General features: G+C 47.6%; 1 protein-coding gene across 5 annotated transcripts; it reads left to right on the top strand.

The window, feature by feature from the left end:
* Positions 1 to 15864: 15864 nt before the first annotated feature.
* LOC144158114 (uncharacterized) lies at positions 15865 to 62902 on the top strand. 5 transcript variants are annotated; one of them, XM_077688770.1, is made up of 5 exons: positions 15865 to 16162; positions 20212 to 20303; positions 20376 to 20438; positions 40734 to 40845; positions 58843 to 62902. In XM_077688770.1, exons 2-5 carry the CDS (start codon positions 20243 to 20245, stop codon positions 59699 to 59701), a joined length of 1095 nt encoding a protein of 364 aa, XP_077544896.1. In that variant the 5' UTR covers positions 15865 to 16162; positions 20212 to 20242; the 3' UTR covers positions 59702 to 62902. The 5 variants fall into 5 exon arrangements, with proteins under 5 accessions (XP_077544896.1, XP_077544897.1, XP_077544894.1 ...); XM_077688771.1 differs by having other exon boundaries at positions 15865 to 16107; positions 58843 to 62901; XM_077688768.1 differs by having other exon boundaries at positions 15866 to 16107; positions 20212 to 20312; positions 58843 to 62900.
* The last annotated feature ends 8940 nt before the right edge of the window (positions 62903 to 71842 follow it).

Raw genomic sequence — 71842 nt, 5'->3', positions numbered from 1 at the left:
TATTAACGTAACACGAGGGTACGTAGAATAATGCTCGCAGCACAAAATAAAAACAACTCATGGAAAAGGAGAAGAAAGAAGCGCTGTTTGCTGTCGTTTAATCTGCCCGTTATTTCTATTGTGAGCATTATGGTTTACCAACTAGCTCGCCCCTGATGTCCTAGCTATGCTAGATGTGGTGAGGTGCCAAAGACCCTTCCAAAACGCTGCGTACAGAAAATCAGTCTTAAAGTGGACTTCATGCCAAAAAATTTGGTTTTACATTACAACTGCTCCACTTTAAAGCACTCACCTTCATGGAAACTGCTGTTGTATGAAGCGAGTCTGATGCATTTCAACAACACACAGCATTGCCACATTCTTTCTGAGTAGCGGCACATTGTATGCTCTGCGGTTATGAGCGCGTCGAAACATTATAAATGTGGTATTCATGCCTAGAGAGAGAGAAAAAACTACTATCTAGGCATCCCTAGTCCAGGCTGGCTGGCTGTCTCTTAATCTTCATTGGGAGACGGCCAGTCCGCAAATCTCCCAGAGTCCCTCACTAACCCAAAGGCAGTGGGCTGCCAGAAGTTCTTGCATCGACTCCTCGTCCGTTATCTGATCCGCATTCAGGCAGTCTTTCCAGGGGGTGATGTGGTAGCTTAGGCAGGTATGGTGGATGGCACTCCCAGTAAAGGGGTCATACTCATGGGGTGCGAAGGGCAGTTGGGTGTAGGGCAAGTGGGGCAGAAGGATCCCATTTATATAGTGGACACAGGGCGGGCAAGAAGGAAAGGGATTATGCATTTCAGACTATAGATGCGGCTTCCCAGGGCAGGGTGGGGTGCAGGCTGGAGAACACTGCCTACTGGCACTAGCACATGCGCAATATGCAGCCTTAGATATACAAAGCTTCTCAACAAAATTGTACACAACTCAAGGTCTGCTATGATGCCAAAGAGGGCACTGGAAAGCATTTCATCACACGAGTACTGGGTGTGTCACATTTTTCTTTGTAGTTGTTCCAGCTACGCTGTTTTTTTTCTCTTGTGCAGAACCAACACACTGCCACTGTTGTACACTTTGTCACATAATGTGATATGTGTTGACCCCTCGCCAAAAATTCCCCATTTGTGCATCATGTGTAGGTCAAAACTTTTCTGTTCAATGTACTCTATATGGTAATGGAGGAGCTAGAGCCAAAAGCAAACACTTCAATGATAATTCCAACCTGTGCCACCAGTGTATACATTCACTCTTGAGAAGGGAGATTATATCATAGTCATCACAGTGTGCCTTTGAGAGTTCTTTCCAGAGAGGATGTATCCATTAATCTTTTGTATTATGCGTGCATGAAACAGCACACATATTAAAAGAGTAGTTATTCACAATGTTCGTTTCTTCCTACGAGACTGAACTGGACATATCTCTTTAGACCATAGGCAGTGCAAGTGTCTCAATATATGTACTCTCTCATGCTGTGGTGTTTATCAATTTCTTTTTCTTGGGTTGGTGTTTTTCCCTTTTTTGCACCGTTTACTTTGTATTTACTTTGTATTTTGATTCAGTTTACATTAATGATTTTCTTTTCAAATGTACTTTTTACGCACTGGACTCTGCTAGCAGCATTTCCTTGTTTCTCATTTTTAACGCTTCTTGTTTGTCTTCTCCCTGCTGTACCCCTAATGTCCAGCATTCACCACTCATTGTAGTCTGGCATTGCAAGCCCATGTGGCGTAGCAAGCCTTGTCACTAGCAGGGCTGACCTCACCAGTTCACATTACAGAGCCCCCTCTATCTCTCTCTTGGTGACCATGGCGTACATCAGATGATGCATATCTTAAAGTGTCTTTCGCATTTTGAATACGTGCAAAGATTGAAATTGTTTTAAGAAACAGTAAAGTTCCAACTTCTGAAAGATTACATACACACAATAAGCTATTTGTATAGTTGCTCAAATTGGAAATTTAATGTCAGTAGTCCTTTAAGGGCAAAGGGTAAGCCAAATTTAAAAAAAAAAGTGACTTTTTTGTCTTTGCTATTAGGGAAGTACACCTTCTTATGCACATTTTCCAAGGTTGTATTTCTGGCTAAAAAACAGTTTTTCCGTGAGCAAGTAGAAAGAGACCATGTCCGATTTTAGAATGTGCTCCGTGTTTATTGTCATTTTTTCCATCAAGAACCTCCCAGCTCCAGATCAAAACACTTAGTTTGGAATGAGCTGTATTAAGAAGGTGCTTGGAAGCCATTGCATAGCTGATGTTTCATCCAAGGCAATCCAAAGATGCTGTGCATCATGCTTTTACCACATTTGTGCTTCAAAGCCACGCACCAAAAAATGTCTTTCTTGGGCTTCACCCTCTCCGGATTGCAACATTGGGTGCTGGTCTTTCATTCAGTGATGGTAGCATTGCAAGAGCCAGCATTCGAAATAATTCGGAATGAACCCTGTGCGCAACAGCACCAACAAGTGGCTAAAAGAGGTTGACTCTGTTCGTAAAGATACTTTGTGAACAGAGCTGCACAACAGCCGACTAAATAGGCAAGGCAGGACAGACAACTGGCTGAAAAGCGAAAACATGATTTCGACGGTGATTATGAAGCTGGTGCTTACTAAATAAATGACTTGAGTGGTGTTTGTGCCAAAAAAGTGGTTTTTCGCCTCATTTCTTATTTTTTAACTCAATTATCTCAAAACTGTTTTTCACGTAGGTACCATTATTTCCTTTATCTTCCAGGAGAACCGGCCGATTCTTTTTTCCTGTCATCTACATGTTGTGACATCTACTGTGCCAGAATTGAAAATATGCACCCACCGGTTTTCTTGTTACAAAATTTTTTATATGTAAAGTAAGAGAAAATTTAGATACTGGCAGAAAGAAATTCGTAAACATTGTAATTTTAGTGCGATTTTAGTAATTCTGGTACAGTTAAAACAGCCCCAAATTTGAAAGAAAATCATGTACGCATTATGTAGATGCCTTTAGTAGATGCCGATAAAAGTGTACCTCGAATTGGCCAAAAATGCATGGGTAGTATAGGGCTTACCCTGTGACCTTAAATCGCCTTTATTTTTCACAGGGGCAAGTAAGATGAGAATAGAGGCGGTATTCTCGTAACTGTCCCTTTTGAAAACGTCCCTTTTGCGTCCCTTTCATCGTGACGTAACTTCCGGTTAAGAGGTGGACATTGGCAGCATGGAAGAAGGTTGGCAGTAGGTTTGCCGCGCTTGCGTTACGTCACTTCCGGTTGTTGGCTTTTAGTCAATCAGGGCTCGCCAAAAGGGACACTTTTGAAAGGGATGCAAAAGGGACAAAACTCGAGAATACCTCCCCAGGGCTGTTTTCGACATAGGTGGCTTAGTAGCACCCACTCTTCACTCAGCACAAAGGAAAAATTAAACACAAAGTTTCGTTTCAGGCTGTTATAAAAGGACCATTACCTTGTTCATAATTTTGTAATGAGAAGGGAAATAGGTGACATCGGTGCCAGAGAAAGGTGCCCAGAGGTTGTTTTCATTCATGTCAAGTACAATTAGAATGCAGTAGTTTTTAGTGTTATTATGCAAAAGGAGGGGTAGTAATGTGGAGTGATATGCGATTGTTAAGCGCATGATTGTTGCATTTTATTGAGTGCAGGAATCATCACAGTTGAAACACCTTACATTATACAATTTCAATGTCGAGGCAGTGCTGTTGCTAAACTCGCCATACTTGCGATGTCAGCTTGTGAAATGAGAGCAGCCTTAGTAAAACCAGAGTCCGTCAAAGCATTGACGGACTCTGGTAAAACTTTACTGAAGGAAACGCCGAAGATAAACTAATCTCTGAAATCCGCTTTCACGCACTACTAATGTTTTTCTGCAAGAAGTTGAGCACAATAAGATTTTTTTAACAGCCTCATGTCCTTTTCAAATTTTTTTTGTGGATCATGCTCCTCACCTTCTCTTCCACAGATGTTAACTCCGGGTGGCTGCTGTTAGCCTGAACAGTAGTTTATGGCCTAGTTGTTAGATGAAGCTGTGCATACATTTAGACAGTGTTTTTTGGATGGAATCGGTGCAAACGAAACGAAGAGAGGAGAAGAAACATAAGGACGGCCGCTGGCCTAACAACTGATGTTACACATGCTGGATTTATCACGTAGCCATAGCTTTAGCCATGAAAACATTCTGGCTTTTGCATGCATTACAAACTGCCCCCTGCACTATAACTAACCTGAAGTTGATATTGGAAAGTGTTCGGTATCTTTCAGCAAGCTACTTGATTGAAAATGGTACACTGGAACCTGCCAGTGCAGAAGGAGCTAACATGGAGCCAAATGTGAAGAATATGAAGATTTTTCAAGTGACAAATATTCAGTCTCATCTACCTATATGCATTAAGTTGACTTAATTCCTGAGCCATATACTGGGTATTTACAGAGATATTTTACCTGTTGTCCACGGGTAGTCGCAAGGTTCTCCACACCACAGGAAAACATGCGAACAAGAAATGTCAGATTGCCTCTTGGGGAGTACGCAGAGAGTCCAGGACTGATAATTGAAAACCCCTGCCAATGTCGCATAACGACTTCTGTTGAACACTATTTGGCTTCTAAGTTTTTTCTACTCCTCCTACCCATTTTTTTCTTCCTTCACAAGTTGCCTTTTAGTGTAAAAACAGGGAGACCTAAAAGGGATTGAGAAGAAAGTGAGCAAAAGGGTAGAAATGGCGGTAAAGGAAAGGGCAGTGAACAGTAATGATAGCGGGAACGGTGGAGTATATGCAGTGCTATCAGCAGTCCCTCACACAGGCCAACAATCAATAGACTACCTTCACTGCACACACCGCCAAGAATGGCCTTGGTTCCACAGTGAAGGATCAGCACCCTCCCCAGCCATAGGTTGGCCGGTCTAGACTGCCTTTGTGTGGGAGAATCTTCCTCCTGCTGGAAACAGTACAAGGCAGGGAGCAGATGTAGCAGGACATTTAGAGGGCAGAGATTTTTGAGCTACAGAAGGCAACAGGACCTGATGACAGTTACTTGGCAAGGATTCACATAAGGCGAAGGGAAAGTGTGGTCGGCAAAGTGGTTACAAACATTCAGGCTGCGCTCTTGTAACTACTGTATAGAGATCTTGAACTGCGACCGTATATGCTGGCAGACTCGAAAGCATCATCCAGTTACCTCAAGCGCTTCACTGTGTTGATTGAACTAGCATAGACATTATCCTGTGTTGTACAGTGCTTACAGCATTGACAGCACAGCGTACGTCTTAGAGAATGAGTACAGGTAACTTCACGTCGGGATGGGTGAGGCTTGCAAAGGTGATTCACCCTCCTCTCAGTGGAATGGTTGCTTCTGTGTGCAACACAAAGTGGGCCAGAGAAATAGTAGCAATGGCTCTAAAACACCACAAGGGAAGGCGTGAGGAGGCTCGCCGTGAAAATGAATATAGCACCAAGGCCACTCGCAACTGGAGGACCATCGCTCTTTTTTGCTCTCATTTACAAAGTCCATTATAATGCTGAGCTGGGTGTGTTCCTGCACAAGGAAATAGACGGACACCAAACCACTGCGACAGTGCGGATGGCTTATCTGTTAAAACCGTCATCTTGTGCCGTTACTGGGTGTAATTAGTCCAGGTAGGGCAGTCGCAGCTGCAGAAGGTGCACTTCTATGCAGACATGGTACAAGTTTATTTTATTCAAAAGATTTCACGTTTTATAGTGCCCCCAGTGCTGGTACGGAAGTAAGCGATGCTTTGTTCGCTGCAAAATAATCAATTTAAGTTAAAATTTTGATTCTCACATCAAACTGTGAGTTTTAATGACATCTGCAACGACAACATCAGAGTGGGTCTTCAAGCTAAACTTGGTGCGAAGCGGAGACTTGCTTACCGTTAGTCAACCTAGATAGTGCCAGCATACCGTAGCGGGCCGTTTTCTGCCTTTGCTTTGTTTTTGACCATATTTGTATCTGGCTTGTTTTTGTTAAGGGAGAAAATAATCGTTCCGTGACACATGGTGCTCGCTCGACAAATATGGCCTGTAATACGCCGTTGCTTACACCAATCGGCCAATGTTGTCTGAGACAACCCCAAAGAGCCGCAGTGCAGTGCAGCTAAAACAAGCACAGTGCGTGCAGTACCAATAGCAGTACGCATGAATACTTGTACGTTTACATGTGCTTTCATAACTTCCACCGTTTATCCCACCATTCTTATTTCTATAAAAATAATGTGCCCCAAATTTGAGCGCAAATAGCTTGTTCCCCAAACTTATAAGCTCTGCCTAATTTGTGCTTGCTTTTGCCGGCCTCAGCCAATCCCAGTGCTGGCGTGTATGACATCATGGGTTCTGCTGCGTGAAATGAGCTTGTGGGTCACACGGCCATTCCCTTTTTTATAATTATATAGCTTATTTGAGTGACGTTTACGTTAATAATGGTGTCAGTATGTATCTAACGAGGCAACCTTTCGAATGAACCAAACCTGCATTTCTGCATGGCCCCTTTAAGCTTCCCGCTGATCCATGTCGCTGCCCGTGCAAGCATCGCACTTAGCCGCCGAATGCGCCGACATGAAGGGCGATACCACAGAGAACACACCCTGCACTGGACCACGTACACACCTCATTCGCGCATTTACCATATACTACGCCGTCACCGCAATCACAAGCCGAATGTGGCAGTACGTCGAGCTCTACGCCCCGATGCACACAATCATATTCACCTCACTGTATTCGCCGCCATATCACAGCACGGCATTTGTTCGTGTGGTGATCTCTGGCACATTGTTGCATGTTATTGCTGATGGCAACGCGACTTGTAGGAGAGGAAGTGCAGAACGAACGATGGCAAATTTCGTCCTGGATTCTTCAGGAGATGGATCGGTGTCGTCGTGGTCGCCGTTTCTCGTCGTCCGACGAAGGCTTGGCACGCCGGCTTCACCCGTGAGCTGGCTCAGGACAGCACGCAACGTGAAGCTGAGCGTTAGCAGACCAACGCTGCACTTGGGTTAAGTAACCGGCCACAACAACGTAACACGCGGGTAGCATCCAAGTTGAGAGAGGAAGAAACTGGGGCGTCCATAATAACTCAAAGAAAAAGAAACTTGGCACACGGCGCTGAAAATTCGGGCTCGAGGCGTGCGGACAATTTTAAAAGTTATCCGCGCGAGGCGTGCGGACAGTTTCGAAAGTTATCCGCGCGAGGCGTGCGGACAGTTTTAAAAATTATCCGCGCGAGGCGTGCGGACAGTTTTAAAAATAATCCGCGCGAGGCGTGCGGATAGGGACAGCCGACGAAGGCTTGGCACGCCGGCTTCACCCGTGAGCTGGCTCAGGACAGCACGCAACGTGAAGCTGAGCGTTAGCAGACCAACGCTGCACTTGGGTTAAGTAACCGGCCACAACAACGTAACACGCGGGTAGCATCCAAGTTGACAGGGGAAGAAACTGGGGCGTCCATAATAACTCAAAGAAAAAGAAACTTGGCACACGGCGCTGCATTCGGGCTCGAGGCGTGCGGACAATTTTAAAAGTTATCCGCGCGAGGCGTGCGGACAGTTTCGAAAGTTATCCGCGCGAGGCGTGCGGACAGTTTTAAAAATTATCCGCGCGAGGCGTGCGGACAGTTTTAAAAATAATCCGCGCGAGGCGTGCGGACAGTTTTAAAAATAATCCGCGCGAGGCGTGCGGATAGGGACAGCTGGAGCGCGCGGGCTGTCCCTATCCGCACGCCTCGCGCGGATTATTTTTAAAACTGTCCGCACGCCTCGCGCGGATTATTTTTAAAACTGTCCGCACGCGTCGCGCGGATAACTTTCAAAACTGTCCGCACGCCTCGCGCGGATAACTTTTAAAATTGTCCGCACGCCTCGAGCCCGAATGCACTGCCGTGTGCCAAGTTTCTTTTTCTTTGAGTTATTATGGACACCCCAGTTTCTTCCGCTCTCAACTTGGATGCTATCCGCGTGTTACGTTGTTGTGGCCGGTTACTTAACCCAAGTGCAGCGTTGGTCTGCTAACGCTCAGCTTCACGTTGCGTGCTGTCCTGAGCCAGCTCACGGGTGAAGCCGGCGTGCCAAGCCCTCGTCGGACGACGAGAAACGGCGACCACGACGACACCGATCCATCTCCTGAAGAATCCAGGACGAAATTTGCCATCGTTCGTTCTGCACTTCCTCTCCTACAAGTCGCGTTGCCATCAGCAATAACATGCAACAATGTGCCAGAGATCACCACACGAACAAATGCCGTGCTGTGATATGGCGAATACAGTGAGGTGAATATGATTGTGTGCATCGGGGCGTAGAGCTCGACGTACTGCCACATTCGGCTTGTGATTGCGGCGACGGCGTAGTACATGGTAAATGCGCGAATGAGGTGTGTACGTGGTCCAGTGCAGGGTGTGTTCTCTGTGGTATCGCCCTTCATGTCGGCGCATTCGGCGGCTAAGTGCGATGCTTGCACGGGCAGCGACATGGATCAGCGGGAAGCTTAAAGGGCCATGCAGAAGCGCAGGTTTGGTTCATTCGAAAGGTTGCCTCGTTAGATACATACTGACACCATTATTAACGTAAACGTCACTCAAATAAGCTATATAATTATAAAAAAGGGAACGGCCGTGTGAACCACAAGCTCATTTCACGCAGCAGAACCCATGATGTCATACACGCCAGCACTGGGATTGTCTGAGGCCGGCAAAAGCAAGCACAAATTATGCAGAGCTTATAAGTTTGGGGAACAAGCTATTTGCGCTTAAATTTGGGGCACATTCTTTTTATAGCAATAAGAATGGTGGGATAAACGGTTACAGAAGTTATGAAAGCACATGTAAACGTATAAGTACCGATGCGTACTGCTATTGGTACTGCACGCACTGTGCTTGTTTTAGATGCACTGCACTGCGGCTCCTTGGGGTTGTCTCAGACAACATTGGCCGATTGGTGTAAGCAACGGCGTATTACAGGCCATATTTGTCAAGCGAGCACCATGTGTCACGGAACGATTATTTTCTCCCTTAACAAAAACAAGCCAGATACAAATATGATAAAAAACAAAGCAAAGGCAGAAAACGGCCCGCTACGGTATGCTGGCACTATCTAGGTTGACTAACGGTAAGCAAGTCGTCGCTTCGCACCAAGTTTAGCTTGAAGACCCACTCTTATGTTGTGGACATTGCAGACGTCGTTAAAACTCACAGTTTGATGTGAGAATCAAAATTTTAACTTAAATTGATTATTTTGCAACGAACAAAGCATCGCTTGCTTCCGTACAAGCACTGGGGGCACTATAACACATGAAATCTTTCGAATAAAATAAATTTGTATCATGTCTGCATAGAAGTGCACCTTCTGCAGCTGCGACTGCCCTACCTGGACTAATTGCACCCAGTAACGGCACAAGATGACGGTTTTAACAGATAAGCCATCCGCACTGTCGCAGTGCTTTGGTGTCCGTCTATTTCCTTGTGCAGGAACACACCGAGCTCAGCATTATCATGGACTTTGTAAATGAGAGCAAAAAAGAGCGTGTAAATGAGAGCAAAAAAGAGCGATGTTCCTCCAGTTGCGAGTGGCCTTGGTGCTATATTCATTTTCACGGAGAGCCTCCTCACGCCTTCCCTTGTGGTGTTTTACAGCCATTGCTACTATTTCTCACGCCCACTTTGTGTTGCACACCGAAGCAGCCATTCCACTAAGAGGAGGGTGAATCACCTTTGCAAGCCTCACCCATCGAGACGTGAAGTCACCTGTACTTATTCTCTAAGACGTACGCTGTGCTGTCAATGCTGTAAGCACTGTACAACACAGGATAATGTCTATGCTAGTTCAATCAACACAGTGAAGCACTTGAGGTAACTGGATGATGCTTTCGAGTCTGCCGGCATATCCGTGGTCGCAGTTCAAGATCTCTATACAGTAGTTGCAAGAGCGCAGCCTGAATGTTTGTAACCACTTTGCCGACCACACTTTCCCTTCGCCTTATGTGAATCCTTGCCAAGTAACTGTCATCAGGTCCTGTTGCCTTCTGTAGCTCAAAAATCTCTGCCCTCTAAATGTCCTGCTACACCTGCTGCCTGCCTTGTACTGTTTCAAGCAGGAGGAAGATTCTCCTACAAAAAGGCAGTCTAGACCGGCCGACCTATGGCTAGGGAGGGTGCTGATTCTTCACTGTGGAACCAAGGCCATTCTTGGCGGTGTGTGCAGTGAAGGTAGTCTATTGATTGTTGGCCTGTGTGAGGAACTGCTGATAGCACTGCATATACTCTACCGTTCCCGCTATCATTACTGTTCACTGCCCTTTCCTTTACCGCCATTTCTACCCTTTTGCTCACTTTCTTCTCAATCCCTTTTAGGTCTCCCTGTTTTTACACTAAAAGGCAACCTGTGAAGGAAGAAAAAATGGGTAGGAGGAGTAGAAAAAACTTAGAAGCCAAATAGTGCTCAACAGAAGTCGTTATGCGACAACGGCAGGGGTTTTCAATTATCAGTCCTGGACTCTCTCCGTACTCCCCAAGAGGCAATCTGACATTTCTTGCTCGCATGTATTCCTGTGGTGTGGAGAATCTTGCGACTACCCGTGGACAACAGGTAAAATGTCACTGTAAAGACCCAGTATATGGCTCAGGAATTAAGTCAACTTAATCCATATGTAAAGACCCAGTATATGGCTCAGGAATTAAGTCAACTTAATCCATATAGATGAGACTGAATATTTGTCACTTGAAAAATCTTGCATATTCTTCACATTTGGCTCCATGTTAGCTCCTTCTGCACTGGCAGGCTTACTGAAACTATGTATGGGCTCGCTGCCTCTGGCAGGTTCCAGTGTACCATTTTCGATCAAGTAGCTTGCTGAAAGATACCGAACACTTTCCAATATCAACTTCAGGTTAGTTATAGTGCAGGGGGCAGTTTGTAATGCACGCAAAAGCCAGAATGTTTTCATGGCTAAAGCTATGGCTACGTGATAAATCCAGCATTTGTAACATCAGTTGTTAGGCCAGCGGCCGTCCTTTTGTTTCTTCTCCTCTCTTCGTTTCGTTTGCACCGATTCCATCCAAAAAACACTGTCTAAATGTATGCACAGCTTCATCTAACAACTAGGCCATAAACTACAGTTCAGGCTAACAGCAGCCACCTGGAGTTTTAACATCTGTGGAAGAGAAGGTGAGGAGCATGATCCACAAAAAAAAATTTGAAAACGACATCAGGCTGTTAAAAAACCTTATTGTGCTCAACTTCTTGCAGAAAAACGTTAGTAGTGCGTGAAAGCGGATTTCAGAGATCAGTTTATCTTCAGCGTTTCCTTCAGTAAAGTTTTACTAAGGCTGCTCTCATTTCACAAGCTGACATCGCAAGTATGGCGAGTTTAGCAACAGCACTGCCTCGACATTGAAATTGTATAATGTAAGGTGTTTCAACTGTGATGATTCCTGCAGTCAATAAAATGCAACAATCATGCGCTTAACAATCGCATATCACTCCACATTACTACCCCTCCTTTTGCATAATAACACTAAAAACTACTGCATTCTAATTGTACTTGACATGAATGAAAACAACCTCTGGGCACCTTTCTCTGGCACCGATGTCACCTATTTCCCTTCTCATTACAAAATTATGAACAAGGTAATGGTCCTTTTATAACAGCCTGAAACGAAACTTTGTGTTTAATTTTTCCTTTGTGCTGAGTGAAGAGTGGGTGCTACTAAGCCACCTATGTCGAAAACAGCCCTGGGGAGGTATTCTCGAGTTTTGTCCCTTTTGCATCCCTTTCAAAAGTGTCCCTTTTGGCGAGCCCTGATTGACTAAAAGCCAACAACCGGAAGTGACGTAACGCAAGCGCGGCAAACCTACTGCCAACCTTCTTCCATGCTGCCAATGTCCACCTCTTAACCGGAAGTTACGTCACGATGAAAGGGACGCAAAAGGGACGTTTTCAAAAGGGACAGTTACGAGAATACCGCCTCTATTCTCATCTTACTTGCCCCTGTGAAAAATAAAGGTGATTTAAGGTCACAGGGTAAGCCCTATACTACCCATGCATTTTTGGCCATTTCGAGGTACACTTTTATCGGCATCTACTAAAGGCATCTACATAATGCGTACATGATTTTCTTTCAAATTTGGGGCTGTTTTAACTGTACCAGAATTACTAAAATCACACTAAAATTACAATGTTTACGAATTTCTTTCCGCCAGTATCTAAATTTTGGCTTACTTTACATATGAAAAATTTTGTAACAAGAAAACCAGTGGGTGCATATTTTCAATTCTGGCACAGTAGATGTCACAACATGTAGATGACAGGAAAAAAGTATCGGCCGGTTCTCCTGGAAGATATAGGAAATAATGGTACCTACGTGAAAAACAGTTTTGAGATAATTGAGTTAAAAAATAAGAAATGAGGCGAAAAACCACTTTTTTGCCACACACACCACTCAAGTCATTTATTTAGTAAGCACCAGCTTCATAATCACCGTCGAAATCATGTTTTCGCTTTTCAGCCAGTCGTCTGTCCTGCCTTGCCTATTTAGTCGGCTGTTGTGCAGCTCTGTTCACAAAGTATCTTTACGAACAGAGTCAACCTCTTTTAGCCACTTGTTGGTGCTGTTGCGCACAGGGTTCATTCCGAATTATTTCGAATGCTGGCTCTTGCAATGCTACCATCACTGAATGAAAGACCAGCACCCAATGTTGCAATCCTGAGAGGGTGAAGCCCAACAAAGACATTTTTTGGTGCGTGGCTTTGAAGCACAAATGTGGTAAAAACATGATGCACAGTATCTCTGGATTGCCTTGGATGAAACATCAGCTATGCAATGGCTTCCAAGCAACTTCTTAATACAGCTCATTCTAAACTAAGTGTTTTGATCTGGAGCTGGGTGGTTCTTAATGGAAAAAATGACAATAAACACGGAGCACATTCTAAAATCGGACATGCATGGTCACTTTCTACTTGCTCACAGAAAAACTGTTTTTTAGGCAGAAATACAACCTTGGAAAATGTGCATAAGAAGGTGTACTTCCCTAATAGCAAAGACAAAAAAAGTCACTTTTTTAAGAAATTTGGCTTACCCTTTGCCCTTAAAGGACTACTGACATTAAATTTCCAATTTGAGCAACTGTACAAATAGCTTATTGTGTGTATGTAATCTTTCAGAAGTTGGAACTTTACTGTTTCATAAAACAATTTCAATCTTTGCGCATATTCAAAATGCGAAAGACACTTTAAGATATGCGACATCTGATGTACGCCATGGTCACCAAGAGAGAGATAAAGGGGGCTCTGCAATGTGAACTGGTGAGGTCAGCCCTGCTAGTGACAAGGCTTGCTACGCCACATGGGCTTGCAATGCCAGACTACAATGAGTGGTGAATGCTGGACATTAGGGGTACAGCAGGGAGAAGACAAACAAGAAACGTTAAAAACGAGAAACAAGGAAATACTGCTAGCAGAGTCCAGTGCGTAAAAAGTACATTTTAAAGGAAATCATTAATGTAAACTGAATCAAAATACAAAGTAAATACAAAGTAAACGGTGCAAAAAAGGGAAGAACACCAACCCAAGAAAAAGAAATTGATAAACACCACAGCATGAGAGAGTACATATCTTGAGGCACTTGCACTGCCTATGGTCTAAAGAGATATGTCCAGTTCAGTCTCGTAGGAAGAAACGAACATTGTGAATAACTTCTCTTTTAATATGTGTGCTGTTTCATGCACACATAATACAAAAGATTAATGGATACATCCTCTCTAGAAAGAACTCTCAAAGGCACACTGTGATGACTATGATATAATCTCCCTTCTCAAGAGTGAATGTATACATTGGTGGCACAGGTTGGACAAATGGAGAATTTTTGGCTAGGGGTCAACACATATCACATTATGTGACAAAGTGTACAACAGTGGCAGTGTGTTGGTTCTGCACAAGAGAAAAAAACAGCGTAGCTGGAACAACTATAAAGAAAAATGTGACACACCCAGTACTCGTGTGATGAAATGCTTTCCAGTGCCCTCTTTGGCATCATAGCAGACCTTGAGTTGTGTACAATTTTGCTGAGAAGCTTTGAATATCTAAGGCCGCATATTGCGCATGTGCTAGTGCCAGTAGGCAGTGTTCTCCAGCCTGCACCCCACCCTGCCCTGGGAAGCCGCATCTATAAGTCTGAAATGCATAACCCCTTTCCTTCTTTCCCGCCCTGTGTCCACTATAAAAATAGGATCCTCCTGCCCCACTTGCCCTACACCCAACTGCCCTTCACACCCCATGAGTATGACCCCTTTAGTGGGAGTGCCATCCACCATACCTGCCTAAGCTACCACATCACCTCCTGGAAAGACTGGCTGAATGCGGATCAGATAATGGACGAGAAGTCGATGCAAGAACTTCTGGCAGCCCACTGCCTTTGGGTTAGTGAGGGACTCTGGGAGATTTGCGGACTGGCCGCCTCCTAATGAAGATTAAGAGACAGCCAGCCAGCCTGGACTAGGGATGCCTAGATAGTAGTTTTTTCTCTCTCTCTAGGCATGAATACCACATTTATAATGTTTCGACGCGCTCATAACCGCAGAGCATACAATGTGCCGCTACTCAGAAAGAATGTGGCAATGCTGCATGTTGTTGAAATGCATCAGACTCGCTTCATATAACAGCAGTTTCCATGAAAGCGAGTGCTTTAAAGTGGAGCAGTTGTAATTAAAACCAAATTTTTTGGCATGAAGTCCACTTTAAGACTGATTTTTTGTACGCAGCGTTTTGGAAGGGTCTTTGGCACCTCACCACATCTAGCATAGCTAGGACATCACGGGCGAGCTATTTGGTAAACCATAATGCTCACAATAGAAATAACGGGCAGATTAAATTACAGCAAACAGCGCTTCTTTCTTCTCCTTTTCCATGAGTTGTTTTTATTTTGTGCTGTGAGCATTATTCTACGTACCCTCGTGTTACGTTAATAATGGTGTCAGTATGTATCTAACGAGGCAACCTTTCGAATGAACCAAACCTGCGTTTCTGCATGGCCCCTTTAAGCTTCCCGCTGATCCATGTCGCTGCCCGTGCAAGCATCGCACTTAGCCGCCGAATGCGCCGACATGAAGGGCGATACCACAGAGAACACACCCTGCACTGGACCACGTACACACCTCATTCGCGCATTTACCATGTACTACGCCGTCACCGCAATCACAAGCCTAATGTGGCAGTACGTCGAGCTCTACGCCCCGATGCACACAATCATATTCACCTCACTGTATTCGCCGCCATATCACAGCACGGCATTTGTTCGTGTGGTGATCTCTGGCACATTGTTGCATGTTATTGCTGATGGCAACGCGACTTGTAGGAGAGGAAGTGCAGAACGAACGATGGCAAATTTCGTCCTGGATTCTTCAGGAGATGGATCGGTGTCGTCGTGGTCGCCGTTTCTCGTCGTCCGACGAAGGCTTGGCACGCCGGCTTCACCCGTGAGCTGGCTCAGGACAGCACGCAACGTGAAGCTGAGCGTTAGCAGACCAACGCTGCACTTGGGTTAAGTAACCGGCCACAACAACGTAACACGCGGGTAGCATCCAAGTTGAGAGAGGAAGAAACTGGGGCGTCCATAATAACTCAAAGAAAAAGAAACTTGGCACACGGCGCTGCATTCGGGCTCGAGGCGTGCGGACAATTTTAAAAGTTATCCGCGCGAGGCGTGCGGACAGTTTCGAAAGTTATCCGCGCGAGGCGTGCGGACAGTTTTAAAAATTATCCGCGCGGGGCGTGCGGACAGTTTTAAAAATATTCCGCGCGAGGCGTGCGGATAGGGACAGCCATGCGACCTAGCGGGAGAGGATCGGTGGGTGGCGCCACCACGCGGAATTCCGATGTAGTGAGAGAGGGCAAAAAGGGCACGCGTTGGGGTGACGCCGCAGTCATTGTATATAGTCCCAAGCATCCATCCTCTGTTCTGTAGAAAGCTCGAAGCGGGCCAAGGAACCGGAATAGTGCTACATCGTTCTGCACTCCCAAGTGTTCACAGTGCATCGGTGTTGTGCAGCATTTTTATTGTTGACGAACAGCCGCGCGGGAAATCGGCGTTGCGGCTCTGGAAAGTGTGCTGCAGCGTTGTGTCTGCGCGTCGAAAGGCGTGAGCATCTTGGAGCTACTGTTGGTGCATATCTGTGGGACCTACAGCTGACGAGGTCTGCCTGCCTCTGCCGGTCGTGTTTAGGTTGTGTCACAATAGAACGGAAAGTTGAGCTAGTTGGATCTGATTCATGGTTGAAGCGCGGACAGACGAAACACAAGAAGAGGACTCAAGAAAGGCGCTCGTGTTGCCCTCTTGTGCTTCGTCTGTCCGCGCTTCAATCATGAATAGGTTGTGCCGGGCAGCTTGCGTGCGCTACTTCAAGCAGTTCACCCACATATGCATTTTTTTTTATGTACGGTTCAGTCAACCAGTGGCCGCGGTTGTTTTTAGGTGGTCGGGAAAAAAAAGCAGGGAAGCTTGCACTCACGCGCGAGACTGGAATGGCGAAGCTGTTGTAGGCGAGGAGCATTGCCCGCGCTGAACAAATCAGTGCGCTGCTGCCGGTCGCCGTCTTTCAAACGTCGACGGTTCCTCTCCAGTGCTGCCTTATCTCGCTCTCGTTGAGCGTACTTGGGATCTTCAGCTCGTCGTCGTCTCCTCGCAGCATTGCGTGCGTCCACACGTGCAGGGTCGGACCTTAGTAGACGTCGTTCTCGCTCTTTAGCGCGCCGAACCTCTCGAAGCGCGGCCTCTTCCTCGGCCGTGCGAACTAACCGCAGCCGGCCCATGTAAAGAACTGCGCAGACGTCTCTTTTGCCTAGCAGGTGTTGCGAAAGCTGGGCGACAGCTGCGTGATAGCGTTTCTCTCAGGTAGTTTTCTGCGAGCCCGAACTTGCAGCCAGTAACAGCAGCTTCGCTCTTAAAAAGAAAAAAAAGAAACACTAAACAAAACGCGAGCGTTCATGAGGACATCAAAAGCGTCAGGGAGGCTACAGCTGTTTACTACACAAGAACGCTTGAGGATCTGCACCCACAAGCGTTATGTGGTCCCTCCGTGGTTGGGCAAGATATAGTTCGCTCGAATGAAGCCATTTCATACATTTGATTACTTACCAGTATTTAAGGACGGAAGCTAGCTATTTTATTGTAAGGAGTTCATGTATGAAATTATTGGCTAAAGCAAAACAAACAAACAAAAAAGAAACATAATAACTTGAAGGAGCAGAAAAAAATAACCCTACCAGGAAAGGTTTAATCTTGCGGAGGAGTGTAATGACAATAATAACAATGTTTAACGTATGAACTATATCATTTCTGGGTCTGGCAAATGCTAGCATGGCTTGCTGCTCATCATTTATCTGTTGCCTTTTTCATGGGATGAGGCTTTCGTTGAGCTTCTGACAATGCGATTATTTGTGCTCCTAATGGGCCCACCCATTTCCAAGAAATGTTATCTTCTGTTGTCAGATTAATTGCCGTGAGTGGAAGGTGCAGTTTGTAGCGCTGGGCTTGCGTTGATGCTATCCTTCATTGTCTGGATCTGGCTGAAAGATCGCAGTGTAATTACAATGTAGTCCCTGTTGCTCTTGGCGTGGCAGGTTGTGGAAGAACACAAAGTTTTGCTGCGTTGAAGGACATGCTTGCTTTTCTGAGGCTGTTGCATCGGTGCATGGCATGTTCATCAATTCATTGTATGGTTTAATGCGCTGACACAACGTAGGCGATGAGGCGCGCCGAAGTAGAGGGCTCCGGATTAATTTTGGTCCCCTGGGGATGTTTAACGTGCGCCGAAATCTGCTACCCACTGGCGTTTTTGCTTTTCGCCTCCATCTGAAAACTGGCTGCCGTGGCCGGGAATCGAACCCACGACCTCGTGCTCAGCAGCGAAACGCCATAGCCACTGTGCCACCGCGGCGGGTGCATGGCGCTTTCAACTGCAGCACGAGCTATTCGTTACTGTTGGCTAAGTTCCACTCACAGTGAGCCAGTTTTTTTTTAGGTGCTCAGTGCTCAGGCACGTTTTTTTACTGAGCTAGCTCATTCCGCACTGCCTGAGATGCTGCTTCGACAAAAGCAGTGCACTTACCGGGCTGGCATGGCTGAGTGGCTAGGCATTGGTGTTGCAGCCGATTTTTTGATGGAGATGAGAAGGGAAAACGGCCCTTACAATTTCGGTGCACATAAAAGATCCCCAGGCGGTCAAAATTAATCCGGAGCCCTCCACTGCGGCGCACCTCATCACATGTGTAGCGTCATAATTAAGCAATCAATCAAGGCATTGGTGTGGAAATCGATTGTGTCAGATGTGAGGGTAGGACTGGCGTTGTGAGGCCGGACTTGGAGTTTAATGGTTTACTACATAAAAGGTGCACCCAAGGACAGAGGTTTCCAGGACGCGCCTTGGAATTTCTCTGCTGCCTGGTGGCTCAGCTCCTGCTGCACATTTCTGAGCCGCGAGACAGCGGAGGAAAGAACGTTGAAAGTCAAAGTCGTGTCCTAAAGGTCTTTTACCTTGGGCGTGCTATGTGGTTCACACTTAGAAGACGGGATCGCGTGGCTGCAGCTGCTACCAGAGCATTCTAAAGGCGCATGCACAGACACGCACTGGAGAATATCACCCATTGCGCGCGTCGCGTCATAGGGGTGGCCGCATGTCATCTACTGCTTGTGTGCTGCCAGCGCTAAAAGGCTGTTGACATCGCCAGGGCTGTGAGCGACGAGAAACAGCAGCACTGAAATGATTTAGTGTTTTTTGTGCCACCGATGATTGACGCAGCGAAGCAAGAACAGATCGCTATTCATTCCTGCGATGTGCATCATTACATTGTGCATCATTACCAAGCTATCACCACGATCTGGAAAACACGTCGCAGCAGCATAGTCGTGGCCATAATTTCAAGCAACCTGGTTTAAAGTTGCGGCTACCGACTGCAGTTCAGTTTCTTGAGTGTGACGTTAATAGCAAAAACATTGCTGACGTACTCGTCGCTCGCTCAGTAGCACTAAGTTTTGGTGTGATAACGTAATTTCGAGCAGTGCTAAAAAAAATGGCAGGAAAAAAAAATGAGCTTTATGCCTCTTCCCACTGTAGATGCTAGCATGTGCAGTGCAAAATTAAAGCAGACGAAAGAAAACAAGCGCAATGTATGTTTTGGGTCGCAGCCAGTAGAAAGGTTGACTGCTTTTTTAGCACCAGGACCCCGCTAGTAGCAGGATGGCAAGTCGGGCGAGTTGTTGCTGATTCATCTCGAAAACAGGCGCGGAAAGACGTAGACGTAGTGCGTCGTCCTGTGTATTTCTCTTCTTAGTCTACGTCTTTCCGCGCCTGTTTTCGCTAGTAGCAGATGACACATGGCCGCCCTGAAGATGGGATGCGTGATGCGTGATTCTCCTGGCAGCTTCCAGAATGCACATGCATGTTGCTTTCGTGCGGTGGCATTGGGATGCTGTGGCAGTGGCTCCAGCCACGCGCTCCCGTGTTCCCTCTAAGTGTGAACCCCATAGTACTGTGGTGATACATTGAAATACGACTTTCAGTGCATGCCACGCATCCTGGCGACAAGCCGCGTATGCTCAGTAAGAACAGGCTACCAGATCTCGTGACGTGCAAAGTCTTTCCATGATCGGCGGGCGCTCGGCACGAAATAAAAAATGGAGGAATGTAGCTGCGTGTGTTGTTTTCACTCAGCCCAGCGGCGAAGGTAGATAACAATAGCATGAGCGCAGCGGGAAAGCCAACCAAAGTGCTCTCGCGCAGAACAATGATCATTCCATACCAAGGGGGGGCACAAACTCTCGGAACTGTGCACGCGCGGGTCGTCGCCAGGATGCGCAACATGTGCTGAAAGCTTCGTTGTTTGTACTTCAGTGTATCACCACCAGCCAACGTCATGGCAAACTCGCAAACCGGGGGTGCTTGTAAGTTGCAACTGCTCACACTTTAGTGCACAAGGCGATGAACAATGCATGACTGTGCAAGGACTTGGTGGGCAAGTTGGTGCATCTTTAAGCTAAATTAAACAACCTTCTTTTTTGTGGTCGTCTCAATTCGCACAGTTCTTAATTTACTTTAAAAAAGCATGAGTTGTTCATGAATGTTGCTTAGGAAAAGAACTGGTCTATTGAACCATGAACCATGTATTTGACTCCAACAGACAATTTTTCCGTTTTGTTTTTGATCAGTGATCAATTTTCGCTGCTGGCTGTCTTTTTCCCTTCCAGAAGACGCTACAACACTGACAGCGAGTGTGCCATGTGTGCAGACATCATGGATGCAGCCTGCAGCCAGCAGACACAGGCAACCGTTGCCACTGGTACCATAGGTGTTGTCCCAATTCTGTTTCACAGCTTGAATGTGTACATTAATGTGTGAATTTTCTGTGCAGGCATCCAGTGTGCTCTGGGGTTACTCGTCAGTGCAAGCTCCCAGACATGTCAGGGATTTTCAGGTTAGAATTTTTCTCCTACAAGCATGCAAGTACACAGCCCGCAGTAGCACTCCGTCTTAAGATAGTTACAAGCCCGGTGCTTTTGATGTGAAGCAGAATGCTTATTTAGTAAGAGTGTTTATTACCACTCTTATTATTACACTCTTATTATTACAAAAATACCAAACCCCCTTCGTATGCGAAAAGAATGCACAGAATTTAGAACACACAATCTACTCCCACATCGCAATGCATTTGGACCTAAATTCCTTCTTTTTTCATCACCAGCACAGGTTTCAGTGAGGACTCTCGTGCGGGCCGCAGCTGCATGAATTTACTACCGATCTCCATTTTAACCTGGACTCCTCCTTTCAAACTGATGTAATATACCTTGACTTTTCAAAAGTATTCGATCGTGCCCCTTATCGGCGTCTGATCAGTAAATTTTCCTCTTTGAGCATTGACCCAAACTCTTTTGTTACTGCAGAAAATTGACCAACTTTTAGGGGTCTAATACCCCGGCTACACTAGGGTCCGAATTTCATTTGAACCAAATGTCATTTGACTCAATGGGGTGCTTCGAATGCCATTCAGAATCCACCCTGCTACACTACCATTTCGATGGCATTTGAAAGCTTTCACAATTGCTCGTCGTGCTGTAGTGGTGCTGTTTTTGCCGTTAAGGCAGAAGGTTGGGCTAGTTGATTATCTGACTGCATTTTACTAGCGAAAAACAGACGCGGACGAAGAAGAAGTACACAGGACACTCGCTAAGACACTCGATGTTTCCTAGCGAGTCTCCTCTGTACTTCTTCGTCCGCGTCGGTTTTTCGCATAGTAAAATGCAGGCTGTTGTCGCCCCATTCTGTTTTCGTACAATAATACAACAAATTTAGGAGCAGTCTAAGGCAGTAAAATAATATCAAATTAGAAGAGACACCAGTTTTGACACTAATGTGGTGGCTGTTTGCGTAATTTTATTTATTTATTTTTTGCAACTGACCCACTGGTTTTGAGAGTATGAAAAATAAATATGTTGATTTCATATTTTAAGTAAATGAACAGTGTAGGACTGCTGCCGCCTTTGGGCATAGCGGAGGACGGGAGATTGAGGGATAAGATGCGTGGGCTGAGAGGCCGCGCGCATTGTTGCCCCCCGCTTCTCTTAATGGTCGCCGCCGTAATTGGTTTTTCTTGGGGGGAGCGTGGCGCCCCTTTTTGGACGCCTCGGAATGACGGGCCCTTGAGTGCTTCGGAGGTCACCGTGTCACTCTCAGTGTCTAGGCCAGGACAACGTCCTTTGTAAGCGCCACCCCTGCTTCCCTTTGTGGCCGCCGGCCTACTTCTGAAGAGCCCTGCTCCCGTCTTCAGACGCGTCGAAAGGGCGCGCCCAATTATGGCAATAAAACGCCATTTTGGGGTTGCGTGCCTCGGAGCCACCGTGTTACGCTTAGAGTGCGTAAGCCGGGGCGGCGGCTTTTGAAAATGTCGCGGCGCCTAATGGCCACCCTGACCGTGGCAAAGCTGCCCCATGAACGTGTACGCGTCTTCTTGCGTCCGCTCCGTCTGGGGAGAGGAGGGAAGTACGAGAAGTTTGGGAAGGTGGCGTTTGGCCCCACGATTGGTGGGATTCGAGATGTCGCTCTGACCAATCAGGTGTGCTGTCCGGCTCACAATGGACACGAGGGATTATACTATCGGGCAGAATGGCCAGCGGGAGACTTGGCTGTAATCTTTGAGGTCATCAAGGACCAGCGAGCCTCCGTGCTTAGTGCATGTCAGAACCTTGCCGTCTAGGGCGTAATCCAGAGTCGACCAGTTAAGGTCTGATACCTAGGGTGCAACTCGAAGGGTCGATTGCTAAGACAGCCATGCTTAAGCAACTCTGTAACCAACTGTCTGTAACCAACTTCTATAAATAAAATCCTGCCGTCGCCGTTCCCTTGTCTCATCTCTGGCCACCACCACCGCCAAGCACCCGCAGTGGAAGCCTCCTTTGCTGCCGTCAACGAACCACAAACCCTGAGAAAGGGATTTCTACTGGTGCTGCCACGACAGAACTCGGCACTTCGGACCGTCAACGCGGAACCCGCCCTGCAACGGCCCAGATGGGAAGACAGCAGACTTGGCATGCATCCAGTCTGAAGAGCGAGGGTCGAAACCCGCCAGCCAACAAGCCATCATCGAAGGCGACCACCCCAGCACCAAGCACCGGGCTCTGGGCGACGGGTGAGTGGGATTTCTTGCGTGCATTTAAGGTTGGCATGGCGTGCAGGTAGGAAGATGCGTGGTTGTGACACGAAGTAAGGGGGCTGGCATGGACAAGGACAGTAATACAGACGACCCGCCAGGGCCTCTGGAAACAATCATAAATGGTCCGGAACAGCAGGCGCCCCTAGGCATGGCAGGGAGTGAGCAGCAGACACTACTGCCAACAGTAGCAAGCAAAATCAGAAGCCGTGACGCTGAAGTGTATGAAACTTGGGATGAAATAATTAGAGCTCGAGTCTGAAAAAATCACTCTTCGGAGAGTCGAGCTCCAGAGTTCCACCAGGAGGCCACCGAGCACGGGTTCGGAAGGCAGCGATCGCCGGCAGGCGAGCTTGGACCCCATTGCGCAGTGTTCCAAGGTGTTGAAAGGCTACCAGTTGCTGTGCGATGAGGACGCGCCGCTGTGGTTCGATGAGGTGGAAACATTGTTCGCAACATTCGAGGTGCCAGAAAACAGCTGCGTCATGCGCGTTTTGACCGAACGTGTCCGATGCCTACTGCACAACCTCAGCTAGCAGGAGTGTGGGGACTATGATGCAGTTAAGCAAGCTATCTTGAGCGAGCTGCGACTGACACCGGCAGAGTACCTGGATCGGTTCGAGAGTGCCGCTAGAAGAAAAGACGAGACTTGGGCGCAGTTTACTTCTCGGGTGAGAATGTCTTTTGCGTACTACCTACAGGCGAGGGGGGCAGACTCCAAGGAGACGCTAACTGAACTAATGGTAGCGGACCGGAATAAGGCTAGTCTCAGCGCTGAGGGCCTCGAGTACGTGCGGCTTAGAGAAGGGGAGAGTTGGCTGAAACCAACCGAGGTGGCGAAGCTGCTTCAAACATTCGAACAGGCAAAAGGAAAGGGGCGCGCTTCGAAACCGGCAACCCCTCACGCAGACCCTTGTCCACTGAAATGGGCGAACGCAGACAGAGGAGTCCCGCGGTGTTACCTGTGCTGCGGGCAAAGTCTCGTCGCGAAAAATTGCCCCACACCTGCCTCTGAAAAAGGAGGGCCACTCCGCCCCCCAAACATGCAGGCACAGAGAGTTGAGACAACAGCTGTAGCTGCGAGCGGGGGGACGACACGCGCAGAGACCATGCTAACAGCTGAAGTGGCAATGTCGGGGCCGAACCGTAAGGAAGGCAGGTCGGAGCTGCAGGTCGTCCAGCTCGTCTGTGGAGAGCAGTGCTTGGAGGCGGTGCTGGACATGGGCCGCGAAATCACCGCAATTCGTGGAGGTTTGTGGGCCCCTTTGTCGAGCGAGCCCTCCGGCACAGTCAGGCTGACGTCAGCTTTCGGGAAGGCTAGCCGCATTGCCCCTGGGCATGAGTGTTCCAGGGGCGGTGAGGGAGCCTGAAAAGGTTGAGATGTTATGCGCTCTTACGGACGAACTAGCCGAAGGAGGAAATTGCTTACTTAGTAGGGAGGACTGGGAGCTTCTCAGGGAACATAACTACAAGCGCGCACCACTCGCGATGGCAGATCCCAGGGCGATAAGTAGAGCCGACGCGGTCGACAAAGAGCAGGACGGAAGCAGCGAGCTTGCATGCGACGCTAACGCCCAGCAAAGGAGCATCCATCACGTGGAGAAAATCCCCGATGCGTTAGATGCGGCCCATCCAGCCAGCCAGAGAAACGCTGTCCAGACTTCCCAGACCAATGGCGAGAGCTTAACGATGGCATGGGAAGATGCCAAGGTTGGCAAGTCGGGCATGTTTGTGGTAGACGGAATCCTCTTTCACTGGGACTCTATAGCTGGAACCCGGGTGAGGCAACTGGTACTCCCCAGAGAGAGGCGAGGAGAGGTACTCCAGCTAGCCCACGAGTCGATCTGGGGGGGACACCTGGGGGTAAAAAAGACCAAAACAAGGATAAACTACAGCTTCTACTGGCCCGGCATGGAGAGGGACGTGTCGGAGCATTGTAAATCCAGCCACGGGGGTCAGGTGCGGTCAGTTAGGTGTCAGAGCGACAGGGTGCCGATTATGCCACTGACAAGGCCCGAACGCCCCTTTCAGGTGGTAAATGTGGACGTGATAGGCCCGATTGACACGCCATCCGCGAGGGGACACCGCTACGCACTATGCCTGGTGGATCTGTGTACCCGTTGGCCAGAAGTGGTATGCCTACGCTCCTTAACCGCGAAAGCAACATGCGATGCCTTGCTCGACATTTTCAGTCGTAGGGTCATTCCGGAGACCATCTGTTCCGACCAGGAAACCAACTTTAAGTCCCAGCTCGCACAGATGATGTTGCAGAAATTGGGGTGCACCCCCAGGTTTTCTACCCCAGACCACCCAGAGACCAGACCACCCAGACCACCGGGCTGGTAGAGAGATGGAACCGGGTCCTAAGAATATGCTGTTTGACGGGATTCAAAAGGACCCCAAGAACTAAGACAAGCTGATACTGTTCGTGTTGTAGGCCTACCGCGAGGTACCTCGCGAAACCACTGGGGTAGCGCCTTTTGGATTGCTCTACGGGAGAAACCCGACGGGCCCACTCGCTATTCTCCAGCAAACGTGGACAGGTGTCACGCGTCACGTCGGTAAAAGAATGGACTCCAGACCCAAAGGGATCAAGTTAAGATAAGACTTTAAGGAAGAAGAATGTAAGAGAAATATACAATAAAAGTGCTAGAAATACAGTACATGCAAAAAAGAACCCAAATGGCTTTCAGTTCGTGAACTAGAATAGTGTCCTCTCGCATATCTATTGGTCCCTATAGTTTCCTAAACGCCATTTCCCTACCGCACATTCTGTCGTTGCGTTGCACTGGATCGTTGGGGTAGCAGGGCATCAGTCGTCGCTAAGGTGGCTCCCTGAGCGCAGCGCCGTGAAGATGGTGACGGGGCCAGTGGGGCGAAGCCACTGGTGCGTGCGTGCCCGTGCAAGCCGGTGCTGAAGCCAGCGGAGCGGAGCCGCCGTTGCCCAGGAGCACCCGCGTCAAATGCTTGAGGAGGCCAACGGGGCAGTGCCGCTGGTGCCTTGCGGGTTCCCAGACCTCGGGTCCCGCCTCCTTCGGTCGCCTCGAACCACGATCTCTTCGTCCACCCGCTCGTCGTCTTCCTTCTCGTTTTTTCCCTCCTTTTTTCCACCAGCTTCCAGAAATTTCTCGCTTCTTATCCCTTCTTCGTCGTCGTCCCCGCCGTCTTCGCACCTTGACTCCTGACATTTGCCCCCGTCTTCAAGAGTTTTTCCTGAAAAACTGCTTCCACGTTTGAGGTCTATGACCCGCCCTCATATCACAAATCCCCGTCAGTCAGTTTCTCACAGCACAGTTCAGTTCAGTCCTAAGGGCCACCGCTATGACACAAAGGTATAATCACTGAAAAGTTCACGAAAGTGTTACTTTCCGTGCGCGTTAGTGTAAATTCACAAAAACATTTTCTCTCACGCATTATGCCAGCAATGCCTAACATACAGACTACTGATTGGTTAATCACGGCACTCCACTCATAAAATCTGCTGTTGTATTATATTGTCGTCTATCTAGTGGACTGTTCACTTGCTAATTTAACATATATTTCTCATTTTGGACATTCAGCAAAATACACTACTACATCACTAATCTACCAATTCACAGTATTCTGCTCAGCTAGGGATTCCTTCTATTCTTACATCCTTGGCAAACTCCATCTCTACGATCTAGACCGCCCTGTCTCGAAAAGCCATTGTATCTGCGTCCATAAGCTCGTCCGGCATAATGTCTTTCGACAAGGTACTGTTTTGGGTTGAAACACCCTGTTCCTCGAAACTCTTTCTGTCCTCGCAGTTCTTCAACCCTGCATCTCCACTTCCCCAGCAAGCTTGGTAACGTCCTTGAGTTACGCCACGAACTTTGAACCGACCGTTTGCTGCGCTCTGTAGAACCATTACTCGCGATCCCCTTCCTTGTTCTACTTGGTTATAAGATTTTCGTGGTCCACTAAAGGTTTCATCCTTGCTCCGGTAACGATGACCTCCTTGTGCGACTTCATCTTGACAAAAGTTTCTGCCTCGTTGAGAGGGGTTGCCGTATGCCCTGCAGCTCTTACTGTTTTCTGCTCTACAACCTCGTCGTCTGGTACTTTGGAAATGTCGCCGGGGATCGTTCCAATAAACTTGTTGACACCAATTTCTCCAAGATGGATCCTCCTTTTGTTGTCGGGTGATTGTCTCGGGTGGCCTGTCCAACGCTGGTGCACTTGAATCAGCGAGTTCATGTAGCGATTCTTTTTTCTCAATTGCGGCCATTGCGCGCGCTGTCATAGACATTACCGGGGTTGAAATGATTGCTTTTGTTGTTTCTTTATCCTTTTTCCGTTCTAAAATCTGGGCGTCTTCGTTCTCCATTCATATCCGCTAACTTGGTCGTCCATTTTGTGTCAGGGTCATTCACTTCCCTAATGCCTCTCACGTTACCTAGAATCACGTCAAACGGTGGTTCATCTACACATTTCGCTATTAACTCTCCCGTGTAGTAAGGGGTCGAAATTTGAATGATTGCTTCCGGCCAGCACCTTACCGTTCCATCTACAAGAACCACTTGTGCCTCCTTCCCAGTAAACTCGTTTTCTGTGACGAGGCTCCTCCTCACCAATACCGTGTTCGTTCCGGTGTCCCGGAGAACTGAGATTCGCTCTCCCCGCAGCTCGCCATCTACAACAGGCATTTGCCATCCTTGTGTCGCCCGATCCTCTCCTTCTCCAAGTGTTGTCTCTTTTTCTTTGGTGCTTGTGATTGTCTTTGGCGGAGCTGGGCCGAACCTGTTCACATTTATTGCACAAGCTGACTTCTCCTGGTTTTGAAAACGGCATTGTTCTGTTGTATGCCCTCTTCTCTTACACAGCTGGCAAGTTGAAGGTACTTGCCTCGAGTTAGCAACAGTTCGGCAATCAACGGCACGATGCCCTACGCGATCGCAAAGAAAACAACGCGATGGAGCCCTCGGAGCGAACCTTTGTGTCATACATTCCGGTGATTCTATGCTCGCCGCCATGCCCTCTTCCTTCACTTTGCCCAAGTTCTTAAGCCTCTGGGCTTCGCAGTACTGATCTGCGGCAGTAGTCATCTCTTCAAGGGTCTTTAGGCTGCGCTCCTTCAAAAATATTGCCAACTTGGAATTGCAACACGCAAGAAACTGTTCTGTCACCATTCGCTCACGAAGTTTTTCATACGTCTTTTCTGTGTTGGACATCTCTAACCACCGGTCAAAATAACTCAGGAGACGCGAAGCAAACTGCTTTCCTGTCTCCGCATCCTCTGGCTTTGCGCTGCGAAATTTCTCGCGGAAACCATCGGCTGTCAGTCTAAATCTTTGCAGCAGTGCGGTCTTTACAGTGTCGTAGTCCATAGACCCTGATGCCGGCATTCTTCCGAAGACACTAAGTGCTTCGCCGACCAGACAGAGACTCAATGCTGTCGCCCACTGACTCTTCTCCCAACCTTGCCCTAGTGCTACTCGTTCGAAGCGATGGAGATAAGCATCGAGGTCATCTCTTTTGTCATCGAAAGGAGCCATGAGTTTTCTTGGGCAAATTTCCGGACTCTTGGACATCTGTGGTACTGGAGATACTGGGGATTGTTCACCACTTTGGTTTGATGCACTGGCATTTGCTAAACGTAGCTTTAACTCGACCAACTCTTTCTCTTGGGCTAGCTTTTCTTTTTCTACATCCGCCATGCGCTTCGCTCTCTCTTCCTCTTCTCGATTCGCGTCCCTCACTGCTGCTCTTTCCTCTTGGCGTCTCTGATTTTCCCTCTCGTACAGGTCCAACATCTCTTCCTTAGTCAACCCCAAGCTACTCGCCAATGTCATTAACTTTTCGAGATCCATCTCTTCCACCGCGGTAAACAGGTGACAATGGGGAAAGGGATCCTGGCAGGCTCGCCAATGTTTTTGTCACGCGTCACGTCGGTAAAAGAATGGACTCCAGACCCAAAGGGATCAAGTTAAGATAAGACTTTAAGGAAGAAGAATGTAAGAGAAATATACAATAAAAGTGCTAGAAATACAGTACATGCAAAAAAGAACCCAAATGGCTTTCAGTTCGTGAACTAGAATAGTGTCCTCTCGCATATCTATTGGTCCCTATAGTTTCCTAAACGCCATTTCCCTACCGCACATTCTGTCGTTGCGTTGCACTGGATCGTTGGGGTAGCGGGGCATCAGTCGTCGCTAAGGTGGCTCCCTGAGCGCAGCGCCGTGAAGATGGTGACGGGGCCAGTGGGGTGAAGCCACTGGTGCGTGCGTGCCCGTGCAAGCCGGTGCTGAAGCCAGCGGAGCGGAGCCGCCGTTGCCCAGGAGCACCCGCGTCAAATGCTTGAGGAGGCCAACGGGGCAGTGCCGCTGGTGCCTTGCGGGTTCCCAGACCTCGGGTCCCGCCTCCTTCGGTCGCCTCGAACCACGATCTCTTCGTCCACCCGCTCGTCGTCTTCCTTCTCGTTTTTTCCCTCCTTTTTTCCACCAGCTTCCAGAAATTTCTCGCTTCTTATCCCTTCTTCGTCGTCGTCCCCGCCGTCTTCGCACCTTGACTCCTGACAACAGGAGAGGTGGTGATACCGGTAACACTGAGAGAAAAGGCGGCGAAGTAGCTTGCGCAGCTAAAAGAACAGCTGGAGGTGGCAGCGGGTGTCGCCGGGCTCACGAGTGCCACGCGGCAGGACAGTTATGCCGACGGGTATAATCGCACTGCACAAAACAAAAACTTCAGCCTAGGCAATCAGGTGCTTCTCTTCGACACCGACCATGTGACAAAGATGTTACCTAGGTGGATGGGCCCATTCACAGTCTTGGGTCGTGAGAGGCAACATTCCTACCGTATTCAGACAGAGGAGGGCAAAACCGCCGTTGCGCACGCGAACAGGCTAAGGCCGTACTACGCCCAGGTGAGCCACGTAGGAGTCGTGTTTGATGAGGATAGAGAGTTTGGAGAAGTGGAGTACACACCGCGGGCTGTCCCTGCGTGTGGAAGCAAGATATTGACTAGGGAAAAGTTATCCCACCTGGACGCAAAGAAGCCCGACGAAGTTACCTTGGTGTTCGAGAAACACAGCGGTGTTTTTGCCGGGAAGCCGGGAATGGCTAAGACAGGTCAACATTGAATCGAACTGGAGGAAGGAAAGAAACTGCAAAGGTCGTTTCGTATAGGGTCCCCGAGCTGTTAAGGGAGGAGGTTAAGGAACTTCTTGGACTAGGGCTGATATACGCAGTGGAAAGTCAATGCGCACATCCGGTCGTGTGTTTCGTGAAAAAGGACGGCATGTTACACGTGTGCGTCGACTACCAGACGTTAAACGCCATTACCTGCGTAGACGCCTTTCCTATGACGAACCCCCAGGAATTGATCTACAAGGTCGGGCGAGCACGGTATATTACGGTGGTCAACCTCAAGCACGGGTTCTGGCAGGTTCCCATAGACCCGGAAAGCCAACATTTCACAGCCGTTGTGATGCACGAGGGGCAGTATGCTTGGCACGTGATGCCATTCGGGCTTAAAAACGCCGCGGCGACGTTCCAGAGAATGGTAAACAGGCTCCTCTCCAAGCATCAGGCATACGCCACAGCGTACTTAGACGACATCGCAGTCTTTTCTGAGACATGGGAAGAGCACCTCGCCCACCTTGATACCATTTTGCAGTTGTTGGACGAGGCCGGGCTTAGAGCGAGTCCGGAAAAGTGTGAAGTCACCCAAACCCGCACTTGCTGCCTCGGGGTCTGGATCCCACTTGCTGGTTGGGTCTGGATCCCACGGGCTGGACCTCGATAAGGTAGCTGCAATTGGAGGTTTAACCCCACCGCACACTAAAAAGCAGCTAAGGAGTTTATTCGGACTATGCGGTTACTACCGGGAGTACGTTCGTTGCCGGTCCGCTAACCGTTCTAACAAAACGAGGGGTGCCTAACTCGATACCATGGCCAGAGGAGGCCCAGCGCACATTTGACGAGCACTCTGCCGGGTGGTCGCACTCAGCACTCCGAACCCCAGTCAGCCGTACTGGCTTTTTACTGACGTGTCCGCGACAGTGGCAGGTGCTTGCCTTGCACAGATGTCGGAGCACGGGGTAGAGAAGCCAGTAGCTGTCGCCAGTCATCGGTTTGACCAGACCCAGGCACGGTGGTCTATGATTAGAAACAGCACAAGAGACAGGACGAGGAAACTGACAAAGACGGGCGCTGACAGTTTTCTCGTCCTGTCTCTTGCGCTGTTTCTAGTCATGAATCCTTACCGACTCGCCCAGCTTCGCACGGTGGTCTACTATCGAGCGGGAGGCGTTCGCCATCATATGGGCGCTCAAAGAAGTTTGATCACTGGCTGTTTGGCGCGGAGGTGAATGTTGTTTCGGACCATAACCCATTGTGTTACCTGGCAACTAGTACTTCGCACGGGGCAAAGCTGGCAAGGTGGGTGCTGGCTTTACAGTGCTACAATGTTTCTGTGAGACACCGTAAGGAAACCAGCAACAGCAACGCCGATGCCCTGTCTAGGCTCCCCAATGCTGCTTGGGAGCATTAGCACAGCCATGCCGGCCTTGATGAGCGGGAATATTCCCGCTCACCCGCACACAGTGGGGTGTCCGGGGACCCGTCAAGGCTCGGACACTAGTGCCATGACTGGAGTGCTACAAGCGCAGTGCAGTAGTCAACCCAGGATGCTTTCACGCGGGTGGCAATGTGTGTGGGTGTACGTGCTTGCCCTCTTTTTATAGGTGCACCGACAACGTACTTTTAAGTGCCAAAGTTAGCCTGCAGGCATGTTTTCTGATGAATTGCGTCCATCGCCTGCTTACGCCTAATAGACATGGCGAGAATATGTGTGTTGGTTTTGCGGGCAGGCGCTTGCCTAGGTGTTTTGCTTTCTCTCTACGAAAGTGTTACTGTGCAATGTTATTGTCACTCGGGGACATGCTGCCGGTTTTTTTTTCTGTTGCGTTTGGTCTTTTGTGTATGCAGTTCGAGTTATAATGTCCTAAGCGCGCTAGTTGTGTTTGCGGCATGTGCGGCTGCGCAATACCTTATGCTTCGACCGTGTTCGTTTCCTATAGACTTCCTGTTCTTGCCCTGGGTGTAGGCGCAGCAAAGATATCGGAGAACGGAGGCTCGCGGTTCGTAGCAGGTATAGTTAGCGTCACCATCCCTTGTGGTTTTTTTTCGCATTACTGGCGTCTGTTCTCCCCCTGTTATGCTCTTTGGGAGGGATGTGTAGGACTGCTGCCGCCTTTGGGCATAGCAGAGGATGGAAGATTCAGAGGTAAGATGCGCGGGCTGAGAGGCCGCGCGCATTGCCGCCCCCCACTTTCTTAATGGCCGCCGCAGTAATTGGTTTTTCTTGGGGGGAGCGAGGCTCCCCTTTTTGGACGCCTCGGACACCACCCCTGCTTCCCTTTGTGACCGCCGGCCTAGTTCGTTTTCTCTTGAAAACGAACTAGGTTCATTGATCTCTTCTAGTTCATTGATCTCTTGAAAGTGTTCCGAGAAAGTGGCTTTCGGGTTGAAGTTTACTGTTGAGCTTCCACAACAGCAAGAGCTGCAGTTCCTTGACCTCCGTTTAAGATTTGAAGTAGGCCATGTCTGTTGGGTATACGTGCCTTGCTCTGAGAAACCCCTCCTAAGTTAGGACTCAGGTCATTCAAAATTAGTGAAGAATGGAGTGTGTTTTTCTGTGTTGCGCTCAGCCTTAACCCACTCCTGCCACCATACAGTGAAGGAGAGCTTCGAAGGTCAGTTAAAGAGGCTAGAGGCGGCAGCTTACCCTAGGGCAGCGCTCTGGAGTTGCGGTAACAAGTTGATCAGACATGTCAAGTCTCGCGGGGACCCTGATAAGGAAAGGAAAAAACCGGATGGAAGTAAATTGGCCGTGATTCCCTATGTGCACCGTACGTCGCACGGTTTGAAGAACGTTGCCAGTCGGTATGGTGTCACGGTGGTTTTTCCGCCCCACGTAAATTGGAGGGAATGTGCGCTGCCGTACAAAGAAAGGCTTCGTTGGAAGAAAGGGCCCCAAAATCAGGGTGTGGCACAATCCATGAGCACAGGTATGTGGACTGCCAATCCGGTGTCGTGTACCCGAGTCCCTCTCATGTATGGCGCATCATACATAGGGCAGACTGGTAGGTGTGCTAATGTTAGATTGCGAGAGCATGCACTCTCCTTTGACAAGCGTCCGCGACCGCCTCAGCCCTCACACTGCCACACGTGCGGATGCGACCCGGTGTTTCACGAAACTGATATTGTTACCAAGCACCCGAAGCAGCTACACCGCGAGATAGTTGAAGCCTATCACATTAGCAAGAGGGGTGAAAAGTGTGCGAGCCACCCTTCACTTGTGCTTACTGATAAAGAGGTCCAGTTCATGGATAACGACAAATGAGTCATGTTCCCGTTTGCACTTTTATCTGGTTCTATTTGTTTTCTTTGTATGCTACTTTGACACGTGCGGCGTTGTTTGCCTTCAGTATAACGTTTGTTGCGGGTTTTCAATAAATTTAGTTGAGAGTCAGCGCCTGTCCAGTGGTTGATCTGTCTGTCCCATCCTTCGCGCTGTGATTAAGTATGAACCCGTACCAACTCGCCCAACTTGCTACTGTCCTATATAGTTCTGAAGAGCCCGGCTCCCGTCTTCAGATGCGTTGAAAGGGCGCGCCCAATTATGGCAATAAAACGCCGTTTTGGGGTTGCGTGCCTCGGGGCCACCGTGTTACGCTTAGAGTGTGTAAGCCCGGGCGGCGGCTTTTGAAAGTGCCGCGGCGCCTAATGGTCACCCTGACCGGGGCAAAGCTGCCCCGTGCACGTGTACGCGTCTTCCTGCGTCCGCTCCGTCTGGGGAGAGGAGGGAAGTACGTGAAGTTTGGGAAGGTGGCGTTTGGCCCCACGATTGGTGGGATTCGAGATGTCGCTCTGACCAATAGGTGTGCTGTCCGGCTTACAATGGACACGAGGGATTATACTGCCGGGCATAATGGCCAGCGGGAGACTTGGCTGTAATCGTTGAGGTCATCAAGGACCAGCGAGCCTCCGTGCTTAGTGCATGTCAGAACCTTGCCGTCTAGGGTGTAATCCAGAGTCGACCAGCTAAGGTCTGATACCTAGGGCGCAACTTGAAGGGTCGATCGCTAAGACAGCCATGCTTAACCAACTCTGTAACCAACTCCTGTAAATAAAATCCTGCTTTCGCCGTTCCCTTGTCTCATCTCTGGCCACCACCACCGCCAAGCACCCGCAGCGAAAGGCTCCTTCACTGCCGTCAACGAGCCACAAACACCGAGAAAGGGGTTTCTACTAACAGTGAGCAAAGTTCTACAAACAAAAATATTTTGTTTGTTTTACGTATGGAAGTATTATATTTTTTATTGCCGATCGAAGACTCTGCATGCGAGAGTGCTAGAAATGGCATTTGAAATCCCAAATGTCTCTCTGGGTGCGCATTTGGCTCAAAGACCATTTGAGCCGAATGGCATTTCATAACCTAGTATAGCAGCACAACTTGGCATTTGAGTCAAATGACATTCGGACACTAGTGTAGCGGGGGTATAAGCTAACATTTTTTCTGCGCTAAACATATTGATTAGGCACATATTGCAGTGTCCTTTCTAACGACACGTTTTAATAATTGTTTCATAAATAAAGATTGCGAAAAAAATGGACAAAGTCAAAATTTTTGTCCTGCTGTCGAAAATAACAGACAAAAGGAAGTTGTATGTAGCAAACCACCAGCACAAGAAAAAATTAGGATGTACATTTTGTAGGTAAACACCCGTCCTAGAAAAAAATTCATTTGCTCGCTACGATTTGCCAGATATCAAAGAAAATGCTAGCACGCGTAGTGCCCATGCATTGCGGTGAAGCCCAACCTCTATTTCAAATTTCGCTATTTCGAATGCTTTTCTGGAAAAAATCTGGTGTTTTCACATTAAAGGCACCATTTAGTCCCCGCATGATGTGAAAACACCTTGTCAATGATTACGGCCAGAAGATGATGCAAGGCAAGCAAGCGATGTGAAAAAATCCGCTTGGAGTTGGAAACGAAACTTGGTGACGGATGGTTGTTGGATGTTCTGATCATCACTTATCCGTCAGAACTTTCATTTGCAGTTTAATATTATCTACTGACTCACTATGGTAGCCCTGCTTGTAGAATAAGTTGCGATGCGCTAAAATCATGCCCAGCCAGCTTCTACCGAGTAGCTGTCGTGCTGTGAAGACAGTTTAGCACTATGATCCTCCTGATTGCAGCGCCACTAACATTTTCGAAAAGAAACAATGTCAACCCTGTTGGAGTCTTTGTGAAAATAGGCAGTTCTACTAAGCAGCGAAAGTAGACCCCCTGAAATACCCTCGTATGGAAATGAAACTGGTTGGTGAACAGCTAGCGGTGTTCATGGCCGATTGGAAAAGCTCTGCTCGTCTGAACTGATATCCGACGACTTGATGTTATCTTTCGACTTTCAGCTGAAGCTGTTATCGCAAAAGTAAGGCGTGGGTGAAGTGGAATCATGAGCGGCATGCATTTTTCAAGGAATAGTAGCGGGCGACGGAGGCGCCATTAGAATCGGCAGAAAGTTGTGTAATGTAGTAGTGCCAAATATGAATTTCACAATGCAAAAATGAAAGCGAAACTGCTGGAAACTGGCTGAAAATGCCAAATCCACTTGTTAGACACGTGAGGGACCTTCAGAAATAAGCTTTGACAGAATAAAGCTACCCTTTCTCTGAACCAAAGATCACTAGTGAATAGCTGGTGTCATTTTTAGGTAATTATCATCTCTCAACACTGTCAGATTACAAAGCTGACAATATAATTTGGTTACTTGCTAGGAGCCCTTTGATAAAAAAAAAATGTTGAGAATAATGCTGCATAACTACAAGTGGCATGCTTATTTTGTAAAGTGCAGTGGCCACGCCCCCTTTCACGAAAACCTGCGCACCTAAGCTGACAAAAAATGCCGCAAAAAAATCTGTCACCGAAGCGGGAAAATTTAAACTCATTCTGAAAGCGCAATGCCTAGGCTAACTACTGGACCGCATTAGGTGTACGAGAAACGACTACAACATGTCGAAATCTGCAATATAAAGCACCGATCGTGATCGATTTGAATAGGCATGGTAACGAAAGAGTTAATTATAGCTTGGATTAAAAATTCCCTCAACGATAGGGTTCAATTTACTGTTGTGGTGAATAACCAATCAACTCATGGGAAGGTAATATCCGATGTTCCGCAACCATTCGCCTCTTCGCAGACGACTGCATACTTTACCGCCGCATTTCAAGTAGCACTTACAAAAATATTCTTCAAAATAACTTATCTAACATACAAAAATGGTGTTCACGATGGCTAATGCAACTAAATATAGCCAAATGCAAAGTCATGCAAGTTTTGTGCAAGTGCAGTAACTTTTCTTTCCAGTATTCGGTAAACTTCAATTTCCTAAACCAGGCTGATACCTTGGAGTAGTGATATCAAGCAATCTAACATGGTCCGATCACGTACAGCAACTAACCGCCGCCTCGGCTAAATCACTTGGCTATATCAAAAGATCCCTAACCTTCTGTCCCCCACCCCCAAATCCGAAAACTGGCGTATGAAACCTTTACGCGTAGTAAACTTGAATATGCATCGGCTATTTGGAGCCCCCACCAAAATTACTTGATCGATTCATTTGAATCAATTCAGAATCGTGCCGCTAGATTTATTTCCTCAGAGTACAACCTGTGCTCAAGTATTACCAGTAATAAACTATCTCTTAACTTCCCCGCCCTCGAAATCCGCCGGAAAGTTTCCCGACTCTGCCTCTTACGCAAAATATGTTGTAATTTCCCTTCACAACGCAGTACAGTCCTCCTCCCTCCTGCCCGTTCATCGCGTCGCCCTCTTTAACTTGGAGCGCAGGTCAGCTTGCGCTTTTAACGAATCCTCTTTACCTGCAGCCATAGAAGATTGGAATAACCTACCCAAAACTATAGTCAACGAATGCGACCCCTTAGTGTTTAAACAGTCAATCACAAGTCATTTCAGCTGTTGTTAACATTTTTTAAAATTTTTACTGTTCCTTCTTGTATGTATGTACATATATTTGCTTGTGTTGCTGCCATTTCATCATGAACCTGTTTCACTCCTATGCCTGTATCATCGACCATCACCTACTGTGGAATTTTTGTGCTTGCCTTCCCCTTATGTAATACCCCGCAAGGGGCCCTTAAGGGTGCTATAAATGATGATGAATGATGAATTGATGTAAGGGAAGATTTTACAGCAAAAAAAAGAAAAGAAAGCACGGGTGTTGTAAAAAATATTGGCACTGCTGGGGCTCAAATTCAGGGTGTTCGCTGCGAACCCTACGATTCTGCCCGCTAGGCTACTGAGGCCAAACAGTGGGCGCATTTAGCAGTTGCTCAGAAGAACGCAAGGAGTGGTCCAAACGAAGCAGCAGAGGGCACTGAGTGTGCGCAGAAGAAAGGGCTGCTCTTGGCCCCACGGAAGGAGAAAATGTCGCGTGCAGCAGTCAGTGGTATCTTTGAAGTGCAAAAGCTCTGGCAGCCTACCTGGACCAAGTTTGCCGTGGAAGAGTTGAAGCCTTATTTGTGAAGCCTTCTACATCTTCCGGTTTGTAATTCACTCGGGCCAAAGCTGACGCGCAGTAGACGGAGGCCACGATGTGGGAACGCAGTGGCCCAGTGGTGGGCCTAATGTCACACGTTGAGGTGCAACCTCGCTGTGTGAATGAGTATGACGTGGTTTGGCACGTTGTTGTGTACACTCTAAAACTATCCTGTGCTTCAGCTTCATTGCAGTGCACTGTGTTGACCAAACAGTGCAATCTCAGTGAATGACGATGTCGAGCATACAATTTGGCTCTGTGCAGTGCAAGCATGACGTTGCACATTGCACCGTGCCACAGTGCAGGGGTCACATTTTTGTGCGAAATAATGTGTTCCTAGCGTTCATTCACTGAATTTCGTTTGCTGCTGGTGTGGGTTTGTCGCCTGAGTTTATTGTGGTGGAGCTGAACCACGGGATTGCCGTAGAGTGCAAGTGTCAACCTGATGGTTACCTAATGTAGGGCCTTTGGCATAACATCACGCTTTGAGATCTTAGCGACTCAAGCTGCGGGTACCAGTTCACGTTGCAAGACTTCAAAGTGAACTGTTACCTTTGCCACATATCTGCCAGTTGCTGTGGTTATTGTAGCAATATGCTGCATGCTCACCGACGATAGCATCTGAAAGTGAAGTGTGTGAAGGCTGTGAAGGTACTTAAGCACGCACAAAATGGGACGCTGACCAGAAGTGTTGAGGAAAGAACGAAGAGATTGTCCACACACAGTCTCATGTATCGCAGCGCTCACCTGTGTTGCACGGCCGCGCTGCCGACGGAAGTCTGCTTGAGCGCGCGTCACTACTGTTTATCTCGGTCCTGAGAGCGAGTTGAAAATACATGCAAAAAACTTTTCCCACTTACCTGGCTAAACCGTAAAGGTGCGCAAATGACGCAGTGTAAACTATGCGAGCAAGTACAGTACACATGGATGTGTGAACCTTTGAGTTTATGTCAGATAATGACTGGACAGATTATTCAATTTGAAGATTGAACACCTAGTATTCAAGCTCGGCAATAATTTGTAACCTGGAAAAGTGTAAGAAGTTTGGTACTCATCTCAAACCTTGCCACAATGTGGCCTCACGAGAGAGTCTGTTCTGCTAAACATATGTTGAGCTGCAATGAAGAGCTGTTGGGCGCGATGGTTCATGACTACGCAAGAAGGCTTGAGCTGTCACTTCGTTTTTGGTACGTAAGCTGTGGCAGATCTGAACGACCACAGTGATGGTGCTGTGAATTGTCCTACGCTATAGCTGGGGCTAAACATTCCGACTTCCACTACTCCCCAGTGCTCTTACTGCAGTGCATTTCTTAAGAATGCTCTAGATTTCAGCTGGTCAGTTTTTTTCTGCAGCTTTATGATTTATCCATATTGTATGGTGTGCGTGAAACTTTTCCGCAAGGCTTTACCGATGCCCCTGTCATCACCAAGTCGTGCTGGAAGCTGAGCACTTAAGGGGGGCTCGCCCGATCACATTCCTAGGGGACTTCCTCATTCATGACCCACGGGCTTAGAAAAGTATGAAAAGGTTTACAAATCCTGTGAAACATTCCTACCGGCGTAGTTTGCTTCTTTTAGAAATACAGTTAAACCTCGATATAACGAAGTCGCACTTGGGGGCGCTAATTTCGTTAAATCGAGAATTTCGTAAAATCGAGGTATCCTTTACAGTTCATTTAACCAGTTATTGAGGTTTCGAAACCTTGTCCATCGCCCAGAAACAACTGCTATGCAGTTACCTCTCCACTTAAAGCGAAGATCGTACTAAAACTGGCCGTGAAAATTGTGTGAATTAAGAGTTTCAACACTTAGGCAATGGAATTCGGATAGCCGACAGTAGTTCATGTGTCGTAAAACCGGTACTTTTTCCGCAATGCCTCATTAAATATGCTAGCAGACTAGGTTTCCACTTGATTTTTTTTTCTCATTTCAGTCCCTACTAAATGCCGTTGTTAGTCAGTTGAACCCGCATCCGTGCCCCGTGAAATTCACCTCGGCGAGGTGCTGGTTCGAAGTTAGGCCTCTTTTCGTCTGTTCAGTGGTAGGCTTAGGCACGGCGTTGAGGGGCGCGGTGGGCCAACAGCGGAAGGGTGCTATGAAACTTCCGAAGACTTTTCATGTACAAAGGCTCTGCAGTATGGGTGCGTGATGCAACCACGACACTCGAGATAAAGCCATGATTGTGAGTTGAGTGGAGTACACATGGACCACTTCACTGTGTGGAGCAACGCTTACAAGCTCCCGCTAAAGCGGAAAGCTTACATTAAATATCTTCCGGCAAAATTTGATTAAACTTTTATACCCACTGAGCCCTAAAGAAACCGATTTTTCCGCATCGCAGCTGCCTAATGAACACGGGTGAAACAACGATGTCAACGTTCAAAGAGAGCAGTTTATTGCCACCAGCACTCGATGTTCAAGCTGTAGTGAAGAAGTCCCTAAGCAGTGCTTGGCGTTTCTTGACCAGGGTGGGCTTTACGTGACACCCATATGCTGACAGCGCTAACAAGGCGTGCTTTTAAACATTCACTTGCGGCTGCGTGGAGGCACGCAGCGTGGAGGCGCAGAACGCTGATGGCATCCATCACTTCGGTGGCCGTCGGTTTCACTGACACTTTCTCAGGCTCTTGTTCGGAACACTTTTTTTTCGCTTGGAGTGCTCATGCTGCTTACAAGACTCACCTAATGATGCACGAACAAAATATTAATGTGGTTATCAGCGAGCACAACCTAGAGCAGCAGCATCTATAGCAAGGACGTGTAGAAAAAAAGCTTGAAGTAGGCTTCGGCAGCTTAAGCAGGCCTAAGCCTAAGCATAGAGGGCGCTGGCGTAGGCAACGATGGAGACGTTGAAATGGTGGCCGCACTATTAAACCGTCCATGACTGCTAGCGGTTTGAGCAGCTTCTTTCATCGGTTTTAATTGTTTTGAACTCCAGATTTCACCGCTTTTCTTTCATTTTAGCCTTTTAATTAAAGTTAATGCGAGTACTGAATGTTTTCAGTGTAGGCCCGGAGAGGCAAAATAAAACATGCCTCACCGGAATTTCGTTCTTCCTTTCTTGCCGTGATTTCGTTAAATCGGAAGCACCGCACAAAATTACTTTGCAAAATCGAGATAGAAATACATGGCATTAGCAAAATTTTGATAGAAAACTTTCGTTAAATGGAGGTTCGTTATATCGAGGTTCAACTGTACCACTTGAATAGAAAAATGAACAAGAATCACGATTTGGTATGTGTAGTTTTCACTAGAAGGTGGGAGTTTTGTGCATTTACTTCAGTACAGGAGTCGCATACAGCTCAAACTGTGCCATTGTGAACATGTGTATGTATTTGTAAAACCGTTTGTGTTCCTACATGGGTCATGAAGTAGCAGGTCCCCCGTGAACGTTCAGGCATGTTCATATGTAGAGCCTGCCCGAGTAGCAGTCGTTGCCACTTCCAGCTGCTCTGACCATTGAATTCCTTCTCAGGTCTGGATGTGGACCAAGCCTCATGGCTGGTGAGACTCCCTGGACCACGAGGGGCTGCCAACATCACTGGTCCTCTCACCTGCATCTGCCGCACACGTTCTGGCTGTGCTGGGTAGGTTGCAGTGCTGCTGCTTCTTGTCGAAGGGTATTCAACTCTTGGGGGTTTCGTGTGCTGTGGCTATGAGACATGCTGCCGAATTAATTTTGACTCCCTGCAGGGGATCTTTAAATCTCGACACACGGGCGTTGTCTCTTTTCGCCTCCATGTGAAAAGCAGCCGCCTTGGTCGAGATCCAACCTGTGTCCTTGGCTGCAGCAGCGCAACGCCTTAGCCACAGATGTATACAGTTTGGAGGGGCCAGATGATAAACTGCATTAAGTGGGCTTTGTTTCAGCGCAAGAACGATGCCACAGTACACCTTTGTAAATAGGAACCCAAACGGGCATAGATATAATACCAGTAGAAATTTATGAGTGCCAAAGTTGAACAGGCCTTAACTACATATATTTAAATTTGAATTGCCATGCTCAAGAACTTAACGAGGTCATAAAAATTTCAGATGTGAAATGCTGCTGATACAAGAACATTAGTTACCTCAGTAGATCAAAAATTCAACGTCCTTGGCACACAAACAGCACCCAAAATGGCTGCTGGCTCAAAGAATACAAAAACTGGATAACCGAGATTAAGCATGGTAAGTTGGGTCTGGTTGGTATTCAAACCAGGGACCTTCGAATTGCGAGACCGACATTCTTCCACCAAAACTCCCACAGCTTGGCGAATCTATGTGATCAATGGTGGATATAGTGAATACTTTGGGGCCCCTAGCTTAACGGGGCACATGGGTCTTTGGTACTGAACAGTACCAGGTACTTATAAAAGCCATACAGGCCAAATTTCATTAAAAAATAACAATTTTCCCTTAATTCCCCACTTTTTCGCCACTAGTGGTATCGCAGTGATACGAAATTCTCGAGAGGTACATCCCTGCATGTAGTGCAGCTAGGAAGATCATATCTTTTTCACTGTGAAGCTGAATGTCTAAACCATGCGATATGGGAAGCAGATTTTGCATTTTATGTTTCAGTAGTTGTTTAATTAGCATCAGGTTTAATCGGTTAGCAGGAGTTGTTCAAACCTAGAAGTTAGAATTGATGTAAACATGTATGGGATTGCAAAACAAAAAAAACTGCTTGCCACATTTCATTCTCCTCAACTTTGGTATCTATTCATGCCTTGCTGGTAATGTTTTGTTGAATAGTTTTTTTCCTATTCTCAAGAACAATCAGGGAAAATTTTTAATTTACTCTGAAGCTAGTTACCTCACATCAAAACTAATTAGATACAGTTGAACCCCTTTATAAGAGACACGTACCGGGGAGCAGTTTCTGTCTCTTATACGAGATGTCTCTTATAAGCAGGGTACCATGTTCTCACTTACTGATCAGACCCTAGTTCAATGTGGGCACGTACAACTAAAATAGGCTCAAAAGAACGCTACAGCATGTTGCAAAAGATTCATTCTAATTTATGTTTGGCCCCAAGAATTTATTAAATAGTTCTGAATCTTTGTTTGCTTCATGACTATTTCCACTATTTTTTACAACATCTTCTACAAGCTTTCTTTCCTTTCACTGTTTGCAGAAGATGAACAGTCGTAGATGTCAAGTTCACGAGCCTTACGAATAGCCAAAGCACACAGCTTCATCCGCCGTGTGCCCTGGCTCTTCGTAACGCTTGCAGGGCTCAACATCTGCAATGCTTCTTGATTGGGAGCTACACATGTGGGAGAGCCTACTGTGCACTCCCGTATTCTTGGCTTGCGCAGAAGCCCGCATGCGCGGTCGCGCTCCAAGGCATGGCAGTAAGCTTTAACCATTCTGTATATTGCATTTCCGTTGGCAGGGCTTCACGTCGTCGTTTCATAGCTGACTGAACCACTGTGTTATAATAAATAGCGACTGCAGGCGCCTGCCGTCCACCTGTGTTTCCACGACGGAAGCAACTGCAGTTGGTGACTGCTGGCACCGCATCCAAAGTTAAAATGTCTGTTACAAGCCACATTTGTTGACCAAACATCAAGGATGACTTGTCCCTTATAACCAATTGTCTCCTTCATCCGATGTCTGTTATAAAAGAGGTCAGTTTAATGGGAAAGATAGGGCAGCCAACCATGTGGGTGAATAGTGTCTCTTATACCCATTTGTCTCTTACATCCATGTCTCTTATAACGAGGTTCAACTGTATTTGAAATCGGCTAGAAAAACTGAACAAGCCTTTGAAGTTTCATCAAAATTAATTGGAAAGCAAAAAAAAAGTTTAAGAAACAAACATGTGTGACTGCTGTATTCATAAAGGAAAGTTAACTTGTGCAATAAGGCGACCTTTCGAACGGGTAGGGAAAGAACCAGAATGAAGGCCATGCGTGTTTCAGAAACCTTCCCTAAGTCCCCCTTATCAAAGGCCCTCTTTTTGGAGCAAGTTAGGCACCTGCAAATGAGGCTAGCTCGTGACATGTGGGTGGGACCGATAGGGAAGGACGCCCCAGTGGTGGTGGTTTTGAAACGCTTGGATCAGCCAGCTACGTTGGTACCCAGTCCCCCCCAAACATGATTGCCTTAGACCGTTGGGGCAATGATCACTACCCCATATGGTTTGGACTAAAACGGGCTCAGCTCTGGCAGGGCAAACAGCGAATTACCGCCACCAACTGGGAAGTCCATCCATGCTGCTTCATCTGCCCAACTCAAGCACACGATGTAACTAGCCGCGGTAATGAAATGCAGCACGCTTATCAAGCAAAGTTTCAGTGTTCTACAGTAGAGGAAGACTGCCCTTACCCTGACCGGCACTTGCCAAACCTATGGGATACCTACCCCGTACCAGAGTCCTTCAATGCTTTACTGGTCATGAAACTGCTCCGTAACTCAATGGGAGAGCTTCATATGCTGCGTTTGGCCGCCGCGCGGTGGCGCCACCCTCTTACAGAGGTCACTCCTCGGGCGGCGTTGCGCTGGCTCGAACGGCGGAGCCGCGGCGAGTTGTGTTTGTTTTGTGCGGGAAAAAAATGTAACGTGCATAACCCGCTCTCGTGATGCGACTTAAGTACAACGACGATGCCGAACACGTGTTGCGTCCCGGGATGTCGTTCCTTGTACAACGATACCACAGAAAATGTTTCCTTGTTCTGTTGACCGAGCGACGGGCAGCTGCGTGAGAATTGGAGGGGCGCCATTCCAATGTAAGCAACGGGATATTTCACAGTGCATTTCCACAGTGTGGAAATGCACTTTGTGTGAGAATGGAAAAAGCAATGTACTATTTTGAGAGCATCGTGGACCTAGAATTGTACAAGGCTAACTTAAAGCCGGATTTTTGTCATATAAGTCAGGTTGTAGCGGTGCTTCATTACCTGTTTGCAAACTTGTATTACCTTGCGCTCAGGCTCGCGTGTAAAAAAGCTTTGGGACGTCCTTGGGCTTTTACTTTTCATATTTCCGTGAATTATCCTTTAGGGTTTGTTTTGTTTGTTCTGTAACCGCGCGTGGGCGATTCCGGTTTCTTATCTCGCGTTTGCTCTGTTTGTCGTACCTCCCGTCGGGCAATATTGTTTGATATGGAAAGGGTGCCACCTTGTCGCTAACTTGATTTTTTGTTTCTTCGACAATGTTCTCGGTCGTATTTCCATGGATCTGAAATTAATAACGTTCCGAGAGTAATGCATGCATAGCAAACGCCGCGCAACTCACACTATCGACGTTCATCTGTGTACGTCACACTGCTTCTTGGACGTTTGTGTTTCATTCTAGTCTTTTGTAGTGCCGGAGATCGCTAGCTCGCTGCGTTCAGAAAAGCTTTGCTTCATTCTTGGCTACGTGGAAATATTCTGTTTCCTCCGTGTGCTGCACATCGTAGCGCGAAAAAATAAATTTTTGTACGCTGGACCACGCTCTTTTGTCTCCCTTCGTAACATTGAATTTTTTTGTTGCGTGTGATAAAATCAGTTTTATTGTTCTTTTTTCGCTTCCTGTTTTTGCAAGTATTGCAAAGCGTGGATGCAGAAAGACACATGGTGCAACATATACAGGGTGTTTCAGCGAACACGTTCAAAAATTCTTAAAAATAGGCTCTTCGAGAAAAAAAGAAACCCTCTTCAGAAGGAGATTGCTGGCTCCGGCGGACGCCAGATAGTATCAAGGATGTGCACATTAGTTAGGTGGGTAATTAAACTCTACTAATGAACTTCTTAATTACCGAAGTTTCGTGGTTATTGTAAATGGTGATTTTGTAGCCCCGGAGAAGACGATTTCATATCAGTTTTTAAAACAACGAAAAAGTCGGTGTTTAAAGCCCTGTAGCGCGAGGAAACCTGCCGTTGTTTTTCGCTCAAAAACGAAACTCGGCGCTCGAAGAGCGCTGGAAGTCTTGAGCGAACGCAACGTCGGCTGGTGACGTGTTTCGATGAATGTGGCGGCCAATTCCAAAAGTAAGTTCAATTTTCCCTAGCTAGGAAGCCTCAGCATGCAGCCACAGCCGTGAAAGCCCTCCTCGCCCAGCAAACAAATCTTTCCTTTGTCTGATGCGCTTTCTAACACGCAGCAATTATAAACGAACAGCAGATAAACCTCACGAAAAAAAAATGAACGGATGGTGACGTTTCACATCTTGCACGTCTGGTAGCCACGTCAGATGTGGTCGAGACAATAATAAAAAAAAGAAAAGCAAAACTGTCACCTACGCCCACTAGGGCTATCGAAACGGGCGACCATGTTGTGGGCAATGGCTAGCCTCTTTCTTGCGCCTACCAACGAAAGAAAAGATAACGCTAGCCGTGGTGTAAGGTGAGCGTTGATCATCGAAAAAATACAGGAGGCGATGGCGTTGATATCAGCTGATTCCCTAGCGTGGGGAATCACCAGAGCCTTCTTGAATTGGGCGGCACAGTCACTGCAACACGTCATCAGCGGATGTTGCGTTTGCACTAGACTTCTGGCGCATCATGTGCGGTGCGTTTCGGTTTCATGGGGAAAAAATAGTTGATTTTCGCGGGCTGCAGGGCTCTACAGAGTGTATTTTCCTTTGCTTTAAAAACTGATCGGTTATCGTCGTCAACGGAGCTACAAACTCGCCATTGGCAATAACCACCAAACTTCGCTAACTAAAAAGTTCATTAGACAGTTTTAGTTAATTAACTACTTAATTCGCATGTTTCTCATAACTGCTGACGTCCGCCGAACCTGATAGCTTGTTCCTTAAGAGAATTCCTATTTTTCTTGAAAAGCCTACCTTCAGGAATTTTTGAAAGTGTTCCCTGAATCACCCTGTATCTCTTCGTGTTTTGATCCTTTGCGTTTCTGCAGCGTTTTTAGATGTTCTCAAGTATGTACCCACTCATCGAAACGACAATACTATTGGGCTATCTCTTTTATCGTTCTGTGCATACCAGAGCAATCGACGGATTCATTAAGCGTAGTCTGAACGACGCGCACTTGGCTTCTTTCAGTTTTTTTATTGTATTATCGATAGGCCCGCAGCTATCCGTGACTACACAGCTATCGTAAATGTGGTAATTACAACTTTGCTTTAAGAAAAGAAGCAAAATAGATTTAAAAATCTGTAAACACGGCGGCGCAGCGCTTGTGCCAGAGCACACAGAAGCCGTTGCCGTTCGCGGCCGAAGTCTACAGTAATTTACTTCGACAAATAAAACCCCATTGAAGGCAGGTTATATACACAATGACTGGACTATTCATCGCTAACTACTACGAAAAAAACACACTTAATCAGCGCGCAAACACCAAAAGCAGTAAGCGTTTGCACGCCAAGAGCTGGCCAATACGCCGCACGCGTGGCGGCTGGATGACCTTCGTGCGGCGGTGGCGCCTGTAGTGGCGCGCGCGGTCCCTATATGAAACGAGCGCCGAAGTTTCGTGACCAGTAAAGCATTGAACGACTCTGCCCGTACTCATGAACCGCTACAAATGTAATGGGACCGACGATTTTGAGACCTGAAGCAAGCCCGGCTCAAACATGAAGAAATTAAGAAATACGAAAAACAGTAATGTCTTTTTTTGTGTTGGAATACTGATGGAATACTGTGATAACTTCAGCAAAGGTACCTCTACTAAGAAGCTGTGGGACTTGTTTCGCTCCATTAATGGCAAGAAAAATACTGTGAACCGTAATGCCAAAATTGCTCTAGGCAATGGGTGTTCTACTGAAACAGTTGAGCAGGAGGAAGCTTACAACTTTTTCCCCAACACCAGCCTTAAGCCTCCACCTCCCCAACCCCCGTGTAACTATTATGGACGAAGACAATAAAAAATCTCTGTTTACTATGCGGAAATAAGAACGGCCCTCGGCCGAGTTAACAAGTGCAGCACTCCTGGTAAAGACGGTATAACATGAACGAACAAAACAAACAACTCCACCTCCAGCTCCTCAGTGGTGTTTGGAAATCTGGCTCCATCCTTGCCTCCATGAAACATGAAACCAATCCCCAAACAAGGGAAACCAACTAACCATGTCCATAGCCTTGGAATAGTCGCTCTAACATCTACCGCAGGTGAACTTGTTGAAAGGATGGCTGCCAGTTGCCTCACTTGCCTCTTTGAAAAAAAGTGCGCGCCTCTGTACCAGCAATTATGAGGCTCGCAGAAACCGCAACAGAGCGTCGCTCTTAAAACCTCCCATAGCTGTGGCCACCTCACCAAACACTTGCATAGACCTCGTCTTTGAGAACCACACACTGTCGCGGCAAGTCGAACAGATGTCCGAGTGTAGCGCTCGTCAGCAGTAATTTGAATGAGTCAACGATATAAGGCGCGTTCGTAGCGTCCTATTCTGTGTCGGCTTTGTGGCGCAGTGGGTAGAGCACCATGTACATTGCGTTCCGCCCGCAGGGTCGAGGGATCAAAACCGGGCGCCGGATAGTATTTTTTTTTTTTATATAGTAGGGAGGGGTGCGGTGCAGACTACGGACGTCAACGCGGGTGACATCGTGAGTTACTGAAATGCTCTGCATTTAAAATGACCAACCCTGGCCAGACTGGTTTCTGCCCCGACATGGGGTCTCGTGACAGTCTGTGGCCTCTCAGAAGCAGGCTTGCCATCAGGACCACACTTTCTAGTGGCAGTTGATCTGTAGGAGGCCTTTAACACAGTGTCACATCCAGGCAAGTGAATGTACATTTACGTTGTCAGTTTCCTTGACAATAGAACCTTCGAAATCCGAATGGGCAACGACCATCCGAAGACCTACCACAATGACTGTGTGGTACCACAAGGCTCCATAATATCACTTCTCCCCTTCAATTTGGTGATGAGAAAGGTGGCAGTTGATGTACACAAAACCAGTGGCGTGCGCCTCACCGTGTGCGGGTGATATCACGCTGTGGATGGAACGAGACGGTTATCTTACTGCCGTGGAGATATGCATAGACCTTCAAGCAGCCCTTTTTGCCCTGGAAAAGGCCGCCCATGCAGCAGGAAAGCATCCCTCACCTGAAAAGTCCACTCTGCTGCTTTTAGGTTGCTGCTTTTATCTTGAAAATCAAGAGATTCCTTTATCCTCGCAGTGTCGGATCTGCCTTCTCGGCAACGCCACAGAATGGTTCAAGCAGATGCAAGAGGGCTGGGATGCTGCAGCCCACCTTATCCACAGAATCAGCAAAAAATTCGGTGGCGCAGGCACCGCCCTCATCCGGGACGTTTGTAGAGCCATTCTAACTTAGTAGAGTGGAAGCTTGGGCGTGTTGGTAATTCATTTTGTAAAAAGGTTAAGTCGGCGCTCTTCCTGTGTTCTTCATCGTCCTCGTCTCCCGCGCTGTGAACCTTTTTACCTTCTAACGTCGGGCTAACATTAGGCGGGACCTTCTTCAACCTGATTCAAACCCAACAATAGACAGTCTGAACTTTGCATTTATCACTGGACTTCGCACCAGACTTTTGCCTCACTGCCACCGATTGAAGCAACACTAGAAGCTACGCATGACAACCATTCTGACCGTAACGAAATCACCGTTCAGGGCCGCAATCTCGTCGCCTACGATGAGACACGAACTTTTGCACCGGGCCCGTCAGCAGACCCTTCTTCAACCCGAAACCCACCTGGGAAAACAAACCAAGGTCAACAAAAAAGCAAAAAAGGCAGAAATGTCAAAGAAACACGCTATCCCGCTTCCAACACCTATTCGAACCAGGCACATATGCCATCTACACTGGCGCTCACTTAACATGTGACCGATGTTTGTGCAGCATACACCACATCAACTACCCTAGCTGGACAGAGTACATGACGTTCTCTATGGAATCAGAAATCGAAGCACTCACAGGAGAACTTAAAGCCGTTCTACTGGCCACCACCCTGCTAAGGAGGGATCTCCCGTCCATCAAGAGAAAACACAATCCCTCTAAAGTTGTCATACATACTGACAATGCCGAGGTGATCAGCACACTGCATTCTCCAGATCGTCATGACTACATTTCCATTGCAATTAGACGACCCGTCGGCAACCTCACCGAAATACCTGACAGCACAATTCTCATTGAATGGACCCCCCGCCACTGGTCCAACCCAGGTAACGAGACAGCCCATTGCAGAAAACACAAAAAGTTGTGTTTTCTCTTGTGTTGAGAAGATCGGCACTTCGTACCTCCCAGTACACTCATGCGACGCCCACCCCGCTTCCCGAACCTGCTCTCAACAACCCAGTCGTTGAGCGCCGTATCGGAAATATGCAGTGACGCCGTCACCTGAAGGAAACGACCCCAAGGCCAAACCCACCAGTGCCTGAGGACATCCCGCGAGGCCTCCAGGTCCTTCAACACAAGGCCCGCTCCGGCACAGTGGTTGTCACTCCTGACGGCTGCACGCCGGCTCCCCATCCTACCCTCCCCTGCCCCCGTGCAGTGCCTACCGACCCACTATACCGACCCACCTTATTTGGGAATGTGCCGGACTCTCCGGGGAACGCTGTGGGTGTCTTCCTATTCACATCATGTCCCTTCAGGAATGGACAACACCTTTGAGCGATGTGGGAGAAATTTTAATGACCTGTGGAAATTTGCTGGGCACACTGGTCTAGTGAAAATGACACAAATGCGCGAGGCTTACACGCATGGTGATTGAACCCCATCCGCCCGCTGGTTTATTTCCCCCTCTGCTTCCTACTCTTACCCCGCACGAGGCGCTCAACCTCTCCTTTCTGAATAAAGTCATTCATTCATTATTCATGGCCGCTTGCTCTAGTACTGCGGATGACGATCCCTAGGGCAGTTTTTCTGCTCACAACCATCCCCTTTCTCGCATGTGTAACTTTGTTTTTGCCATGAGTTTCATTCTGACAACTGACGACAATATAGAGCCGCACCTGCTTGCGTAGGCCCATGTGCAAAGGTAACACCATAGTGTTGTTTCAAGTACGAGCTACTGTATTCTAAATTTTGTAGGCTTTTAGGCAATCTGGAAATTCTTGAGTTAAATGCATAGCTCGGCAAAACTAGATGCCACTCACTCACACTCACTCAAAAAAGTAAATTTATCTTAACGCACTAACTCGCACTCGCACTCGCCACTCCGTCCTCACCAAGCGCAATCACTCGCACTCACTCTCGCCACTCCGCCTTTACTACTCACACTCACTCGCGCTCATGCTGGCCACTTGCCCCAACCACTCGCACTCACTCACGTTCACGCTAACCACTCCGCTCTCACAACTCGCAGTCACTCGCGCTCAAGCTCACCCCTCCACCCTCACCACTCACACTCACTCACGCTCACGCTCTCCACTCTTCCGCACTACTCGAACTCACTCCCGCTCACGCTCGCCACTCGTTCTCACCACTCGCACTCACTCGCGCTCATGCTCACCACTCGTCGTCACAACTCGCACTCACTCACGCTCACACTCACCACTCATCCCCACCCCTCGCACTCGCTCGCGCTCACGCTCACCACTCGCATTCGCCGCTTACACTCCCTGGCACTCGCACTCACCACTTGTAATGGCCACTCACACTCACTTGCAATCACCACTCGCTTCCTCCACTCACACGCACGTACAAATATTTTCGGTCATGAAATACTTACTGATTTGAGCTAAAATTTACCTTTCTCAGGAATGGGGTCTCCCTTTTTCCTAAGCATGTGTTCGGTTATTAAAAGCAGATGTCTTGATAGGTCCCTTTCAAAGCGGTAATCGTCGCTGGATTCTTTTACGAAATGAACAAATTCTCGCAAATTTGCCTGGAGCCATTCATCATAACTTTTTATTATTGTCTATGCTATTTCGCTTAGATTCTACAAAAGAAAAAACACTGAAAATTTTCACAGCGGTGGTAAACACAAAAGAAATAGTCCAGTTTGGAAGAAAAGCTTAGAAAAGCTGTTGCCATCAGTCAAAATACTGGCTAGCGCGCACAAATATTCCTATCTGGAAGCGCGCTATCCGCACCACTAAAATTGCGCAGTCAATTCGCTCTGGACAACCCTCCAAGCGGTTTATTTCAAGAGTAATCCGACGTGAAAAGGGCACATAGCGAGAGTGTCCAGCAGAACATCGCCATGAAAAGATTGAAAACGGCAAGCAAGATGGAGGAAGGCTACTGGAGTGCTTGGCAGAGGCAAGGTGTTGGGAGAGAGGTGGCGCCGCATGGTCGCGCCAAATCGGCGCCGCCTGACTTAAGCGCGGGCGTCCTTATGGAGACGATTTGCCTGGCGCCCGCCTCCCTCCCGCCCCCTCCATAAACGGCGCCAGTCTGCCGCGAAGCAAAACCGCAGCTTGATCCTAAACTACACCATCATGCGCCCGCACCGGGCACTGAGACAAGTTCACGTCGAAAGTTTATACGAAATAACGGGGAGAAAAAGTCTTTGGACAACACACACACACGTACGCACACGCACGCACGCACGCACGCTCGCATGCACACAAGCGCATGCATGCACACGCACGCACACAAGCACGAACACGCACGTAGCACACACGAACACATGCACGCGCACACGCACACAAACGCACATACACGCACACGCACGCCAACACACTTGAAAACGCGTGCACGCACACACATACGAACTCGCACGCACGCGCACACGCATGCAGACGCACTCACGTGAACACGCACAAGCACGCACGCACTCATTCACTCACTCACCCACTCACAAATTACGCTATCCGATTGCCGAGAACGCTTACTATTCGTCACACCACTCATGGGTCACAGTACCCCTACGCCATTGGCACGCGGACGACGACGAAGTCCGCGTGAAGCGAGTATCATAACAGCACCGCCGTAACAAGGAATGACAAATACTGATAGGTTTAATACGCCACGGCCTCGAAAATGAGCTACTGCTTCCACAACACGCAACTCGCCCAACTGAACCGTTTCGCCATCCTGATACGGGAATCTGTGAAAATCTGTGGTACCTTCTCAAACGATAACAGGCACTCACAATTTGCGCTTCAGAACAGCCGGCCATTTGACAGCTGCAGCAAGTCGGCCAGTTATGTACACCAACTACTACGGCACTAGACCACGGTGCTTCCTAATGCCTCCATCGCAGCGCTCAGTGGTAGGGAAGTGCGATCTCTTTATTGCGACAACGTTACCGACACTAATTCCAGCACAAAACGCTGCGAGCCAGAAACATCATTCGGCGAGAGTGCGCGCAACAGCCCCTCAATGAGTCATGACAGTGAGAGTGTCAGCGCATTAAGGCGTCAGACGTCCATCTAAATCGTATTCCTCAATCAACAGGTTACTGGAGAGTTGGTTCCAGGGTGCCTTAATTATAAAGGGGAGTAGCCACACATTCCCAAAGCTAAAGGCAGTCGTTCCATTAACTAGTGGCTGTGCGTACGAGTGGATATCGCCAGCAGCAATTACCACGTCAAGCGGCTCCTGCGACAAAGGCCAACAGTGAGTGATGCTCACCGCGGTAAGCCCCGCTCATCGTGCAAGAAGCGCGCGTTCACTCGCCACTGATGAGTGTTGAGCGGAGCTCGCTGCGAGTGGAACTTGCACTCGCGAGTGGTGAGTGTGACTCACCGCGAGTGGAACTCGCACTCGCGAATGGTGAGCGGGGCTCACCGCGAGTGGAACTCGCACTCGCAAGTGGTGAGTGGGGTTCATGCGAGCGGCTTTCGCACTTGCCAGTGCTGAGCGGGGCTCGCCGCAAGTGGAACTCGCACTCACGTGTAGCGAGTTCCACTCGCCGCGAGAGGCGCTCGCGTGGCTCGCCGCGAGTGGAACTCGCACTCGCGAGGGGTGAATGGGGCTCACCGTGAGTGACACTCGCACTCACTCGCACTCACTCGCACTCGCACTCACCAGGCCAAAACGACGGTAAGGCTCACTCACCACTCACTCGTGAGTGGTGAGTGGGGGGTGTGTGAGTGCACTTATGAGTGAGTTTGCCTATCTATGGTTAAATGAGGCATTTTTTGTTGAAATGAGCCAGATCCAGGAACCGAAACTGAGTTGGATAAAGCTGCAGTGACAAAGAAAACTTGGCAACTTTCCCCTAAAAAAAGGGTGGCTAGAAAATAGTTGCGATAATGCCCAGTAAACGTGTGCAGATTCATTACGAAAATGAGCCAGGTCCTGGTGTTTCACGGATCAAAATGAGGCAAGTGCATTTTCCCAATGGGAGTTTGCTTGAGTGTTCAGACTGTTTTGTGGGTGTTTCCAGAAGGTTTTTTTGTTCTCTCGTTTTGGAGCTGTCTTATTATGAATTCAGACGGCAATTAGGAGGTCGGTGAAAGATCTGTCCCCAGATTTCAACGACAAAGTGAACGGAAGAAGTGAACAAAATGAAACAGAGATGTGAAACACTGATTTAATTTTGTCTCCCACGTTCCTATAAAATAACTATGCTTATAATTATTTTTTTACTCCCATACTTACCATGCTGCCGCTTACAAACCCTGGCAAATACCCCCCTCCCCACTCTGAGAGCCCCAATCACTTCATCAAGATGAGTGGGCACGGCAGCACCGCAACTGTCATGCTGTCTAATCAAGGCATTTTGTTCCTCTAGCAGGTACTGCTGCTTTGCGCATCGTGCCAAGCACAAGCCCCGGATTTGTGCTTCTCGGGATCGGCTGCTCGTGCGGCCGATATCAGCATAGGAACGCTCTCCTGCGACAGCCTGGAACTCGGACGCCATGGAAAGACGACTGCTGCCTGGGAGCTGCCTATAAAGTTGGCACCTTCGGGAATCGGCTTCAGTGGGCACGGCAGCACCGCAACCGTCATGCTGTCTAATCAAGGCATTTTGTTCCTCGAGCAGGTACTGCTGCTTTGCGCATCGTGCCAAGCGCAAGCCCCGGATTTGTGCTTCTTGGGATCGGCTGCTCGTGCGGCCGATTTCAGCATAGGAACGCTCTCCTGCAACAGCCTGGAACCCGGACGCCATGGAAAGACGACTGCTGCCTGGGAACTGCCTATAAAGTCGGCACCTTCGGGAATCAGCTTCAGTGGGCACGGCAGCACTGCAACCGTCATGCTGTCTAATCAAGGCATTTTGTTCCTCGAGCAGGTCAGTTACTATTCCAAATATGGTCATAGAAATGATAACCGTTTTGTTGTAGTGCTACCGTGCCCGAGTGTGCTGTTTTCTGAGTTTGTGTCTCTGTGCCTCTTGCTGTCGGCTGATGTAGAGCTTAACCCTGGACCTGACGTTAAGGCAATGTTGAAGCAACTTTGCGATGGGCAAAAGGTAATTCGAGAAGAGCTAAACGACCTTGGAAAGCGGATGGGGCTAGTGGGAAAGACCCTTCAAATTGTTAAAGACCAAGCAGATGCCTTGGCCAAGCTAGCAAAAACAGTTTATCATTCTAAATGAGACGAGAACTAAAGGAGACCGTTTTGAGGCAACAAGAGAGAATGATAAATTTAGAGGACCGAAGTCAGCAAAAAAATCTCATGGTCTTTGGAATCGCAGAAAACGAAAAAGAATCCACTGACGACCTTAAATCCAAAGTCCTAACCGACATTTTCGAAGAAATACTTGGTGTGACATTGACCACGGTAGAACGAATCCACAGGGTTGGCAAAAAAAATAGTAATAAACCCAGACCAGTTGTCTTGCGACTTTTCGACTGCAGAGAAAAATCGAAACTGTACCAAAATTGCAAAAAACTTAAAGGAAGTGGCATTTCTATCGGCGATGATTTTTCCAAGGAAACACTAGCGAAACGCAAGCTACTCTGGAATTCGGCAAAACAGAAACGCGATGACGGTGAACGAGTTCAACTGAATCATGACAAATTAATAATAAACAGCGACGTATTTGTTTGGGATTACTCAAAAAATGGCCGAGTACGTATTAGGCGCAACAATAATGCCCCGTCGTCGGAAACGAACAATGCCCCGTCGTCTGAAGACTCGGAATGAAGCCATGTCAATTTAAACTCGTCTGACCTTCGACTAATTAGCCTTAATGCTAGGAGCCTCACGAATAAGGTAGGTGATCTAGAATACTTGCTAGCTAGCTATGATCCACATATTGTCACTGTCAGTGAAACATGGTTACGTCCTGAAACTCAAGACTCTGAAATTATACCCCAGGTTACAAAATATTTCGCAATGATAGAGAATCGAGAGGAGGAGGCGTAGCCATAATCGTAAAAGAAAACCTCCCGTGCGTTTTGATATCCGGAATTCCAAATCACGAGAGTGTTTTGTGCAAAATAAAGTTTCGAAATACGTCATTTGTTGTTGCAGCCTTGTACAGGCCACCAACTGCGCACATATCGTATTTGGAAAATTTACAACAGCACTTGGAAGAACTTAAGGTCTCAAAATGTCAGCTGATTCTTGCGGGAGATTTTAACCTTGGAGGTATTGACTGGAACAATTTAACAGCTGATGCGAAAGAACAGGCTTCCTGTGAAGTTCTCCTTGATATTGCATTCAATAATGATTTAAGCCAAGTCGTTCATGAAAACACACGTATAGCCGGATCATCGCAGCCTATGCTTGATTTAGTTTTCCTTGATGCTTGTTTCGAAAATTACGAAGTAACAATTCAGGAGGGGCTGTCTGATCATAAACTCATTTTCGTTGAACTTAAAACTGGTCTTTTTTCGGCCCGAGCCAAGGAAAAGACCATATTTGTTAGCCAGTACGACAGAGCTGACGATACCAGCATTATCGATTACTTATCATTTATGTTGGACAGCTTCCAAGCAGACAGTGACGTCAATAACTTGTGGCTGCGGTTTAAAGATATCGTCTCATATTGTATCTCAAGTTTCGTCCCACTGCGGAAACAAAGAAAACAGAAACAAAACCCATGGGGGTAACTCGAGAAATAATTCACATAAAGAGACAGATCGCTTGCCAAAGACGACAGAAAAGAAGGAACTGTGAAAAAATAGCTGAGTTGTCGCGGCAGTTACGAAACAAGCTTAAGACTGCGAAAGAAAAATACCACACCCATATCTTGTCCAACTTTATGGTCTCCTCCCCGCACCGTTTTTGGCGTCACTTATCGCAGGCCGAGAACCAACCACACAGCATTATCATGAATGGAACAGTTCTGCATGACCAAGGAAGGATAGCGTCACATTATAACACGTTTTTTCAGTCCGTATTTTCTCCGCGATCGTGCGGTGATCAGTCGCACAATAAAAAGTCTGGCCCTCATTCCTCTGATATGCCAGACGTAAAGATTACATACGAAGGCGTCGTTTCCCTCCTACTAAACATTAACGTAAAACAATCGAGTGGCTCTGACGATATTCCAAATGCTTTTTTACGTAGATACTCGGAATGGATTGGTCACTATCTTACGATTATCTTTAATGCATCACTAGAACAGAAACGCGTCCCAGATGACTGGTTAGTGGAAAAGGTTGTCCCAATTTTCAAATCTGGAGACCGGCAAAAAGTTGAAAATTATCGCCCTATTTCCTTATCCTGCGTATGCTGTAAACTTCTCGAGCATGTCATCTTGAAGGCCATATACACCCACTTAGAAGGCAAAAAACTGTTGTACTCCAATCAACATGGATTTAGGCAAAATCTCTCGACCGGGATGCAACTGGTAGAAACAATTGATGATTTTGCGAGGGCTTTGAACGACAAGCGGCAAATCAATTGTATTTGTCTTGACATGTCCAAAGCTTTTGACAGAGTACCTCATTCAGACCTAATTGACAAGTTGGTATATTTTGGTGTAAACTACAATATCACACAATGGATTCGCGCATACCTAACAGGCAGAACTCAGTACGTAGATATTGATGGTTCCAAATCAGAATTACTAGACGTCACATCAGGTGTTCCGCGGGGGTCTGTGCTGGGACCAGTCCTGTTTCTTGTTTATATAAATGATATTGCCCAAAATATCAACAAAGACATTAAAGTACGACTCTTTGCGGACGATTGCCTGCTTTACAAAGAAATTAACAATGAAAACGATTCAAAAATCCTTAATGACGCCCTCAAGGTTGTAGAATGCTGGTGTGAAACTTCAAAAATGAAAATCAATAAGGAAAAAACTGTTGTTTTTCGAGTAACAAATAAAAGAAAGCATGTTATTGCCTGTACCTACACCCTGGGATCCTCTATACTTGCCACAGTGAATAGCCTTAAATACTTAGGAGTAACTATTGCTTTTGATATTAGTTGGAAGGAACATGTAAAAAAGATTGGTTCGACTGCAGAAATTAAACTACGATTTTTGCGTAGGAAGTTTAAGCTCGCCTCGAAGGACGCCAAATTAACTGCCTATCTATACTTGGTCAGACCGGCATTAGAATATGCTAGCGTCGTATGGGATCCTTGTGAAACAGGGTTAATCAATATGCTTGAAAGAGTCCAACGAAGAGCAGCACGCTTTATTTTGTCTCGTTACTCTCGGACCCATTCTGTTACTGAAATGTTGCAGTTACTTAATTTACCCTCCCTAGCCGAATGACGCCGCCTAGCTAGACTAAGGTTTCTTTTCTTACTCTCGAAAAATCGTTTTAAAATAGACACCTCTCAATACTTGGTACCACTACGAGGCAGAACCTAAGACGTACACATGAACAAATTTTCCGGATCTCGCAACTACACATTAATGCATACGCCAATTCATTTTTCTCCAGAACAATAAAAGAATGGAACGCACTACCAACAACCGTTATCCAGAGTGACTCTGTCACACAGTTTGAGGACAAATTGAAGCGAGTGATGTCCTAAGCAAGAAGTGCATTGTGAAAAAAAAATTCTATCAAAATGGTTGTGTTCGTTTGCTTATAGATATTGCTGTTAGGTGTGCTCTGTTGTGCTTCTGCGGTGTTAAATTCATACATACAAATTCATAGTGACAATACGGATGTATAGTTTGTATACACTCTGTTAAATGTATTTGCTTGTTGTTCTTCGATTTGTGCGTTACCCCACCCCTGTATCGGCCTCCGGGCCAACAGTATGCCTAAATAAAAATAAATAAATAAAAGATTAAGATATGAGCAGCCTTCTTGCAAAGCGTCTTGTAAATTCATGGCAAAGCAATGAAGAGCTTGCTTGCTTCGTTAGTCCCTAAGATCCTAGGTAAGAATTCGGGAAGAGCAGCTAATGGTGCCAAGAGGACTCACCTGCTCTCCATGTATAGCTCTACCGTTCCTGAGGCCCTATTGCATATTTCTAGCGCCTTTTCCACCAAAACTCAATCACACAATGCTTGAAAGTAAATTTAAATAGTTTTCTCAAGAATGCAACATCAACTTGAGTGTTTCAATTCAATATGAGCCAAATACAAGCTTATCACCCCAATATTGCTCAAAATCACGCCATAATTTTTAGTTACTTGGGGCCATAAACTTCCCTTAGCCGACATGTAAAAAATAGTATCATATAATAGTTTTGAGGGCGCTCCAATTATGTCCGGTAAGAAATTCGCGTTAGGTGGATCTGGTTCATTTGGGGAAAAAAATGCCCAAGATGTTTTTGGGAAATCTCCTGAAAAAGTGAGAATTTCTAGACACTTCTCTGCTGTTAGGACTTGGGGACTGCTCGCATGAACACTGCCTTTGTTAGCCAAAGTAGTTCACGTTTAGCTCACTAGTTGCATTATTTTCGTGCAATTTTTCAACTTCTTTCTCCTAGGAGTTTCTCCAACAACGGCGCTGGAATCCAGTCTGGAAGGAAGCTTCATGGCAGCCTGTCCTGTCAACAGCACAGCCACCAGAGTGCCCATGACAGTGCATCCTTTGTGTGTCGTGTTTGCCAGGAAGTCTTCCGCCTCAGGTGCTGCCTAAGCACTCACATGAGGAGGCACACCAGCAAGCCCTACATGTGTAGCACCTGTCAGAAGTGCTTTTCCCAAAAAGGTGACCTCACTAACCATGAACGAGTGCACTCCGGCGAGAGACCCTTCGTGTGTGGCATCTGTCAAAAGAGCTTTACTAGAAGAAGCCACCTCGTGTACCACCACATCTCGCACTCGGGTGAGAAGCCCTACGTTTGCAGCGTCTGTCAGAAGTGTTTTTCTCGGAAAGGCCACCTGACTGACCACAAGCGATCCCACTCGGGCGAAAAGCCTTACACGTGTGGCATCTGTCAGAAGAGCTTCTCGCAGAAGGGCTACCTGGTTTATCATGAACGGCTGCACTCTGGCGAGAAGCCCTACGTATGTGACATCTGTCAGAAGAGCTTCTCTCAGAAAGGCCACCTGGTTAGTCACGCAAGGTCGCATTCTGGTGAAAAGCCTTTTGTCTGCACTGTCTGTCCAAAGCGCTTTGTGCTGAAACAGAGTTTGACGAGGCATGAACGAGTGCACTCTGGCGAACGGCCTTTTTCCTGCCCTGTTTGCCAGAAAAGCTTCACCATGAAGTGGAGGCTCATGGAGCATGAGAGACTGCACACAGGCGAGAGGCCGCACATGTGTCATGTTTGCCAAGGGAGCTTCATTCGGAAAGAGCAGCTGATTAAGCACGAAAGATTGCACGTCCTTGAAGGGCCCTAGGCTGGCAGGGCCCCAGCACACCTTCAGGCAGAAATGTTACTCTGTCAAACACCAGAGTGATGGGTGTTTCACTTCTGGAGTTTGGATTGCCGAAGTTACACCTGGGCTATTGGGCGTGCCATAGTGGGGGGCTCCAGATTAATTGTGGCCACTCGGGTAGTATCTTCAGAGTGTGCCGACATCTCCACACACGGGTGTCTTCACTTGTCCCCTCCATCTGCATTTTCCACGTTCACTCCACCTCCATCTGCACGTGTTTCCTCCACTTGCATTCAGGATCGCACTCACATCCGTAGGCTAAGCAGCACAGTGTTTTAGCCAACGAGCCACCACAGAAAAAAGCATGATAGTAGGCTCACAATGGAAAAGCCCTCTTTGTGGCATGTCAGGAAATTGTTGGCCAGAAAATGACCTTGTTTAGCCACAAAAAGTTGCACACCAGGGAAAAACCGCACATCTGCATGTAGGTAATGCGACTTTTCTTTTTGCTCAAGGTAGAATTTATATTTGTGTGCTCCTTAAGATCTTGCATGAAAGCGAAGTCAATTCCAAAGCGGCTGGCAGCATTGCCATGGACACCAGCTCTTTCAGAGACTCCATTCAACCGAACCCAAAACATGTGATGAGCATAACCGGAGCAAGTTTTGGTGTACCAGTGTTGCACATATTGCTGCTGCTGCAATTTGCATTTTGTTTGAGTCATTCTGGCTTCCTAGAGATACCACTGCGGGAAGTGCGTGAAGTGCCTAGTTGCTGTATTCGGAAAAAGTGAGGAAATGAACCAAGCAGCCCCCTGCTAAACAAAGGAGCACCGTACTGTAACGCAAGGCTTCAAGGAAAGGATTAGCCCGCCCTGAGCACAGCCGTCCCCAAGAACTTGAAGCCTTCCTTGTGGAATTCGGGAAGGAGCAATGGCGGAACCAGCGGCCTAGGACAAATGCTTGCAAAGTTCCCCCCTCCAGTTTCAAGGCCTGCAGGGGCTGGATAAGGAAGTTTATGAAGTGCAGTGGCCTGTTGCTTCAGCGGTTGTGTGCCTCAAATAAGACTCCTCCTGCTAGGTCTGTAGTGTGATGTAGGCTGCGCATAACGTACGTCGTGGGAGCAATAAAAATCCACATTATAAACAAAGCATGCATGAATCCAGGCACATTGCAACCTACCTTTCAAGCATTCTCCGTTCATCATCGCTCAAATAATCGGCTCTCAAAAACGCAAGCATGGTAATCATTTCTTCCTTTTTTTTCCACATTAAATGTTGCTGTATAGTCTTTACAACTATGCAAAGAGTAAGTCGAAGCTGTGTGCATGGCTTTAACTTGTGCTTGTGTTTTGAGGGAGCACGTCTCCATTTGAGTGTCTAGAAGAACAAATGCCACAGTGAAGGAAGGAGCTCGGCCTATGCCAGTAAGGCAATGCGGTAAAAACAAGATTTTTTTTTTCACCCCTCATTCTTCTGCAATGCAAAAGTCGTTTGCTTATCAGCACAAAGTCCAGGCAGTGAAAACCCACATCTTCAGAGGTGCCAAGAGAAAGGGCAGTGGTGGTTATCATGCAAACGCAAATGGCGAAAGCCTAAAGTGCACCATTCTGTGAAAAACCGTCGTTGATATTGTGGTCCGGTCAAGAAAATGGCCGGCCCCGTAAAGAGTAAATAAAAACACAGGTTTGATCCTATGACGCTTGAACCTTGGACTCCATGGTAGCACCACCATGCATTGCCACTGTGCTATCCCGGCATGTTGCCAGGTCTAGAACAAAAGTTGCTGTCTGTTTCTTTTTTCTGTCTTTGTGGCACATGGGGAATTGATCAGAAATTGTGAGCTTTGAGCGGCTAATAAGGCAGATTCAAAAATTGACAAAAATATGAATCGGAAATGTCAAACTTGTAGAATGGTGTGTGCCGCCTTACAGTTGAACATAATGGCACGTGAGTACAACAGGTGCACTTGAGTTGCAGAGAAAGCTAATGCTAGGAAAGCTATGGCATGTGCCAGTCTGCTTAACGTGATTCGCACCGTAAGATGCAGAAATAAAAGTGGAGAAAAACACTCGACTAGCAGAAAAGAAGTCGGTCAATGTAATTTACCCCACAAGACGAAGAAACGAACGCCATGAGAAACGCAAGCATAGTGTAGTGGTAAACAATCTAATAATCGCTAGGCCTTCAGAACGCATCAGCAGGCTCAAGTTTCCTGGGGAATTTTTTCGTTCTTTTGCGTGACCAGGCTAGACCAGAGCTGTGGCGCATCAAATGGCTGCACTGCACTGCAGTTGAACCTCATTATAGGGAAGTATCGGTTATAGCCACCCAAATACAACCTTTGGTTGGTCACACTTTATTACAATGACATTTATTTTATAACGAAACTGAAACCATGAGAGCCACTGGTGAAATACAACGAAAAAATATTGGACCAGGTGGCTGAGAAGCTACTTGAAATAACCCCTCGTAGTCTGAAACTGCAGAAGTATATAGGCCCTTTTGTCCGTAGACACTGTGGGAAACTTCATCGTGCTCAGAGCTGTGAGTAGCCGGCATATGATCGCATCTTAAATCAAATAAATAGGTACGCAGGCCCGTTTCGTCAAGTGAATTTTGCTCCGTGCTGTGAGTAGCCACCAGATAATCACATCCTACATCAAATAAATAGGGACTCAGGCATGTTTCGTCAAGTGATCTTTGCTCAGTGGTGTGAGTAGCCGCCGAATGAACGCATCTTACATCAAATAAATAGGCACGCAGGCCTGTTTCGTCAAGTGCACTTTGCTCAGTGCTGTAATTTGCCGCCAGATAATCGAACCCTACATCAAATAAATAGGCACGCAGGCCTGTTTCGTCAGGTGAACTTTCCTCAGTGCTTTGAGTAGCCACCAGATGATCGCATCCTACATCAAATAAATAGGGACGGAGGCCTGTTTTGTCAAGTGAATTTTGCTCCGTGCTGTGAGTAGCGGCAAGATGATCACATCCTACATCAAATAAATAGGGACGGAGGCCTGTTTAGTCAAGTGAACTTTGCTCAGTGCAGTGAGTAGCCGCCAGATGATCGCATCCTACATCAAATAACTAGGGACGCAGGCCTGTTTCGTCAAGTGCACTTTGCTCAGTGCTGTGAGTAGCCGCCAGATGATCGCATCCTACATCAAATAAATAGGGACTCAGGCGTGTTTAGTCAAGTGAACTTTGCTCAGTGCTGTGAGTAGCCGCCAGATGATCGCATTCTACATCAAATAAATAGGGACTCAAGCGAGTTTAGTCAGGTGAACTTTGCTCAGTGCTGTGAGTAGCCGCCAGATGATCGCATCCTACATCAAATAAATTGGGACGCAGGCCTGTTTCGTCAAGTGCACTTTGCTCAGTGCTGTGAGTAGCCCCCAGATGATCGCATCCTACATCAAATAAATAGGGACTCAGGCGTGTTTAGTCAAGTGCACTTTTGAGTAGCCGCCAGATGATCGCATCCTACATCAAATAAATAGGGACTCGGGCGTGTTTAGTCAAGTGAACTTTGCTCAGTGCTGTGAGTAGCAGCCAGATGATCGCATCCTACATCAAATAAATAGGGAGTCAGGCGTGTTTCGTCAAGTGTACTTTGCTCATTGCTGTGAGTAGCCGCCAGATGATCGCATCCTACATCAAATAAATAGGGAGTCAGGCGTGTTTCGTCAAGTGAACTTTGCTGAGTGCTGTGAGTAGCCCCTAGATGATCGCATCCTACATCAAATAAATAGGGACTCAGGCGTGTTTAGTCAAGTGAACTTTGCTCAGTGCTGTTAGTAGCCGCCAGATGATGGCGTCCTACTTAAAATAAATGGGGACGCAGGCATGTTTCGTCAAGTGATCTCTGCTCAGTGCTGTGAGTAGCTGCCAGATGATCGCATCCTACATCAAATAAATAGGGACTCAGGCGTGTTTAGTCAAGTGAACTTTGCTCAGTGCTGTGAGTAGCCACCAGATGATCGCATCCTACATCAAATAGATAGGGACTCAGGCGTGTTTATTCATTGAACTTTGCTCAGTTCTGTGAGTAGCCGCCAGATGATGGCGTTCTACATAAAATAAATGGGGACGCAGGCATGTTTCGTCAAGCGATCTTTGATCAGTGCTTGGAGTAGCTGCCAGATGATCGCATCCTACATCAAATAAATAGGGACGCAGTGCTTGTTTCGTCATGTGCACCTTGCTCAGTGCTGTGAGTAGCCGCCAGATGATCGCATCCTACATCAAATAAATAGGGACTCAGGCGTGTTTAGTGAAGTGAACTTTGCTCAGTGCTGTCAGTAGCCGCCAGATGATCGCATCCTACATCAAATAAATAGGGACTTAGGCGTGTTTAGTCAAGTGAACTTTGCTCAGTGCTGTTAGTAGCCGCCAGATGATGGCGTCCTACATGAAATAAATGGGGACGCAGGCATGTTTCGTCAAGTGATCTTTGCTCAGTGCTGTGAGTAGCCGCCAGATGATCGCATCTTACATCAAATAAATATGGACGCAGGCCCGTTTCGTCAAGTGAATTTTGCTCCGTGCTGTGAGTAGCCGCAAGGTGATCACATCCTACATCAAATAAATAGGGACGCAGGCCTGTTTCGTCAAGTGCACTTTGCTCAGTGCTGAGAGTAGCCGGCAGATGATCGCATCCTACATCAAATAATAGGGACGCAGTGCTTGTTTCGTCATGTGCACTTTGCTCAGTGCTGTGAGTAGCCGCCAGATGATCGCATCCTACATCAAATAAATAGGGACTCAGGCGTGTTTAGTGAAGTGAACTTTGCTCAGTGCTGTCAGTAGCCGCCAGATGATCGCATCCTACATCAAATAAATAGGGACTTAGGCGTGTTTAGTCAAGTGAACTTTGCTCAGTGCTGTGAGTAGCCGCCAGATCATCGCATCCTACATCAAATAGATAGGGACTCAGGCCTGTTTCGTCAAGTGAACTTTGCTCAGTGCTGTTAGTAGCCGCCGGGTGATGGCGTCCTACATAAAATAAATGGTGACGCAGGCACGTTTCGTCAAGTGATCTTTGCTCAGTGCTGTGAGTAGCCCCCAGATCGCATGCGACATCAAATAAATAGGGACGCAGGCCTGTTTCGTCAAGTGCACTTTGCTCAGTGCTGTGAGTAGCCGCCAGATGATCGCATCCTACATCAAATAAATAGGGACTCAGGCGTGTTTAGCCAAGTGAACTTTGCTCAGTGCTGTGAGTAGCCGCCAGAGGATCGCAACCTACATCAAATAAATAGGGACTCGTGCAGTGACACCTTGAGTGACAATGTTACGCCGTGTGGGAACGCTACCCCGTCCGATCTACCGCCAGACATAGTGACAATGACTACAGCGTCGGACTGTGAATCCCAGAGGCAAGCCATCCAGCGGCTCGAGGAAGCCCTGGCCCGGCAAGAGCGAACGGAGAACTCCGCTGCCGTCGCGCCTTCCCCCCGCACTCCGAGGGTGCCGGGGAGGGCGGCGCGGGTGGAGGAAGCTTAGTAGCTTGAGCTGGGCCACTGGCCAAACACCCCTCGAGGCCTAGACTAGGCAGGAGGGGGGAGAATACCCCGACGAGGGTTTTCCTCTCATCTCTCCCCACGCAGGATCACGTAATAAAGTCTTTCTCTCTCTCGGGCGTGTTTAGTCAAGTAAACTTTGCTCAGTGCTGTGAGTAGCCGCCAGATGATCGCATCCTAGATCAAATAAATAGGGACGCAGGCCTGTTTCGTCAAGTGCACTTTGCTCAGTGCTGTGAGTAGCCCCCAGATGATCGCATCCTGCATCAAATAAATAGGGACTCAGGCGTGTTTAGTCAAGTGAACTTTGCTCAGTGCTGTGAGTAGCCGCCAGATGATCGAATCCTAGATCAAATAAATAGGGACGCAGGCCTGTTTCGTCAAGTGCACTTTGCTCAGTGCTGTGAGTAGCCCCCAGATGATCGCATCCTACATCAAATAAATAGGGAGTCAGGCGTGTTTCGTCAAGTGAACTTTGCTGAGTGCTGTGAGTAGCCCCTAGATGATCGCATCCTACATCAAATAAATAGGGACTCAGGCGTGTTTAGTCAAGTGAACTTTGCTCAGTGCTGTTAGTAGCCGCCAGATGATGGCGTCCTACTTAAAATAAATGGGGACGCAGGCATGTTTCGTCAAGTGATCTCTGCTCAGTGCTGTGAGTAGCTGCCAGATGATCGCATCCTACATCAAATAAATAGGGACTCAGGCGTGTTTAGTCAAGTGAACTTTGCTCAGTGCTGTGAGTAGCCACCAGATGATCGCATCCTACATCAAATAGATAGGGACTCAGGCGTGTTTATTCATTGAACTTTGCTCAGTGCTGTGAGTAGCCGCCAGATGATGGCGTTCTACATAAAATAAATGGGGACGCAGGCATGTTTCGTCAAGGGATCTTTGATCAGTGCTTGGAGTAGCTGCCAGATGATCGCATCCTACATCAAATAAATAGGGACGCAGTGCTTGTTTCGTCATGTGCACCTTGCTCAGTGCTGTGAGTAGCCGCCAGATGATCGCATCCTACATCAAATAAATAGGGACTCAGGCGTGTTTAGTGAAGTGAACTTTGCTCAGTGCTGTCAGTAGCCGCCAGATGATCGCATGCTACATCAAATAAATAGGGACTTAGGCGTGTTTAGTCAAGTGAACTTTGCTCAGTGCTGTTAGTAGCCACCAGATGATGGCGTCCTACATGAAATAAATGGGGACGCAGGCATGTTTCGTCAAGTGATCTTTGCTCAGTGCTGTGAGTAGCCGCCAGATGATCGCATCTTACATCAAATAAATATGGACGCAGGCCCGTTTCGTCAAGTGAATTTTGCTCCGTGCTGTGAGTAGCCGCAAGGTGATCACATCCTACATCAAATAAATAGGGACGCAGGCCTGTTTCGTCAAGTGCACTTTGCTCAGTGCTGAGAGTAGCCGGCAGATGATCGCATCCTACATCAAATAATAGGGACTCGGGGGTGTTTAGTCAAGTGAACTTTGCTCAGTGCTGTGAGTAGCCGCCAGATGATCGCATCCTACATCAAATAAATAGGGTCTCAGGCCTGTTTCGTCAAGTGAACTTTGCTGAGTGCTGTGAGTAGCCCCCAGATCGCATCCTACATCAAATAAATAGGGACTCAGGCGTGTTTATTCAAGTGAACTTTGCTCAGTGCTGTGAGTAGCCGCCAGATGATGGCGTTCTACATAAAATAAATGGGGACGCAGGCATGTTTCGTCAAGCGATCTTTGATCAGTGCTTGGAGTAGCTGCCAGATGATCGCATCCTACATCAAATAAATAGGGACGCAGTGCTTGTTTCGTCATGTGCACTTTGCTCAGTGCTGTGAGTAGCCGCCAGATGATCGCATCCTACATCAAATAAATAGGGACTCAGGCGTGTTTAGTGAAGTGAACTTTGCTCAGTGCTGTCAGTAGCCGCCAGATGATCGCATCCTACATCAAATAAATAGGGACTTAGGCGTGTTTAGTCAAGTGAACTTTGCTCAGTGCTGTGAGTAGCCGCCAGATCATCGCATCCTACATCAAATAGATAGGGACTCAGGCCTGTTTCGTCAAGTGAACTTTGCTCAGTGCTGTTAGTAGCCGCCGGATGATGGCGTCCTACATAAAATAAATGGTGACGCAGGCACGTTTCGTCAAGTGATCTTTGCTCAGTGCTGTGAGTAGCCCCCAGATCGCATGCGACATCAAATAAATAGGGACGCAGGCCTGTTTCGTCAAGTGCACTTTGCTCAGTGCTGTGAGTAGCCGCCAGATGATCGCATCCTACATCAAATAAATAGGGACTCAGGCGTGTTTAGCCAAGTGAACTTTGCTCAGTGCTGTGAGTAGCCGCCAGAGGATCGCAACCTACATCAAATAAATAGGGACTCGTGCAGTGACACCTTGAGTGACAATGTTACGCCGTGTGGGAACGCTACCCCGTCCGATCTACCGCCAGACATAGTGACAATGACTACAGCGTTGGACTGTGAATCCCAGAGGCAAGCCATCCAGCGGCTCGAGGAAGCCCTGGCCCGGCAAGAGCGAACGGAGAACTCCGCTGCCGTCGCGCCTTCCCCCCGCACTCCGAGGGTGCCGGGGAGGGCGGCGCGGGTGGAGGAAGCTTAGTAGCTTGAGCTGGGCCACTGGCCAAACACCCCTCGAGGCCTAGACTAGGCAGGAGGGGGGAGAATACCCCGACGAGGGTTTTCCTCTCATCTCTCCCCACGCAGGATCACGTAATAAAGTCTTTCTCTCTCTCTCTCTCTCGGGCGTGTTTAGTCAAGTAAACTTTGCTCAGTGCTGTGAGTAGCCGCCAGATGATCGCATCCTAGATCAAATAAATAGGGACGCAGGCCTGTTTCGTCAAGTGCACTTTGCTCAGTGCTGTGAGTAGCCCCCAGATGATCGCATCCTGCATCAAATAAATAGGGACTCAGGCGTGTTTAGTCAAGTGAACTTTGCTCAGTGCTGTGAGTAGCCGCCAGATGATCGAATCCTAGATCAAATAAATAGGGACGCAGGCCTGTTTCGTCAAGTGCACTTTGCTCAGTGCTGTGAGTAGCCCCCAGATGATCGCATCCTACATCAAATAAATAGGGACTCAGGCGTGTTTAGTCAAGTGAACTTTGCTCAGTGCTGTGAGTAGCCGCCAGATGATCGCATCCTACATCAAATAAATAGGGAGTCAGGCGTGTTTCGTCAAGTGAACTTTGCTGAGTGCTGTGAGTAGCCCCTAGATGATCGCATCCTACATCAAATAAATAGGGACTCAGGCGTGTTTAGTCAAGTGAACTTTGCTCAGTGCTGTTAGTAGCCGCCAGATGATGGCGTCCTACTTAAAATAAATGGGGACGCAGGCATGTTTCGTCAAGTGATCTCTGCTCAGTGCTGTGAGTAGCTGCCAGATGATCGCATCCTACATCAAATAAATAGGGACGCAGTGCTTGTTTCGTCATGTGCACTTTGCTCAGTGCTGTGAGTAGCCGCCAGATGATCGCATCCTACATCAAATAAATAGGGAGTCAGGCCTGTTTCGTCAAGTGAACTTTGCTCAGTGCTGTGAGTAGCCCCTAGATGATCGCATCCTACATCAAATAAATAGGCACTGAGGCGTGTTTACTCAAGTAAACTTTGCTCATTGCTGTGAGTAGCTGCCAGGTGATCGCATCCTACATCAAATAGATAGGGACTCGGGCCTGTTTCATCTAGTGAACTTTGCTCAGTGCTGTTAGTAGCCGCCAGATGATGGCGTCCTACATAAAATAAATGGGGACGCAGGCATGTTTCGTCAAGTGATCTTTGCTCAGTGCTGGCTGTGAGTAGCCGCCAGATGATCGCATCTTACATCAAATAAATAGGGACGCAGGCCCGTTTCGTCAAGAGAACTTTGCTCAGTGCTGTCAGTAGCCGCCGGGTGATGGCGTCCTACATAAAATAAATGGTGACGCAGGCATGTTTCGTCAAGTGATCTTTGCTCAGTGCTGTGAGTAGCCCCCAGATGATCGCATCCTACATCAAATAAATAGGGACTCAGGCGTGTTTAGTCAAGTTAACTTTGCTCAGTGCGGTGAGTAGCCGCCAGATGATCGCATCCTTCATCAAATAAATAGGGACGCAGGCCTGTTTCGTCAAGTGCACTTTGCTCAGTGCTGTGAGTAGCCGCCAGATGATCGCATCTTACATCAAATAAATAGGAACTCAGGCGTGTTTAGTCAAGTGAACTTTGCTCAGTGCTGTGAGTAGCCGCCAGATGATCGCATCCTACATCAAATAAATAGGGACTCAGGCGAGTTTAGTCAAGTGAACTTTGCTCAGTGCTGTGAGTAGCCGCCAGATGATCGCATCCTACATCAAATAAATAGGGACGCAGGCCCGTTTCGTCAAGTGCACTTTGCTCAGTGCTGTGAGCAGCCGCCAGATGATCGCATCCTACATCAAATAAATAGGGACTCAGGCGTGTTTAGTCAAGTGAACTTTGCTCAGTGCTGTGAGTAGCCGCCAGATGATCGCATCTTACATCAAATAAATAGGGAGTCAGGCCTGTTTCGATAAGTGAACTTTGCTCAGTGCTGTGAGTAGCCCCTAGATGATCGCATCCTACATCAAATAAATAGGCACTGAGGCGTGTTTACTCAAGTAAACTTTGCTCATTGCTGTGAGTAGCTGCCAGGTGATCGCATCCTACATCAAATAGATAGGGACTCGGGCCTGTTTCGTCAAGTGAACTTTGCTCAGTGCTGTTAGTAGCCGCCAGATGATGGCGTCCTACATAAAATAAATGGGGACGCAGGCATGTTTCGTCAAGTGATCTTTGCTCAGTGCTGGCTGTGAGTAGCCGCCAGATGATCGCATCTTACATCAAATAAATAGGGACGCAGGCCCGTTTCGTCAAGTGAATTTTGCTCAGTGCTGTGAGTAGCCGCCAGATGATCGCATCCTACATCAAATAAATAGGGACTCAGGCGTGTTTAGTCAAGTGAACTTTGCTCAGTGCTGTGAGTAGCCGCCAGATGATCGCATCCTACATCAAATAAATAGGGAGTCAGGCCTGTTTCGTCAAGTGAACTTTGCTCAGTGCTGTGAGTAGCCCCTAGATGATCGCATCCTACCTCAAATAAATAGGGACTCAGGCGTGTTTAGTCAAGTAAACTTTGCTCATTGCTGTGAGTAGCTGCCAGGTGATCGCATCCTACATCAAATAGACAGGGACTCGGGCCTGTTTCGTCAAGTGAACTTTGCTCAGTGCTGTCAGTAGCCGCCAGATGATCGCATCCTACATCAAATAAATAGGGACTCAGGCGTGTTTAGTCAAGTGAACTTTGCTCAGTTCTGTGAGTAGCCGCCAGATAATCGCATCCTACATCAAATAAATAGGGAGTCAGGCGTGTTTCGTCAAGTGAACTTTGCTGAGTGCTGTGAGTAGCCCCTAGATGATCGCATCCTACATCAAATAAATAGGGACTCAGGCGTGTTTAGTCAAGTGAACTTTGCTCAGTGCTGTTAGTAGCCGCCAGATGATGGCGTCCTACTTAAAATAAATGGGGACGCAGGCATGTTTCGTCAAGTGATCTCTGCTCAGTGCTGTGAGTAGCTGCCAGATGATCGCATCCTACATCAAATAAATAGGGACGCAGTGCTTGTTTCGTCATGTGCACTTTGCTCAGTGCTGTGAGTAGCCGCCAGATGATCGCATCCTACATAAAATAAATAGGCCACTCAGGCGTGTTTAGTCAAGTGAACTTTGCTCAGTGCTGTGAGTAGCCACCAGATGATCGCATCCTACATCAAATAAATAGGGACTCAGGCGAGTTTAGTCAAGTGAACTTTGCTCAGTGCTGTGAGTAGCCGCCAGATGATCGCATCCTACATCAAATAAATAGGGACGCAGGCCCGTTTCGTCAAGTGCACTTTGCTCAGTGCTGTGAGCAGCCGCCAGATGATCGCATCCTACATCAAATAAATAGGGACTCAGGCGTGTTTAGTCAAGTGAACTTTGCTCAGTGCTGTGAGTAGCCGCCAGATGATCGCATCCTACATCAAATAAATAGGGAGTCAGGCCTGTTTCGTCAAGTGAACTTTGCTCAGTGCTGTGAGTAGCCCCTAGATGATCGCATCCTACATCAAATAAATAGGCACTGAGGCGTGTTTACTCAAGTAAACTTTGCTCATTGCTGTGAGTAGCTGCCAGGTGATCGCATCCTACATCAAATAGATAGGGACTCGGGCCTGTTTCGTCTAGTGAACTTTGCTCAGTGCTGTTAGTAGCCGCCAGATGATGGCGTCCTACATAAAATAAATGGGGACGCAGGCATGTTTCGTCAAGTGATCTTTGCTCAGTGCTGGCTGTGAGTAGCCGCCAGATGATCGCATCTTACATCAAATAAATAGGGACGCAGGCCCGTTTCGTCAAGTGAACTTTGCTCAGTGCTGTCAGTAGCCGCCGGGTGATGGCGTCCTACATAAAATAAATGGTGACGCAGGCATGTTTCGTCAAGTGATCTTTGCTCAGTGCTGTGAGTAGCCCCCAGATGATCGCATCCTACATCAAATAAATAGGGACTCAGGCGTGTTTAGTCAAGTGCACTTTCTCAGTGCTGTGGGTAGCCGCCAGATGATCGCATCTTACATCAAATAAATAGGAACTCAGGC

This window comes from Haemaphysalis longicornis, unplaced genomic scaffold, assembly GCF_048455015.1.
Source record: "Haemaphysalis longicornis isolate Haplotype H1 unplaced genomic scaffold, Haemaphysalis longicornis Haplotype H1 scaffold_10, whole genome shotgun sequence".
In the NCBI taxonomy this organism is placed as follows: Eukaryota; Metazoa; Arthropoda; class Arachnida; order Ixodida; family Ixodidae; genus Haemaphysalis; species Haemaphysalis longicornis.
Note: the sequence above shows the minus strand (reverse complement) of the source record. Positions and strands in the feature narration are given on the sequence as shown.

Coding starts and splice junctions, on each gene's coding strand:
- LOC144158114 (XM_077688769.1), top strand. CDS start 20,243: ATGTGTGCAGACATCATGGATGCAGCCTGCAGCCAGCAGACACAGGCA. Junction 20,313..20,375: donor CGTTGCCACTGGTACCATAG/GTGTTGTCCCAA, acceptor TTTTCTGTGCAG/GCATCCAGTGTGCTCTGGGG. Junction 20,439..40,733: donor GACATGTCAGGGATTTTCAG/GTTAGAATTTTT, acceptor ATTCCTTCTCAG/GTCTGGATGTGGACCAAGCC.